The sequence below is a fragment of the Cnephaeus nilssonii genome (assembly GCF_951640355.1).
Source record: "Cnephaeus nilssonii genome assembly, chromosome: 5".
Taxonomy (NCBI): Eukaryota; Metazoa; Chordata; class Mammalia; order Chiroptera; family Vespertilionidae; genus Cnephaeus; species Cnephaeus nilssonii.
Genome location: NC_137076.1, coordinates 106,570,290 through 106,636,095, shown reverse-complemented (window position 1 = coordinate 106,636,095; position 65,806 = coordinate 106,570,290). Strand labels below are relative to the sequence as shown.

The 65,806-nt window shown below is 56.8% G+C and overlaps 3 protein-coding genes across 9 annotated transcripts; 1 reads left to right on the top strand and 2 right to left on the bottom strand.

The window, feature by feature from the left end:
• Positions 1-203: 203 nt before the first annotated feature.
• Positions 204-9,858, bottom strand: INTS15 (integrator complex subunit 15). 2 transcript variants are annotated; one of them, XM_079771195.1, is made up of 6 exons: positions 9,351-9,858; positions 8,717-8,938; positions 5,916-6,081; positions 4,054-4,578; positions 2,997-3,036; positions 204-892 (listed from the first exon to the last, which is right to left on the bottom strand). In XM_079771195.1, the coding sequence occupies exons 1-6, from the start codon at positions 9,540-9,542 to the stop codon at positions 691-693; spliced, it is 1,347 nt and encodes a 448-aa protein (XP_079627321.1). In that variant the 5' UTR covers positions 9,543-9,858; the 3' UTR covers positions 204-690. The 2 variants fall into 2 exon arrangements, with proteins under 2 accessions (XP_079627321.1, XP_079627322.1); XM_079771196.1 differs by having other exon boundaries at positions 9,381-9,858.
• A 1,395-nt stretch (positions 9,859-11,253) lies between these two features.
• Positions 11,254-22,904, bottom strand: ZDHHC4 (zDHHC palmitoyltransferase 4). 2 transcript variants are annotated; one of them, XM_079770557.1, is made up of 8 exons: positions 22,832-22,904; positions 22,173-22,431; positions 21,489-21,611; positions 20,464-20,537; positions 19,768-19,946; positions 17,632-17,757; positions 15,261-15,505; positions 11,255-11,599 (listed from the first exon to the last, which is right to left on the bottom strand). In XM_079770557.1, exons 3-8 carry the CDS (start codon positions 21,603-21,605, stop codon positions 11,309-11,311), a joined length of 1,032 nt encoding a protein of 343 aa, XP_079626683.1. In that variant the 5' UTR covers positions 21,606-21,611; positions 22,173-22,431; positions 22,832-22,904; the 3' UTR covers positions 11,255-11,308. The 2 variants fall into 2 exon arrangements, with proteins under 2 accessions (XP_079626684.1, XP_079626683.1); XM_079770558.1 differs by lacking the exons at positions 22,173-22,431; positions 22,832-22,904 and having other exon boundaries at positions 11,254-11,599.
• A 14,096-nt stretch (positions 22,905-37,000) lies between these two features.
• GRID2IP (Grid2 interacting protein) lies at positions 37,001-65,558 on the top strand (the record flags this gene model as incomplete). 5 transcript variants are annotated; one of them, XM_079773118.1, is made up of 22 exons in its annotated part: positions 37,001-37,414; positions 40,562-40,716; positions 49,609-49,857; positions 50,048-50,133; positions 51,474-51,543; positions 52,024-52,118; positions 52,372-52,555; positions 56,113-56,267; positions 57,170-57,316; positions 57,518-57,615; positions 58,239-58,356; positions 59,129-59,484; positions 59,987-60,406; positions 60,807-60,894; positions 61,578-61,655; positions 62,086-62,282; positions 62,765-62,920; positions 63,041-63,127; positions 63,829-63,958; positions 64,047-64,165; positions 65,063-65,227; positions 65,458-65,558. In XM_079773118.1, 22 exons carry the CDS (start codon positions 37,001-37,003, stop codon positions 65,527-65,529), a joined length of 3,639 nt encoding a protein of 1,212 aa, XP_079629244.1. In that variant the 3' UTR covers positions 65,530-65,558. The 5 variants fall into 5 exon arrangements, with proteins under 5 accessions (XP_079629244.1, XP_079629243.1, XP_079629247.1 ...); XM_079773117.1 differs by having other exon boundaries at positions 57,167-57,316; XM_079773121.1 differs by lacking the exons at positions 37,001-37,414; positions 40,562-40,716 and adding an exon at positions 42,087-42,100.
• Between the last annotated feature and the right edge of the window lie 248 nt (positions 65,559-65,806).

Genomic DNA, 65,806 nt, shown 5'->3' with positions numbered 1-65,806 from the left:
TGCAGTCCTGCTCCGGCCCCACAGGTTTCTCCACAAACGAGAAACGGGCCATGGGATCGGACACAGAGGAACAGGGCCTTTCTGGTTTCCGTCGAAAGGAGCGGCTAAAGTGTGTCCCCCTCCTCACCGGATGGTGGGCTGGGGAGGAAGCCGCTGCAGCTCACACAGGAAGTTCTTAAAATACAGTCCGTAGTCCACGCAACTGTTTAGAAAAGGTTTATTGAACACAGGAAAGAAAACTTCAGACCCAGTGGGACAGAGCTGCCCCTTTCACTGTGCCGGGCGCCAGCCGAGACCACAGGTTCGGCCGGGAGCTCGGAGCTACGGGGTGGCCCGTGTCTGTGGCAGGAGCACACCCCAGTGACAGGAGAGAAGCCGGACAAGTGGACGTGCAAACGCTGCTTCGCACACGCGTGTCCCCGGACACACGAGACAACAGGCGCTCAGGATGGCGTCTCTGAAAGACACCGCGTGGCTCCGTGGAGGGAGGGCTGGACACGCTCGTTTCCTTTTGTCTGTCCGTCTGGACTCGCGGCGCCTGGGGGCGCTGTCACCGATCTCCGCAGGACGGCGTGCTGGTGAGGAAGGGCCGCCGCCTCCCCGGGTCCTTCTCCAGGCGCCCCGCTCTGGGAGGCTCTCCGCCCGCCCGGCGCAGAAGGCACAGTGCCGCTCGGCGTTGGTGGGGCCGGCCTAGCGGATGGGCCTGAAAGGAAACCCCATGCCCGAGAGGAAGGTGTGCCCGGGGTGCGTGGGCAGGGCGGGGTGGGCGGCGGGGTGGGCAGGCACGGCCCCGTAGCCCAGCGGCGGCGTGTGGATGTGAGGATAGAACCCCGGGGGGAGGGCCGCGTGGGGCGACTGTGGCACGGGCCCCGAGATCACCAGCTGCAGCAGGCTGCGGACACAAGGAGAAGGGTTAGCACCGGGTCCCAGAGCGGCCTGGACACACAGCCCTCACACACGCACCGAGAGGCACCGGATGCGGGGACAGAACACGCAGGTTCCCAGATGGGGAGACAGAACAGGGAGACGGAGGGTGGTTTGTGGCTGGGGAGGAGCAGGAGGGGGTGACAGGATGAGGCTGGGATGGGGCAGAGAAGAGAGGAAGGCCAGCAGGGGGAAAGCCAGACCCTGCATGTGACCAGGGGACAATGCGGGGGAGGGACTGGGAAAGCCTAGGGGCCCAGGAGGTGGGCACAGGACGGGGGCGGGGCTCAGCCCACAGGGGCAGCCTTGGTGCCTGCCTTCGGCCTCAACTGTCTACGCTTAGGGGCACGGTGACTGAGGCCCGCAGCAAGCAGGCAGCCGCCCTTTCCTCAGAGTCCTTCGTAAGGACACAAAAGCAGGCTCCCACTCCCAGAGTCCTGGACAGGCGGGACCCAGCCTGACCCCTTCAGGGGCCACGCCCCTCCCACTCCCGCCCCCCAGCCACCTGCTCCTTCACTCCCAGGCCTCAGGGGCATCCCCTCCCCGCACCCAGGCCCCCTTCCGCCCTCAGTGACCCCTAATGCCGAGCACCGCCTCCAGCTGCGTTCTCCTCGCTCTGTTCCCTCCCGGAAATCCTCTGCCTCCCCCCCTTAATTCAATGCCATCCCCTCCTGACCCTCCTTGAAGGGTTTCCTCTGACCAGTTTCATCCTTTCCGACTTCCCTCTCCTCGCCCAGCAGGCTCAGCAGAGCTCCTGAACCTCCAGCTTTCCAGACGCAGCCCCACCCCGCGGTCAGCCTGAGGACCAACTCCTGGCCACGTCCCCATTGGAGGGCCGAGCCCCCGGGACAGGCCTGCTCCTGGCTCTGCTCCCCCTGCTCCCGGCCTGGCCTCTGCTTTCAACCAGAAACATTTCTGCAGTGAGTGCCACAGTGCTTGCCTTTGGTGGACACAATGTTCCATGTGATGTAACACTGCAAACTCACAGTCCCCAGCCACTGGCCACAATGTTACCTTCAGGGGAAACATGTCCTATTCTGATGTCACCCTAGGAGGTACTGAGTGTCCCCGCTGTGGGACAGTTAGGGAGCTCCCAGGTATCTGCTGACAATCCTGCATTTGCATGAAACATTTCTGTGCGCATAACTTTTGCTTCTTAGTCAGTGACTTAATTAGATTAAGTAGAATACCTAAATCATGGAAATCACAGTCAAGTGACAGCCGCTACTCAACAACAAAACCAGCTTTGTCCTAAGTGCTCCGCGGAGGAGGAGGCAGGAGGACTGCGCTGGTACAGCGACTTCTTGCCTTCCAGAGAAGAACCGGAGGCAGCGGGAGGTAAGGAAGCTGCCTGAGGTCACACTGAGGAAGCAGAGGCAGGAATTCTTTCCAGAAGCTGGGCAACCAGTTCCTGCTTTCCACCCCCAGGACCCTGCTGCCCCAAAGCACAACCACCCCCACTCATGGGGAGTCCCACGTGGCGCAGATCACGCTGAGAAATCCAGTGTCACCCCGCTTAGTCCTCACTGCAACCCCAGGAGGTCGGTGAGTCAGTGCCCCCATTTTACAAGGGGGTCAACCGAGGCTCAGAGACAGGCGGAGACGACCCAAGCACCACAGCAAACCAGACAGAACCACGCTCAGCTCGCGGTCAGCGCCGCACGATGCCAAGGCGCTGGCCTGACCGACAGGCCGTGCCCCAGGGCTGTGGCTCTGCTCTATTTCCCGAAGGGCTGCCAGCTCACGGCGTCACCAGCAGTGCGCACCGGCGCCACCGCAAAGCCGGTGGGTGCACGAGCGCTCAGTGAGCGTGACCCTCCACGCCGATTCCGGTTCTTTCCTCGACTCCAGCAAGATGACCACCGTTTCACCTTTGTGACCTTTGATGTACCCCGACGTGGCCTTCCTCCCCTGTGGGTCACGCCATCATCCTATCTGTCCCCTGCTTACCATCAGTCCTTAAGGGCCTCCTTACATACAGAGGCTTGGACCCTGCAGGCCCGGACGGGGGCCCACCCTGCCTTGCACCCCCTGCAGCCCCCACCCGGCTGGAATCTGGAGAGGGCACTTACTTATTGTGGGGCAGCCTGGAGCACAAGGTCCTCAGATCATCTGAAACCAAGGAGACACGGAGTTAGGAAGGGACGGAGACGACACGATGGAACGTTCTCGGACGGCTTCTGAAGGGTGCTGGTGAGCAGCCATCCGGCCTGAGACCCCGCTTCCCAGGCGTCGTTCAGAAGCTGCGTTCTCTTGCCCCGCGTTCGCTTTCACACACGGGGCCCCAGACAGAACCATCGCCTGGCGGTTTGCCAGAAGCCGGGAGGCAGGGCTCTCCCCGGCAGATCAGCGCCCGCGGCAGGAAGGGCCGGTAAGATGGAAACCCATCACCAGACCACAGCCGGGGGGCGCGGGCAGCTTCTGGGAGCCAGCGGTTCAGAGGGGAACACAGCCCTAGCCAGTGTGGCTCCGCTGGTTGGAGTGTCGCCCTGAACACCAAAGGTTGGTGGTTCGATTCCTGGTCAGGGCACATATCCAAGTTGCAGGTTTGATCCGCGGTTGGGGCGCGTAAGGGAGGCAACTGAGCCATGTTTCCCTCTCACATCAATGTTTCCCTCTCCCGCTTTGCCTTCCTCTCTCTCTGGAATCAATGACACTCCCCTCCCCCCCCCCACCCCCAAAAAAGGGGCAAACACAGGTGTGTCATCAGCCCAGGCTCCTTCACCCGGGAGCCATCGAGCACTAAAATGCAGGAGAATTAGGGAACCTTAAAACAGGGGAGGGGAATGTTCTATACATTTCAACCCATGCATTTTACCGCGTGTAAATTATGCCTCAATGAAAAAGGAGTGAAAGGGAATCTTCGCAGAAAAAGCAGACGCCTCAGAGGAAAGATGCGAAGCTCTCACCCCTCTCGAGGTGTCCCAGTCCTGGCAGCGACGGCCAGGCGCCACGCGACGTCACGGTCACAGTGCTCTGCCCGGTGTGTCCTGAGCCGCCCCCTCCTCCCACGCTCACTAACGGGAAGAAGTCCCAGGAGAGGCGGCCCACGGCACTGGTCCGGCCCGTGTTCTGTGGGTGGGCTGTGGCGTCGCACCCCCAGGAAGGCCGGGGCAGGGAGCCACCCACCTCTCGTGCACAGCAGCGCTCCGGAGGCCATGGCCACCTGCAAGGCCTGCGCGAGGCGGTCCAGGGAGAGCTCGATCTCCTGGGAGGCGTTGAGGGGGTTCAGCTCGTCCGCCAGCCGGTTGATCTCCTCGACCAGCGGGACCATGTGGTCGAACAGGACGAGCCCCAGGCGCCCGTAGAGGCTCTTCTCGGTGAGGTGCACCTGCAGCACCATGAGCACCTGCAGCACGCTGAGGTGCAGCTTGGAGTACAGCAGGTGGGGGTCTCGGTCCAGCCCTGCCGAGTCCGCGGCGGCTTTGGTGGCGACGTGGCCGTTGGCCAAGGAGGGCCTCTTCTTCCTTCTGTAAGCCAGAGGGGCCTTCACGCACCAGCGGATCAGCCCCGTGAGCGGCGTGAGCTCTAAAAACCCGATCGGGAGGTTGGGCGCAATCGGAGTATTTAAAAAGGTGATGAGGATCAACCTCGAGTCCTCAGAGATCCAGGACACAATCATTTCCAGCAGGTCCAGCGGCGGGATGAGGTCGTCTGCAAAGACAAGCCGCGTCAGGAGGGTCTCCGGGCCCAGAGACAGCAGGGGGCGGAGCCCTAGGCTCACAGGACGCATCACCCCACACCCGCGCTGTCTACTTCTCTGCCCGTCCGCTTTCTGTCTCCTTCCCGGGCCATCCCCTCCACGAGGGCGGGGACTCCTGTCTCAGTGACAGGACCGCCTGGCCAAGGGCTTCTCCCCGCTGAAGTCAGGTGCCATCTAATGGCCACCTGAGGGCCTCTCCCGGCATCTTGCTAAGGAAGTCTCCAAATCCTCACCACGCCCGGCTGGTGTGGCTCAGTGGTTGAGCGTCAACCTACGAACCAGGAGGTCACAGTTCGATTCCCGTTGGGGGCACATGCCTGGGTTGTGGGCTCGATCCCCAGTGGGGGGCGTGCAAGAGGCAGCCGATCAGTGATTCTTTCCCATCATTGATGTTTCTATCTCTCTCTCCCTCTCCCTTGCTCTCTCTGAAATCAGTAAAAATATATTAAAAAACACACACACAAAAAAACAACCTCACCGAGAGCAGGCCCGAGGGCACGCCTCCCAGTTGGAGGCGCTGAGGACACGTCCCCACTGAGGCAGGACGGCTGCCAAAGGTGTTTCCTTGGAATCTTCTCACGAGGAAACAAACCGAGAAGCCAAACGGAGCGACATTCCGCACAACAGGCCCGAGCCCTCTCAGCAGCCAGTGTCCGCGGACGTGTCTGCCAGAGCCGGGGACTGTTCTAGACTCAAAGACCAAAGTGACACGACGGCTCCTGCGGTGAAGCTCCTGCCCTGGAGCCTGAGTTCTCCTGACCCCCCGGGGGAGAGGAGGCTACAGAGACATAACTGAGGCCGTCAGGGGAGGCTGACACAGGCTCTGAGAGACAGCAAACAGTGTCCTCTCACACTTCCTCTCTTCGGTGCGGCCACGGTGTCGTGGTTACATAAGTGAACGGCCTGTTCTGAGGGAACACATGCTTCAGCGCTTGACACTGGCAACAAACTCAAAGGTTCAGGGAGCCCTAGCCGGTGTGGCTCAGTGGATAGAGCGTCGGCCTGTGAACTGAAAGGTCCCAGGTTCGATTCCGGTCGGGGCACATGCCGGGTTGTGGGTTCGATCCCCAATGGGGGACTTGCAGGAGGCAGCCGATCCATGATTCTCTTCATCATGGATGTTTCTATCTCTTTCTCCCTCTTCCTTTCTCTCTGAAATCAATAAAAATGTATATATATATAAAAAAAAAAAAGTTCAGGGAGAAGTACCCGTGAGTGAGTGTGGGCAGGCAGGCAGGAGGGCGAGCAGGGGCACCACTGTCCACGGGGAACCAGGCGAGCCGCCTACCTGAGGACAGGTCGTACAGCGCGGTGACCGAGGTGATGAACTGGCAGCAGAAGCGAGGGCTGGCGCTGAAGATCTGCCGCAGCGTCTGCACGGAGCCGGGCACCAGGCAGCAGTAGTCGTCCACGAGGGCCCGGGCCAGCCGCACGCAGTACACCACAGGCGTCCGCTGCAAGGAAGCCACAGCCGCGTGACCACGGGGGTGGCGGGCCGGCGCCCAGCGGCCGTGCACAGTGGGTGCAGCCCGGCCCAGCCCTGGCGGAACCGTCCAGCGGGCCAGGACCCGAAGGGCTTGCTGTGCCGCGGGGCTGGCACTCCGGCCCGCAGACCCGCTCCGCGCCCACGGCTGCTGTGACGCGGGCACGGACACAGCCCTGCGCACACGCCTGCCCGTCGAAGGCTGCTGTGACAGACGAAGCAGATGCACAGAGCCTGAAGTTTGCCACCCTGCCCTCTCCATAAAAGGCTGCCGACCCTTGCTTCGAAGTCTCCTTAGGAAAAGGTCATTTCTGACTCCTGCAGACCTGCAGCTGAGACTCCACCGGGGAAAGCGAACGGCTGCCACCGTGTTAGAGCTCCTGGGTCTGGGAGCCGCCACAGGAGCGAGCGGCACGCTGCGTTCTGACAGCCCTGTCCTCGCACAGGTTCCCTGGTGCTTTCAAGTCCCACACCCCCACCTCCCGGCCCTTTTCCTTCGCACTCAGATGCCGATCGTAACTACTGCCACGTTCAACGCCACCGTTCCAGGGGCCCAGCGTGGCCTCCAGGGGAAACTGCAAGGAGACCACAGGCCAGACGGGCCATTCAGGCTAAACTCTGCCCACGACCCCGCTCCATCCACCGCTGCCTTGCCTCGGGAGGAGGCTCAGCCCCTCCCAGTGTGGCAAACCCCGACCCAGACCACGGAGACCCCGTCCTGCTGTTCCGATCTGCTCCCCTTCTGCCAGAATGCCAGCCCGACTGCGTCATGAGAGAGAGAGAGAAAACCCTGTGATGGGTCACAAGGTGCTAAGCTGGGCTTCACTAGGCTGTCAAGGGGCAGAGGTTAAAGGGGGCACACATGGCCAATTCAGATGCCCCAGAAATCAGACTGATGAGAATGAAGGCACTCCGCTGAGATTTGCCTGTGTACTACAAAGATAAACGTATCTTTCTGCTGGCCAAATATTTTAAAAATTAATTTCAGAGAGAAGTATCGGTTTGTTGTTCCACTTGGTTGATTCTTGTATGTGTCCTGACCGGGGATCGAACCCACAACCCTGGTGTATGGGGATGATACTCTAACCAACTGAGCTACCCAGCTGGGGCTTGCTAGCCAAATTTTAATGATAAGAAAGATTACAAGATGCCCTGGCCCGGTGGCTCAGTCGGTTGGAGCGTCACCCCATACACCAAAAGGTTGCTGAGTTTGATTTGGATCAGGGCACATTCCTAGGTTGCAGGTTCAATCCCCAGTTGGGGTGGGTATAGGAGGCAGCCAATTGATGTTTCTCTCTCACATAGATTTTGCTCTCTCTCTCTCCAAAAAAATCAATAAAAACATATCCTTGGGCGAAGAGTTAAAAAAAAAAGGTTACAAGAAAAATATTTAAATATAATTTTTAAAAATCATTTCAAGAACTTGGGAATGAACAGGTTTGTGAAACTTAATGCAATAAATTCTGTTAGCATAGTTGAGAATATTAATAAAAAATCTCACTTAAGCCCTAGCTGGTTTGGCTCAATGGACAGAGCATTGGCCTGCGGACTGAAGGGTTCCAGGTTCAATTCCAGTCAAGGGCACATGCCTGGGTTGCAGGCTTGATCCCCAGTGGGGCGTGTGCAGGGGGCAGCCAATCAATGATTCTCTCTCATCATTGATGGTTTCATCTCTCTCTCCCTCTCTCTTCCTCTCTGAAATCAATAAAAATACATTTTAAAAAAAAATCTCAGTTAATAATTACTCTAAGTAGATTATCAATTTTTCAAAGACTCTGAGTAACAAAAAAGGAAAACAAAATGTATCTTCCGAAATAACATCTAACAAAACATCAAATGTAAAGAGACACTTTTCCTTTGATATTTAAAACACTCTAGAGCCCTAGCCAGTTTGGCTCAGTGGATAGAGGTAATCTTTTTTATTTTTTTAAAAATATATTCTATTGATTTTTAAAAGAGAGGAAGGGAGAGGGATAGAGAGTTAGAAACATCGGTGAGAGAGAAACATCGATCAGCTGCCTCCTGCACACCCCCTACTGGGTATGTGCCCGCAACCAAGGTACATGCCCTTGACCGGAATCGAACCTGGGACCCTTGAGTCTGCAGGCCGATGCTCTATCCACTGAGCCAAACCGGCTAGGGCGATAGAGTTAATCTTTTTTTTTTTTTAATATATTTTATTGACTTTTTACAGAGAGGAAGGGAGAGGGAGAGAGAGTTACCCCCTACTGGGTATGTGCCCGCAACCAAGGTACTTGTCCTTGACCGGAATCGAACCTGGCACCCTTGAGTCCCCAGGCCAACGCTCTATCCACTGAGCCAAACCGGTTAGGGATATAGAGGTAATCTTGACAGCCTTCAACCAAGAAAAGTGATTTTTCACTTGTCCTGAAGACAGAGCCTTTCTTTTTAAAGTTAATGTACCATCACAAACTACTGTTTTCTCAAGAGTGGTTATCACTTGTACATAAAGATAGGTCTGGGGCATCAGCATCCGGGGTAGCGACATCAAGCAGACAGCAAGCGCGGCAAAGGCCTCTCAAGAAATCCCGTTACTTGAACACCCGTCCTCGGAGGCTGGGGCGAAGGCTGTTTTAGAGAAGTACCTGGAGCCAGGAGGCTGCACACTCCAGCACTGGGATTCGACACACAGCCACGGCCATGGAGACCAGTTTTCCCAGCAAGCTCATCCGGCTGTCATCCGCTTTGTTCCCTTGGGGGCTGAAAAGGGATGAGAAAATAATCTGCCGGACAGAGTCCTTGGATTGGTCCTGGAAATAATTGCACATGATTTCAAGCAGTTGGAGCTCCTGGAGTGAATTCAATCTCTATAAAACAAACCCAGGAGAAGCGATGAGACACGGAGCGTGAACAGGCACACGAATTCATTCCCACCCACAGTAAGAAAACGGGGCCGCTCTCTTCCCCAGGGAACTGCCCCCCCTCCGAAGCCCGGGTGCCCGGGAGGAGATCTCCACTGCGACCCCCGGGAACTGTCATTACACCTCACTAGGCACCAGCCCGGGGCCCGGAGAGCGTCTCCTGAACGCCAGGGAAGCACGGCTGTCACACGCCCGCCCAGCAGGCACCCAGCAGAGCCACGCTCAGGACTCCGGAGGAGCGAGACCAGGGCGAGAGCGGAGCCCGGCTGGGCAGGGCGCGGTGGCCCGGCCGACCCTGCTCGCCGAGCCGGGAGAGGGCGGGAGAGCCGCCCCGGCCCCGGCCGCCCTGCCGCCGCACCTTGGGCTGCGCGCCGCGCTCCTTGGGCACCTGGTACACGAACTCCTCGAGCAGCTCCACGGGGCCCTTGTCGCCGAGGGGCAGCGGCGCGCTCTGCAGCTGGCTGCTGAAGTACGCGTCCAGGTGGTACAGCACCTCCTTGGCGGCGCTCAGCGCGTCCCGGCGCAGCAGCGAGTGGCGGATGTCGCTCATGGCGCGGCCGCCGCGGTCCGGGGCGCCGCGAGCGCGGCGGGACTTCCGCCCCGAGCCCCGCGGACGCGCCCGCCGCCCTGGAGACAAAGAGGCCGCGACCCGCACCCCGCCCGCCGAGCCGGGCCTGGGCCGCGGCGCCCGCCCGCCCGCCGCTCCCGGCTCGGGCCCGCTCAGGGGGCCATCTCGTCCGCCAGCCAGCGGGAAACCCCGGGGTGCGACCGCGGCGCCGCCGAGAGCTCGGGAGCCGACGCCGCGGAGGCGAACGGCGGGGGACTGCCGAGCGCGGCGACGGCGGCCCGCAGGGGTCAACACGGTCCCGGCGAGCGCCCGCTCTCGGGAGGGCGCCACCTGGCGGCGATGACTGCGGGCGCGGAAGGGCGCCGCCGCGGCCGGAGGTGCGCGCCCCGCAGGCCCCGCCCCCGCGCCGCGAGACCGCCTGGGGCCCTCGGGCGCGCAGGTTGACGCCCGCAGCGGCCAAGGCCGAGTCACCGCCGCCACCGGGTGCTCATTGGGTCCTGCGCTCCCCTCCACCCCGCCCCCCGCAAGACGGGCAGCCGGCCCCTCCCTTTGTCCCCGAGCCCGGTTCAAAGCCTACACGTTCGCTGTCCTCTCCCACCACCAAGCATCGGGTGGGAGCGCAGGGCTCGCAGGGCTCGGGCTCAGCCTCAGCAATTCACTTTAAAGAATGTATCTCGTCTGAACTCAAGGGGCTCCGATGTCAAATGACGCCTCCCTACCAGTTCCTGTCCGAGTTCTATCCCTCAATCCCTTCCGAGTGGCCTGGGAGGGAGCCTCGGGTACTCTGCTCCTGAAGGCTCTCCCATCCTAAAAACCCTCAGCACTTCCTATGAGTCTTTTTTCCAGCACGCATCTCTCTGCACTGAATTACTTGTGCTTAGTTAGGAATTAAAATATAAGGCAGGCACTGGTCAGTTAGAACACCGTCCCAATAATCCAGGGTTTCAGGTGTGATCTCGGGTCAGGGCACATACAAGAAGCAACCAATGAATGCTTAAATAAGCGGAACAACAAATTGATGTTTCTGTCTGTCCTCTCTCCCGCTTCCTAAAACCAATCAAAAAAATTTTTAAAAAGGACAGAAAATACTTAATATGGCCACAAGAGGTCAGTGGAGGGCTGACAGGAGGCCACAAGCTCAACAGGCCAGAGTGAGGGTGCTGGTATAGTTAAGGAAAGGAGAAAAAAAGTCAAGCCTTGCCCTGGGGAAGTGGTTGGCAAACTGCGGCTCTTTGGCCCCTTGAGTGTGGCTCTTCCACAAAATACCACGGCCTGGGCGAGTCTATTTTGAAGAAGTGGCGTTAGAAGAAGTTTAAGTTTAAAAAATTTGGCTCTGTTGGCTAATGAGTTTGCCGACCACTGCACCTGGGAGAGATGAGGACATGAAGAAGGCAGAGCCAGGCACAACTCCAAGTTACTGAGACCCTCCTGCACACCGGGGACACAGCCACGGGGCCCCTCCTGTCCAGGAGCCAAGTCTAGTGGGAGACCAAGGTCCCTGGGAACCTGAGAGGTCACCAGGACTCCAGAAGCTCCGTTCCGGCAGGCTGAGTGAGCAGAGGATGATCGAGGAGGATTTAGGCACTCAGTAAACCCTACCTTTCTCTCCCCTTCCTTAACCACTGAAAGGCGATTTATAAACACAGAACAGAAAGAAAAAAACATGCTTAGAAAGTATCCATATGCATAAATAAATGAACTATATTTAAAATGAACTATATTTAAAAGGCAGTAACACTCGTCCATTCTCATTTCTTCTTTCTCTCATAATGTGCAGCAGCAGGTAGGAAGATCTCTCCGAGGTTGCTCCAGAGCCCGTGGGAGTGAATGTTCCGGTAGACACGGGGCTCTGCGGATGGGGCCCCGGCCGCCTGGGGGCAATGCTGGCACCAGGCCCGGTCACCTCGGCACCACTCGTTCGTGGTCTGGTTGGTGGCGGCCAGGAACAGAGCAAAGCACAGGAAGCCGCCCAGGAGGAAGCTCAGCACCAAGACGAAGCCCAGCAGGAAGACGATCCTTGGAAAGGTCAGGAACAGGTGCTGCGGGCAAAGAAGCAGCACGTTAGGCCACGGGCTGACACGGTAGGGTCAGCACCCGCCAGCCCTGGTCTCATCCACGAGACTGTCAGAGCTGCCTCCCAGCTCACCCCCCTCCGTGCACATCTACCCACTCAACACAAGTCAGAACCATACACAGCACTGACCAACAGCCCAGGGAGACACCCTGTATATAAGAGCTTAGCACGGGATGAACGAAGTGTGTACGCCGGAGGAAAAGGGAAAAGACACTCGGGAGATGGTGCTATGCCACTTACCTTCTTATAAAAACACAAAGAAATGCATGTGCCTCTGAGTCCATGCATCACAATAAAACCCAGATGGACAGACGACCCCCCCCCTCAAAACGAAACGGCCAGAGATACAGTACAAGGGTGCTCACTGTACAGTGGCACTGAATTTATGAAATGTGCATCCACGAGGAAGAGTAAAACTCTGGGACAGTCAAGCCATGGCATAATCAGGAGCCAACCAAATGAGGCCCATGTCCATGCACTGATTTGGAAGAGATGTTGGTAACATACTGCCCAGTGGGAAAGACAAGATGCAAGGATCACCATGGGTCCCTATCTGTGCGAACACAATGACTCTATGGACATGTATGGCAACATAAACAAACGTAGGAAAAAAGCCTGAAGTATACCCACCAAACTATAAAAGAAGTTGCCTCTGGAGTGAAAGTGTTGGGAGGAGAGGGGTATGTTTTCATTTTTTTTTTTCAAGATATTTTAAATTTTCTTTCCTTCCCCACCCAGCTTTAACATATAATTGATGTATAACACTGTGAAAGTTTAAGGTGCACAACAGCAGTGCAAAATGTAATGATTTTATACGTATATATATTGAAATGATTACCACAATAAGGTTAGCTAACATATCCAGCACCTCATAGTTACACTTTTTCTTTGTGGTGGGAACTTTTAAGAGCTAGCCTCTTAGCACCTTTCAATAATACACAATACATTGTTACCTAGGCGCCATGCTGCACATACACCCCCAGGACTTGTTCATCCGTGGACTGAAGTTTGTGCCCTATGACCACCTTGACTTATTCCCACCCCCGCCCCTTTATTTTAAACACCTCTGACTACTTGAATTTTTATAAGTTATTTTTTATAATAAAGAAATTTGATAGTTCAATATTTTTGAAAGTTAGGGAAAAAGAGAAGCAAACAATTATAAAAACTCTCGATAGGAGAGAATTTCTAACTGAAGTTACAAAGAAAAAGACACATTTGAAGATGAAGAATATTTAAACTTTTTATATAAAAAACACACACAAGCCCTAACCGGTTTGGCTCAGTGGATAGAGCGTCAGCCTGCGGACTGAAGGGTCCCAGGTTCGATTCCGGTCAAGAGCATGTACCTTGGTTGCGGGGGAGGCAGCTGATTGGTGTTTCTAACTCTCTATCCCTCTCCCTTTCTCTTTGTAAAAAATCAATAAAAGATATATTTTTTAAAACACAAAAAAAAACACACACACACAAATAGAAAATAAATACAAGAAGAAACTATTGTTATTATGTAAAGACCTTAAATCAAAAGTTGGTCCTAATATCAAACAGGACAAACAGTTAAAGAACATCATTCACAAAAGAAGATATACAAATGAATGACAAACAAAGGAAGTAATCAAAAGTAATGAAAGAAATACAGTTTTTTAAAAGGCACACCATATTTTCCTATCAAACTAGAGGCGCCTCCCAGCCAGCAGCGCAATGCCTGCTCTGAGCTGTGAAACCATGTACTCGGTGCTCTACCATCAAGGTTTTAAACGCAATCTGACAACAGATGTTAATATTAGAAAACTTACAAGTGCCGATCATCTTTGGCCCAGCATTCATATTTTTTGGCATCTAGCCTAAAGGAAGTCCTCAATACAAAACTGAAACCACACACACAGACTGCCATTGCCGCGGGGAAAATGCACCTCGCCAGCGGGGACAGCTGGTGGCCACCCCTGACCGGCCAACCCAGGCTTCCCTGACCCGAGGCTCCGCCTGATGGGATCGAGAGGAAACTCACGACTCCACTTAGGAAGCACCTTTGCAAAGAAAAATGTAACCTTCATCTAATCAAGGCTCTAGAACTAGCTTCCAGTTTATACTACTACTAGGAAACAGAGAAAGATTAGATGACACAATTCCGAAACAGACAAATCTAGAACGTGGAACATTCTAATAGGCAACTAGACTACTAAATGCCCATTTCACACACAAAATGCAGGGCGCTGCTTTAAACTAAAAAGACACACTCAAATGTGATGCATAATTATAAAGTGGATTCTGGCCCGGCCAGCGGGGCTCAGTGGTTGAGCATCAACCTATGAACCAGGAGGTCACGATTCCATTCCTGGTCAGGGCACATGCCCAGGTTGTGGGCTCGATCCCCAGTGTGGGGAGTGCAGGAGGCAGCCGATCAGTGACTTTCACTCATCATTGATGTTTCTCTCTCTCTCTTCCTCTCTGAAATCAATAAAAATATAATTTAAAAAAAAGAGAGAGAGTCCTAGCTGGTTTGGCTCAGTGGATAGAGGCCTGAGGACTGAAGAGTCCTATGTTCAATTCCAGCAAAGGCACGTACCTCGGTTGCAGGCTCCTCCCTGACCCCAGCCCTGGTTGGGGCTCTTGCAGGAGGCAACCAATCAATGTGTATTTCTCTCAGATCAATATTTCTCTCTGTCTTTCTCTCCCTTCCACTCTCCCTAAAAATCAATGGAAAAATATCCTCAGTGAGGATTAAAAAAAAAAGATGGAGAGAGGCTGGAAAGTAGCAGCTTTCCTCCATATATCTCTTTAAAAAAAAAAGTGGATTCTGGTCCAAGGAGGTAAAAGAGCTGGGATGACTATAATAAAAAATTCCAAGTGTTGGCGAGGATGCGGAGAAACGGGAACCGCTGCCTGCTGGTGGTGGGAACGTAAAACCAGCTGCTTTGGGAACCAGTCTGGCAGTTCCTCAAATGATCAGTTTCCATATGACCCAGCAGCTATCTAGCTCAAGAGAAATAAAAACCTATGTCCACCCAAAAACTTGTACACAAATGTTCATAGCAGCATTATTCAAAAATAACCAAAAAGTGACAACGCCCAAATGTCCAACAACTGATGAATGGAACAAAATGTGGCAATTCCACACAATGGAATCTTTTTCAGCCATAACAAGAAATGAAGTACTGATTCATGCTATAACATGGATGAACCTTCAAAAAGTTATGCTCTGTGAAAGAAGCCAATCTGAAAGGCCACATATTGTGTGATTCCATTGATATGAAATGGCCAGAAAAGTACATCTATAGGGACAGGAAGTCGATTAGCGGGGGCCATGGCTGGGGGGAGAATGGAATGGGGAGTGACTGCTAATAGACACAGGGTGAGGAAATACTTTCTGGCGTGATGCAATATTCTGAAATCAGTAGTGATGGTTACACAACCCTGCACATACGAACATCACTGAATTGTATATTTTGAAAGGGTAAATTTTACGGTATGTGAATTATTTACCAATTTTAAAAGATTATATATCAATTTTTTTAAAAGGAATGGCTTCATGTTTTTACTGGGAAAACAAAATGTCCTTTTTCCAATTTGAAACTGGAAGTCAGAAATATACAGCCCACAACAAAATTACCCGAGTAACTAATTACCTGAATAAGAAAGACGGTGTCAATATCCTGGGAGTGTCCAAGGTCATCAACGTAAGTCTCCTGGTGCAAGTCCGACAATACCACCAGCCGGACCAGAAACACAGTGGTCACGATGGCCATTGTGGCAGCTGACGCCGTCAATGTCAGGAGGTAGATAAGGAAGTACCTGGCGTTCCAGGCCCCGATGCAGTTGTTCACCCACACACAGTGATGGTCAAAACGGTGCACACACCGGTTACACACACCTGCACAGAAACCGGTGGTTCTTGATGAGACAATGACACCATGCACACCCACTGACGTTGCTACAAACCGGCGGTCTGAGCTGGGAGAATGGCAGGCAGCTGCTGTCACCAAGCTGTTAGGACTGCAGTGTCCAATACAGCAGCCACTAGCCCAGCCACAGGTGGGTACTGAGAACTAGATATGTGGCTACGAGAAACACTTGAAAAAATACTTTGTTGACATCAATAAACGTACAGATGTTTTCCAATTTGTGAACTAATCCTTTTGAGTTCAATGTAAATAATACTGAGATGATGCAAGAGTTAGTGAATTTACTTAACTTAGTTTCAAAACTAATGCCTTTGCTTTAAAGTCAAATCAATTCTTCTGACAAAAATGAACCATTATATTAATGTAGATGTGGATATTAAAGGAAATGACTTTTTGGTACTGATTCAGTTACTGAAAAACTTACAAAAATGTTGGGAATAGCTTGGGTAAGTGAATCTGCTATTCCAACTGTAAATTGTATGAAATCTAAATACAGATCCAGTATTTTCAATGAAAATTTAGGGTCTGGATGAGAGGTGCTGTAAACATAAAATATATATCAGATTCAAAGACTCAGTATGAAAAAGAATATAAACTATCCCATGAATGATTTTTTAAAAATATATATTTCTGAATTGACTTCAGAGGAAGGGAGAGGGAGAGAGAAACAGAAACATCAATGATGAGAGAGAATCATTGATTGGCTGTCTCCTGCAGGCCCCCCACTGGGGATCAAGCCCACAACCCAGGCTTATGCCCTGATAGGGAATTGAACCGTGACCTCCTGTAAAGAGCGCCTGGGAAGGCACATGAGCATTTCTTTAATTATTGTCAGCTGAATCCAGTGGCGTTGGCAGAGCCACATCCTGGAAACACAGCTTGCCAGAGGCAGGTGTGTTGTCAGCCTGACCTTCAGCTCAAGTGCCAGAGGGTGGGTTTCATTATCTAAATCCAGCCAAGCACCAGGAACAAACACGATTATCCGGGCCCACCCAGAAGTGACGATTACAAAGAAGCCATAAGAATGCACATAATCTCCTTTGTCTAGACCTTTAGTAAAACTTCCTGGTTTTCACTGTATAAAATAAACTCGCTGTATTGGCTCTGGGTCCCTGTCTCTCCATCAGAGGACAGTGGTCCCACCCGGCCCCAGCTTTTTCCTTCCATCTCTGTGTCTGTCTCTTTCATTTTCTCACTCCCCCTTCGCCCCTACTCAGGAACTGGACCACTCTCTAGCCGCACTGGATGCGGAGAAGAGAGAAATATTAATAACCTCCTGCTTTGTAGGCTGACACTCAACCACTGAGCCACACCAGCTGGGCATGAATGATTTTTTTGTATTGACTATATGCTAAAATAGTATTGTAGATATGTTAGGTTGAGTAAATTATATGATTAAAATTAATTCCACCTTTTTGGTTATCCTCACCTGAGGATATTTTTTCCATTGCTTTTCAGGGAGTGTGGGAGGGTGGGAGGTGAGAGGCGGAAAGGGAGAAAGGGGGAGAAGGGGAGAGAGGGAGAGGGAGGAAGGGAGAGAAAGAGAGAGAGAGAGAGAGAGAGAGAGAGAGAGAAACAATGTGCAACCCAGGTATGTGCCCTTGACTGGGAATTGAACCCATGACCTTACGGTGTACAGGCCAACACTCTAACCACTGAGAACACTGGCCAGGCCAAATTTCACCTATATTTTACTTTTGTAAAGTGGCTGCTAGAAAATTTAAAATCATGTATGTGGCTCACATTGTATTTTTTGGGACAACTCTAGTCTAGAATGTTGGTAACTCCCCTGAAACACAGGCCCTGCCAGGACTGAAATCTGCAAGCGCAGTACCCTGCAGACCTCTCTTGGGCAGCATGCTCGTCCACGGGGCAAAGGAAGGCCGTCATGCCCAGGACTGGTTGCCCATGCATTATAGAAGAATACAAGACCTCACCCCAGGCATCTGAAAGAAACCACTATGGGGCCCCTACCAGCAGGGGCTGCCCCATGTCCGGGAGCCAAATGGCCCTGCTTCCCACGTCTGTAACGTTCCCTTACAGACGCAGCCGTGCTGTTGTGGAGGGCGGAGCTGGAGCATCCAGAGCCACTTACTGCAGTGCTTGGATCGGGCTGGCTTCCTTAGATCACAAGTAGGGCACCGCCCGTTCTTCGGGAACATCACTTCATCGAATTCATAAACTTGAAGAAACAATGCTTCGTTTGCTTTTGTGATGGTACCTGAAAAAGGTAAGGACAGATGTCAGTTTCAAGCAATACAGGACTGGATAGTCACAAAACCTGACCTGACACCGCACAATGAAAACTGCCGTATTTAATAAACAACTCATTTTATAATTTTAACAGCTTTACTGAGAAATTAAAAACCCCAAATCACCCATTTAAAAATGTACAATTCAATAGTTTTTGGTACAGAGTTGTGCAACCACAATTTTAGAACATTTACATCACCTCCAAAAAGAAATCCTTTAGCCCCACTTCTCTCTAATCCCCTAACTTCAGGCAACCACTAACCCATACATCTGTCTCCATGGATTTGCCTTTTCTGGATACTTGTATATAGAATCACGCAATATGTGGTCTTTTGTATATGGCTTCTTTCACTAACATAATATTTTCAAGGTTCCCCCATGCTATAGCAGGTGCAAGTACTTCCTTCCTTCTTATTGCTGAAGAGGAGTCTATTAAATAGGCATACCACATTTTATCTATTCATCAGCTGATGGACATTTAATGCTTCAAGGACAGGAAAGGTATAAAGTAAAAAAATGGGAAGCGAGTAAATATCAATCAAAAGACAGATAGTATAGTAACATTAATATCAAACGAAAGAGTCTTGAAAACAATTACCAGTGACAGAAGTTCACTATACTTTGAAAAGAGATTCAAGGAAGTGGTAATACTAATTCTAAATGTGAATGCATTAATAAGAATACACGTATAGCTAATAGACATACACACATGCACACACACCATTTTCCAAACATATTAAGCAAAAACTTACAAGAAGAAATCTGTCAAATCTACTATCAGAATGAGATAACATACCTCTCAGTAAGTGATCAAACAAAAAACATAGTATGAATATAAAAGATTTGAACATAATTAACAAACTTGATATAATGTACTTATATAGTTCTCTGTATCCAAGAACAAATTCTTTTTTAAGCACACACAGACCATTTACAAAAACCACATGCCCAGGCATAATGCAAACATCAATAACATTTTCAAAAGAAATAGTATCCTACAGACCATAAGCTCTCTATATAATACAATTAAGTGGAAGTATCAAAAATTTAAACTAAAGAATTCATATGGAAAATTATTTTTAAACTATAATTAATCTTTTTATTTTTTAAAAAATATATTTTGATTTTTTACAGAGAGGAAGGGAGAGAGTTAGAAACATCGATGAGAGAGAAACACCAATCAGCTGCCTCCTGCACACCCTGTACTGGGGATGTGCCCGCAACCAAGGTACATGCCCTTGACCAGAATCGAACCCGGGACCCTTGAGTCCGCAGGCCGATGCTCCATCCACCGAGCCAAACCGGTCAGGGCAATCTTTTTTTTTTTTAAATATATTGTATTGATTTTTTACAGAGAGGAAGGGAAAGGGATAGAGAGTAACATCGATGAGAGAGAAACATCAATCAGCTGCCTCCTGCACACCTCCTACTGGGGATGTGCCCGCAAATAAGGTACATGCCCTTGACCAGAATAGAACCTGGGACCTTTCAGTCCACAGGCCGATGCTCTATCCACTGAGCCAAACCTGTTTCGGCACATATGGAAAATTTTTAACTGTTCTAAATAACCCATGGTCAAAGAAGAAAAAAATAAAATTAGAAAACTCTCAAAACTGAAAGATCATGCCCTGGCCGGTTTGGCTCAGTGGCTAGAGCGTCGGCCTGCGGACTGAAGAGTCCTGGGTTCAATTCCAGTCAAGGGCACATGCCCGGGTTGTGTGCTCGATCCCCAGTGGGGGGGGCGTGCAGGAGGCAGCCGATCGATGATTCTCTCTCATCACTGATGTTTCTGTCTCTCTCTCTCCCTCTCCCTTCCTCTCTGAAATCAATAAAAATATATTAAAAAAAAAACACACGGAAAGATCACGAAGACACTAACTATCAAATCTTTTCAAGGTCTTCCAGGGATCACTAGCTGTTTGCAGCACTATTAGTAAGACTGACAGTTGAGCTGTCTATACCAAGAGCCTCAACTTACCAGGGTCGGTTACACAACTCAGGGTGAAAAAAACCAGGTTTACAGCCAGCAGCAGATAGGGCAGAAGAAGGTAACACAAGGAGAAGTCCAGCTCTTGACAGTAGCCCAGTATTTCCCAGGTGTATTCAGTATAAACCATTCCTTGCAAGACGAGGTGCAGGATGATGAAGGTGTGGTTTCTGAAAGGAAGTAGGCACAGGGCTTGTTCCGGGGGCTTCTCCATGAGGAAATCATACCGTACTAATGGAATCATACCGTACTAACGGAAATCATACCGTACTAACGGAAATCATACCGTACTAACGGAAGGTAACCACGGGCAACTACTTCCTTTGGGCTTGAGGTGTAGTAAGAATTACGTAAGAAACTATGTGACACATCTGGCACAGTGCCTAGTACAGGGTCAGCACTCCAATGTTATCTGTTATTATGATCATCTATCTTAGGAATTGAGATCTCAGTATCGGAATATATTTCTTTTTACAGAAATGCGTATCAATATGTTCCCACCCTTTAAATACTTCCATTTAAAAGTACACATGGCCAACCCCGGAGAGGACAGGCAGATTATCTGTGAGGAGAGGCTCTGAAGCCAGGACTCTCCATCCTTTCCAGCAGCTTTTCTGTAGCTGGAAGCCACACGGAGCTTCCTGAAGCCACACGACCGCAACAAGTAAGCAAAACAGGAAAGAATACCGTGTATGAAAGAGGTAATGAAGCAATCTCAGCATGGCCCTCTGAAGCCATTCTGGAATTATATAGGCAAATATCTAAAACAAAGAAGAGAGAAACATTCAATTTCATTTTTCATTCCCCCCGACCCCCAATTAGATGCTGCCCGTTCAGCTGCCAATACTGGTGATGTTGTGCTGCTGCACATGGGCAGAGAAGAGCTTTAAGAGAGAATAAAGAGGCGCTAGCTGATTTGGCTCAGTGGATAGAGCATCGGCCTGTGGACTTGAAGGGTCCGGGGTTCGATTCTGGCCAAGGGCACAAGCCTGGGTTGCGGGCTCCGTCCCCAGTGGGGGGTGTGCAGGAGGCAGCCGATCAATGATTCTCATCATCGATGTTTCTCTCTCTCCCTCTCCCTTCCTGTCTGAAATCAATAAAAATATATTTTTAAAAAAAAAAGAGAGAGAGAGAGAATAAAGAGGATGGCTCCCCCAGCTGGCCTTCCTTGAAGCCAGCTCCTCCATTCCACCCTCACCTCAAAGAAGGCACCATGTCAGGGTCTTCGAGCTAAGGGTGGCTGGGGCAGGTAACGCTAATGGGAACGCCATCCTTCCCCTGCCTTGGTTCAACCCTACCTTCCAAATCCCACCTCCCAAGCCAACCCCTTCCCGAGGGCTGCTCACCCTGATTTTGCTCACTTTGATCCCTGAGGGAGTGTGGGCAGCCTGATGCTCAGCTTTCTGCTCCTACATCCCCCGATTCACCCTCAGGCCGCTCCAGGCAGACACTGCTCAAACCCATGCCCAATTACAGGCACCAGATCCAGAGAAACACAGGCAACCTTAAGAATGCTACCTTCTCTCAAGGCATCAATACAGGATTACTTTTAACAATAAAGAGAGAGAAAAACCAGAAAGGGCGACTTTGCCATAAATGAAAGAACAAGGGGACACATGAATAAAAATGGCATCTCTCCTTCGTCCTGTCAGGAAACGGTGAGCTTTTAGACTAATGTGTTCACAATCCAGGTCTCCCAGCGTCATTGTTACCTGTGCGCCTCCTCTGACCAGGCCTTTCAGGTAACGGGTTTTCAAGCAGATGCAGAGCGTAACACCACCAATCAGCAGCAAAGCCAAGTAGAATGAGAAGAGAACCAGGAAGTCCATCCTGGGCTACAAAGGAACAGAAAGAGTGTGACGATACTGAGGGATTCATCCCATGGCTCCTACTCTCAGACATCGGCTCCCTACATGGCTCCCAAAACAAAGCTCACCAGCCCTTAAAGCACACACTGCCTCTGCAGTCGGACAACCCAGAAGGCTGGGTGCTCTCTCTCCTTCAAAGTTCCTTAATCAAACCACTGCGGCCTGCTTTGGGGCTTCTCCTATCTGCAAATTCCAAAATAAAGTGGGGAAGAATATGCAAAAATGCATTCACCTTTCCTCCAACAAACCATTCTGTTACTTCCTTAAATATAAACAGTCACACAGATATGAACACAGAGCGTAGCCAACAGAATCTGGTGATGCCACTGGACCAAGCATCCCCGGAGGCCGGCAGGGGCCCAGGATCCGGGCAGCCTGCCTATGAAGGGATGCATGAAGGACAGGCCTATGTAAGTAACTGGGGTGGTTACTTAGTAAATATGATCTGGGCCAGACTTCCAATGGAGATAACCAACTAGAAGCTATGCGTGAGCTGGGACAGAGGGAACAAAGAGCAGCAATTCTCACCGGGCGGCTCGGGGCCCTCAGCCTACATATTTCTTGTCTGGAGGACGATTTCCGGCAGGCAGCGCTGGCATTCCTCCTCCCAGCATTCACAGAGAATTCCAACGGCACCTCCTCTGGCGCAGCGGCCTGCGCCCCGAACAACAGGTGACCCCCAGAGCTGCGCGACACATGGTTCCGCCAGGAGGCTCAATCTGGCGGCGGACGGTGGTTCCACACTCGCCTGAGACCGCTCACGTCGCAGGAGGCACGGAGGCACGCGCTGTGGAAAAGAATGTGGGCGTCGGGGGGAGTCGGGACTCCGCAGGGTGAACGGGGGGTGATAAGACTTCTGGAGGAAAAGCTAATTGGGAAGAATTACGCTGCGAGCCTCGGATACCTATCCCTGAGGGGCCCAGGTTGGGGACCCGCCAAAAGGGCCTCCCCGAAGCTACCCCTATCCTAGGGTCGCGGCCGGTGGGCCTCGCAGGAGCTTGCCCCTGATCCTGGGGGCGAGGGGGGGGTGCAGAAGGGAACAATGTGGGTGCCGGGCCCCGGGCGGGGTGGACCTGTGCTGCGTCCTCCCACACACCGATGGGAAGGATGGGAAGGGCGGCCACACAGACGGACGGACGTCCCTGGGCCAGCGGGGGCATCTCAGGGCCCAGCGGAGGACGCCTTACCTCCCAGGGCGACCAACTGACCGCCCGCTGCACCGCACCCGCGCCCCCGGAATTCCGTCGCACCCGTGACGTCAGCGCGCGACGCTGGCGGACAGACCGACTTCCGGCGGAAGTGCGGGCGGTCGCTGCGGGGGGCAGTCTGCGGTTTGTGTTCCGCCTCCTCGAGGTTGTCCGTTGTTGCCCTCTGGGCGCCTCGGGACCGTGGTGGAGGCTAAAGGCTGGAAGGTCGAGCTTCCGAGCGCATTTGCTACAGATCTTACAAGAAGGCCGCCCTGGGGCTGGCGGCGGGGCCGGGGTTGCGGAGCGGCCCGAGCCCCCCGCGCCTGCGCAGAGCCGAGCAGGGCCCCGGCCTCCCCGCGCAGGCGCACTCCAGCGCTGTGCCTTCGGGCCGGACAGCTGCCTCGCGCTCTGCCAGCCCCACCGTGGGGATCCTCGCTCCCGCTGTCTCGGAACAGCTCAGAACGTTCTGCCCTGGGAGCGGTGACAGGCGCCTGACGACAAGCCTGGAGCACAGAGGAGACGCTGTTTAATGATAGCTGATCCTGGGGTGAGCGGTGAAAAGAGCTGCTTCCAAACATAGCCGAGAAGCCGTCCCCCGCAGGGTGCCCTCTGGCTCTGAACCCGCCAGGACCAGCCTATTCCTGGCACCTCTGGCAAGCGGTCTAACGGAGCCGGGCCAGCCTCCCTTTGAGGGGAAGTGTCTGATCTCCAAACACTGGCCTAAACTCGTTTCCTGTCTGGCTTTGCTGCCTACCCCAAAAGGAAAAGCTTTCTTTTCTTTTTTAAAAAACGTACCAAGCTGGGCACCTTCTGATACACTGTGTGCAAGGCCTTCACGAGCTAATAGACACGGAACTGGGGGTTGGGGGTGGGAAGCCGAATACGTCGCCAGGGAGGACTGGTGTGGATGGAGCCTCATCACATCCGGAGTGGTCTGGATCAGTCCAGCTCGCTCGTCACCCTGCTGGTTAATTCTGAGTTGGAGGTTAAGTATTTTGAGTTAGCTTTTTTTGTTCATAACTGCAGAACTCTTTTTATCCCCATTCATTTGTTTCTGGATGGTTTCCATTGAGACTAATTAAATCTTGTTTTGATCACTATGTTATATTGTGCTGGGTTGCCTTTTAATTTTTTTTTTAGGTTATGGAAGTAATGAAACATTATGTGTTTGTAAAAGAGTCAAACTATACAAAACAAAAAACTGCAATCACCTCTCCCAAATTCCAGTCCCTCAACAGAATTAATCACTGGTATTTAGTGTGTACCTGCCAACGTTCTTACACAATTATACATATGTATTTATTCAACAAGAATGTACTGAGTTCCCAGTATATGCCAGGCACTATTCTAGGCACTAGGAACATAGTAAAGCAGAAACACCCCTGATACACTAATTATTATTTGCTGTTTACAGAAATTGCATAATCTTATAAGTAAGAGTTCTCCATCTGGCGTGTTTTCTTTTCCACTCAACAATATGTCTTGGTGATCTTTCCACACCACTACATATATACTGAGTGGCCAGATTATGACGACCACCTGACATTAGTAGGCAAATTAGCCATACACTGCATCGTATGGGATATGGAAGCCGAAGGCCTGTTCGAACACTTTGCTGTCTGCAGTTACCAAGATAAAACGTCTCCAATTCGCACAGGAACACAAGGATTGGACAGTCGAGCATTGGGAAAAAGTCATGTGGTCCGATGAATCACGTTTCCAGTGCATCATGCAGATGGCAGAGTGAGAATTTGGTGGAAACAGCATGAAAGCATGCACCCCACATGCATGATACAACCCTTCAAGCTGGTGGGGGCAGTGTTATGGTTTGGGGCATGTTTTCCTGGCATGATTGGGGCCCTTTAATTCGTGTGGAACAACATGTGAATAGCACAACATACCTAAGTATCATTGCTGATCAAGTTCATCCTATCATGTTGATGGCGTATCCCAATGGAGATGGCTTCTTCCAACAAGACAATGCGCCATGCCACGGTCCTCGTATTGTGCAGGAGTGGTTTCAAGAACATGAGGGAGACTTGACCTTGCTTAGGTGGCCCCCACAATCACCAGATCTCAATCCAATTGAGCATTTGTGGGACGAAGTTAAAAGAGCTATCAGGCGGCTGGCTCCACAACCATCAAACCTCACAGAACTGGACAGTGCTATCCATCAGGCATGGTGTCAGATTCCTCGCATCACCTTTCAGCATCTCGTGGAGTCAATGCCAAGAAGAATCGCCGCAGTATTGAAGGCAAAAGGTGGCCCAACGAAGTACTGAGGGGGTGGCCATAATAATCTGGCCACTCAGTGTATATTTACTGCATTGTATTTACATCACTAGATGCATTTCATTACTTACCTGAGCCAGAACTCACCTGCCAGAATCCCAAACTCCGATGCCTGCGGGTAGAGTGATGAAGTGGAGCAGGTGTGCTTTGTTCTAAGCAGAAATAGTTATTTACACTGACCAAAGGATTGTTAACTTGAAATCCAGCACTGTAAGCGTTTTTTAAAATACCACTTTTTAAATCAATCTCCTAACTTTTTAATGTTGACAACTAATTCAAAAAATGTTTAATATATATTTTTAATATATTGTTATTGATTTCAGAGAGGAAGGGAGGAGAGATAGGAACATCAATGATGAGAGAGAATGATGGATCGGCTGCCTCCTGCATGCCCCCTACTGGGGATCAACCCCACAAACCTGGGCATGTGCCCTGACCGGGAATAGAACCTGTGACGTCCTGGTTCATAGATCGATGCTCAACCACTGAGCCACACCAGCCGGGCAAACTAATTCAAATTTGGAAAACACTGGAGGCTAGGCAAAACACGCCTGCAAAACAAATTTGGCCCAATGGCTGTCAGTTTGCAACCTCTGATACAACCATCTATTGCTACACATTTAGGTTAACTTCAATTCTTTCCTCTTCCAAACCATGCTGCAGTGGAATTGAGCTTCATTACACACAAGTAGGTGTGTTTTTCTAGGTAGAATTTCTGTGCCAAAAGAACATGTAGGCATTTTTAACTTTAATAAAAAATTACTAAATTGGTTTTCAGCTACAAATGCCCGTGAGAGCCTGTTTCTCCAAATCCTTGCCAACATTTAATTGATCAGTTCCTTTAATATTTACCATTCTGATGGGTGAAATGGCTTTTTAAATTTTATTTACTCAACCAACACTTATAACACTTTCTGTGTTTGTTACTATTCTAAGCACTTTAAAATTTTTAAATGTTTACTATTAAATCTTTATAATAATTCTGAGATAAATATTGCTATGCCACTTCTATAAATGAGAACATGGAGATGTGAGAAGTTAAATAATTTTCCTAGAGTCATAGCGATAGAAAGCCTTCGAGCCACAATTCAAACTCAGACTCAGACTCTTGGGCTCAAGAATCAATCAGTGTTCTTAATTACTGTGCTGGGCTGTCTTAATTACAACTGGCCGATTCCGAGTGATGCTGAACATTTTATTTGTTTATTGGCCAGATGTCTTTCCTCTATTGTGAATTCTATCGATTATCTTTAGCCGTTTTTACTTGAGTTGATTATCCTTTTCTTGTTACTTTGAAGTACTTATTTACATATTTTTATCTATTTGTTAGGCTTCATCAGTGTTTCTATCCTAACAATGTAGTATCCTTTGCACACTGCATCGCTTATCAAACTTCAAAGTCAGATTGGAAACCACCATTCTCATTTCCTGCTCCACAAACTCGTGTGTTTCTGGCATTTAATTTTTTCCCTCTTGTTCTTCAAACCACCAAGCCTGAACCTTGACACTAGGCAAAAACACACTGCTAAGTTTAAAATGAAAAAGTTCATTGGAACTCGCTGGACAGGATTGTGTCTCCTGTGAAGCATGTAGCGAAGGATCCCCATTTGGAGCATTCCTAAACGCTCCCGCCAGCCCCTGAAACTGGACCTGTGGTATCAGCTTTTTACCTGCTTTAAGATCGGTTGACAGGATCAACCATCTCTAGTCCCTACGAGCATGACTGAAGCAATACTTCGGGAATGGGATACAAGACTTCATACCTCCCCTTGCAACAGTCAGATAGCGTGCGATGCTGGTTTTAAATCTTATTTGTTGGTTGAGAGCAATTTTACAACGGAGAAAACAAAAACAAACAAAAAATTTAAAAGAACATAAATGTATTTTTGTTGGAGGGCAAGGATTGTGTCTGTGTTTGTTTACTATTGTATCAATAGCAACTATTTTACTGATTAGTTCATAGTAGATGCTCAATAAAACCGTGTTGAATGAATGAAAGAAAAATGGTGAATTATACCCAAAGGAAATCTATATCCGGAATATCACTAAAACAAAAAATTCCTCTGACCAGAAGGTGGGGCCACAGTGTGAGCATAATGTAGGTGTGGCCAACTCAGACTTCCAAATTTCCACTTGGCCTCTGCTACCTGATTGCTGCCCCTTAAAGCTACTGTGTTCATCAGCCGGGTCCAAGGGGGATTTTCAGGGCAGAATCTCCATTTTCTGATCACTTTTCAACTGGTCTTAACTCAGTGCACTGTTCTCTCCTCACCCTCACATGCTCTGTCACTTTGGCCACCAATTCCGCAGTTCACCATCAGCTGTGGTATCTCTCAAATGAGAATTTTTTAAAATATATTTTATTGATTTTTTTACAGAGTGGAAGGGAGAGGGATAGAGAGTTAGAAACATTGATGACAGAGAAACATCGATCAGCTGCCTCTTGCACACCCCCTACTGGGGATGCGCCCGCAACCAAGGTACATGCCCTTGACCAGAATCAAACCTGGGACCCTTCAGTCCCCAGGCCAACGCTCTATCCACTGAGCCAAACCGGCTAGGGCTCAAATGAGCATTTAAGTGGACTATACTTAAAAAATGATCTGGCCCGGCCTTAGTGGCTCAGTGGTTGAGTGTCGACCTATGAACTAGGAGGTCACGGCTTGATTCCCAGTCAGGGCACATGCCCGAGTTGCAGGCTAGATCCCCAGTGTGGGACGTGTAGGAGGCAATCGATGATTCTCCCTCGTCACTGATGTTTCTATTATTCTTTCCCTCTCCCTTCCTCTCTGAAATCAATAAAAAGTATATATATATATATATATATATATATATATATATATATATATATATATTTAATTATCTGTTCCTTTCCGAAATTCAAATTTAACTGGGCATCCTTTATTTTTATTTGCTAAATCTGGAGGTCCTATTGCCAGCCGCCATCTTAATGCCTCTCATCATAGATGCTAGTTTTCTACCCTCATTGGGACCAGGAATCAGTCTGGCAGTTGGAATTTGGTCATCCGGTGCTGAGCAAAAGGAGCAGCCAGCCCTGGACACTGACTTAGCGCTGAGCTGTCTCAGGATGGCCTCTGAGGCCTTTCAGAAAAGAGAGGCCGCCCTGGCCGGTTTGGCTCAGTGGATAGAGCGTCGGCCTGTGGACTCAAGGGTCCTGGGTTCGATTCCAGCCAAGGGCACATGCCTGGGTTGTGGGCTCGATCCCCAGTAGGGGGCGTGCAGGAGGCAGCTGATCAATGATTCTCTCTCATCATTGGTGTTTCTATCCCTCTCTCCCTCTCCCTTCCTCTCTGAAATCAATAAAAATATATTTAAAAAAAAAGAAAGAAAGAAAAGAGAAGCCACCTGACAGCTGGAGAAAAGGCAGACAAGCAAGAGCTTCGGGGCCGCCTGCTGGAGGGTGGTCGGTCCCTTCGTGGGAAGGGTGCTGTGTGCTGCGCTGGTCTCATGTGCGTCACGCAGAAAGGGGCCCGAGAAAGACAGGCCGGTGTTGTGACGCCGCCTGAGCTGTGGGGACAATGAACGGCGCTGCCCGGTGAGTGGCCCCGAGTCCTGACTTCTTCTCAGCAGTCTCCACACCGGGCGGTCAGGACCGACGCGGGGCTCTGTGAAGAGCAGACAGGAGTAGAATGCCAGGGAGACCTCCGGAATGGAAATGCTGCCGGGAGGTCAGGCAGCGGTTAGGAGGGTGAGCTCAGGAATCAGGCTTCCCGGGCTCCCGTCCGGGATCTGTCTCAGCGGGCCTCGTGGTTTTCGGCCCGTGACTTGAGCTCTCTGAGTTTCGGTTTCCTCGTCTGTAAAGTAAGGACGAGAGACTCAACCTCAAGGGGCGTCATGCGGATTAAGTGAGAAAAAGCGTGTAAAGCACCTTCAGTCAATGTTGGCCATGAATAGCCTAGTCCAGTGGTCGGCAAACTCACTAGTCCACAGAGCCAAAGAGCAACAGGACAACGATTGAAATTTCCTTGGAGAGCCACATTTTTTAAACTTAAACTTCTTCTAACGTCACTTCTTCAACATAGACTCGCCCAGGCCGTGGTATCTTGTGGAAGAGCCACACTCAAGGGGCCAAGGAGCCGCATGTGGCTCGTGAGCCGCGGTTTGCCGACCACTGGCCTAGACGCCATCCTCAAAGTTCACAAAGGTGACCAATCCAGGAGAACCAAGTCGGAAGTATTTCCGGCCCACGAGGTTGGGGTACCAGCGCTCTGTAAGCTGCAGGTGAGAGTCAGCCCGACTCAGCCTGGGTTAAACAGCAAAGGAGACTCCCGGCTTCTGCCACCGGATGCCCGAAATGGGCAGGCTGCAGGAGCGATGGGGCCATGGCATCGCTACGCCGGGCTCTTTTCTGCCCCGCACCCTGCCCCCGCAGCGTCAGCTTTATCCCCAGACCCCTCTCCTCCTGGTGCTGAGTGGCTGCCGGCCACACTTGGGGCTTCCCTTTTCCCCGTTCACGTAGATGAGGGGGTACAGGGAAGGTTTACCCTGGCATTCCCAGGCGGCGTGGTGCTGAGACCCACCCTGGCCGGCGAGAGCCGTAGCTTCACCCCTGAACCAGTGATGGGTCAGGAAAAGGGAGTGTGCCATTCGGCGAGTTCAAGGAGCCCCTACTGAAGCTGCGGGGGGGACCACTTTCTCCCAATCACATAAGCCACTCAGGGGAGAGGCAGACTCCCAATGGAGACCTGGCCATTCTAGAAAGCGGTGTGGGTGGTGGGCAGGCACTCACTAAGTTGTAACATTTGGAATGAGGGAGGGATGTGTCAGAAATACCCCTCCAAATGCAGGTTAGGCTCAGGATGAATGAAGGTGCCACACTGACAATGTGGGATGCTTGTGGTGGATGTCCTTCATCGCCCAGACTGAAAGGCAAACCTATTAATAAGTCCCTTCCTGGCCGCTGTCCCCGGGTGCAGCTCAAGGAAATGTGTATTCAGAGGAAGGAGGAGGAAACGTTAGCCCCGCGGCTGCAGTAGCGCAGCCTGCAAGGTCACCGGAGCGGAGCGGAGCGGGTGCAGACCCTTGGGAAGAGCAAGGAGGTGTAAAGGGAGAAGAGCGGAGGCTGAGGGACATCGGGGCCAGCGGAAACAGCGGAGCTGGCAAAGAGCGCCAAGGTCCGGTGAGAGCCTCAGGAAAGAAACCGCCATGGGAGCCCAACAGCTCCTCTCTCCAGGGAGCCTCCAGCAGGGGAGCCAGGGGGAGCGGCCTGGAGTGCGTGTCCCACAGAACCCACGCATTGCCCCTGGGGAAGTGAGGAGCCCCCATCCTGGCTCAGGAGTGACAACGGACTAGCCCACCCGGTTCCCATGGCTTCTCTGAGCCAGCGAGTCACCAGGGCGACTCCTCTTCAGATCCCACTGCAGAGGACATGCAGTTCCCAGCCCACACCGGACTGGGATGTAGTGATTGATGAAACTTGGAGGCCGCTCGTTACAGCAGCTAGCGTTAACCACCCTGACTAATACACCATCTGGGTTGGGTGGAAGCCGTCGCGTGGCTCCATTCCGATCATCAAGCCTGCCCTGAAGGATGCCCTGATGTCATTGGTCACCTTCAGCTGGTCATGACATAGGGATGGACAGTCATCTGGACCTGCCCCTCCAGCCCCCCAGCAGGCGGTCACCTACTCCCCTGCCTTTGTTTTTTATTTTATTTTATTTTATTTTATTTTAATTTCTTTATTGATTAAGGTATCACATATTTGTCCCCGTCCCACACCCCTCCCCACACATGCCCCCACCCCCCTGTTGTCCTTAACCGCTGGTTAGGCTCATATGCCTGCACACAAGTCCTTTGGTTGATCTCCCCCTTTACCCCCACCCTTCCCTACCCTCCCCCCGAGGCCCGACAGTCTGATCCATGCCTCCTTGTTTCTGGGTCTGTTCTTGTTCATCCGTCTATGTTGTTCATTATTTCCCCTAGATGAGTGAGATCATGTGCTATTAGAAATACACTTATAAGAACCGAAAATGAGACAAGCAATAATGGTTATGGTGACAGGCAAATGAATCAGTGTGTAGTGAGTTTCTTTCTGGGCCAACAGTTCTTTTGAGACCCAATTTCAATGTCCAACAGTTCCTTATGTGTACATGTCAGCACTGACATTACAGTTCTGGATGGTGGACAAATGGTGGTAATGCAGGTCCGACTCTGTCTGGTTTGGTCCTGGGCAACCTGCAGTGATGGACAGCTGCTGACTGCTAGTATGGGAAGGCCATGTCAGCATCTTCCATCTCTGGACTGCTTCTCTTCTGTCTTCATGGCTGGAGTAGTCCTGTCGATTCCTCTCTTGCCGGAATCCACATGGTCTCGGAGTTGTTTTCTGAAAATATACAAACATATTCTCGACCAAAAGTTAATAAAGGAATATTTTCTATAAATTTGACTGGGGTACTCCCCTGCCTTTGGGCTTAAGAACACAATACAGACCGACGCAGAGGCTTTGGGCAGGCGCACCCGATGAGCCTGCAAGGTAGTAGTGCCCGGTGGGATGCTCCTCGGTCCAGAGTGGCGGGATGTGTCAGGGGGGACTTGGCATGGAGAGGAGGGTGCCAGCCAGTGTGAAGCTGATGTCTGGGTTTTCCCAGTCAATCCTGGTCTGCCCGCATTTGCTCCCCTTGGCCAAGGCCACGTGCCCCGCTCTAACACGTCCTGAATGACACCTGTTAGCCATGTTCAGGTGAAATTTCTCTGTGGCTGCACATGCGTTTCCTGGGCTGTCACACCAAAATGCCACAGACGGGTATTAACATAAGGTGTCCTCTTGCAGTGCTGGAGGCTGGAGGTCTGAGGCCAAGGTGTCAGCAGGGTTGGTGTCTCCTGAGGCCTCTCCCACTCCCTCTCTCTACTCTCTCTCTCTCCCTCTTTCTCTCTCTCTCTTTCTCCCTCTCTCTCTCCCTTTTTTTCTCTCTCCCTCTCCCCCTCACTCCCTCTCTCCCTTTCTCCCCCTCTCCCTCTCTCTCTCTCTCTCTCGCTCTCCCTCTCTCTCTCTTCCTCTCCCCCCCCCCCCCGCCCGTGTCTGGCTCACAGATGGCCACCTTCTCTGTGTCTTCACATGCCTTTCCTCTGTGTGCGCACATCCTGGGTGTCCCTTTGTGTCCAAGTTTTCTCATCTTGTAAGAATACCAGGCACGTGGATGAGGGCACCCTAACAACCTCCCTTTAACTTACCCACCTCTGTGAAGGTCTCATCTCAGAAAGAGTCACATGGGGAGGAACTGGGAGTTAGAAATCCAACATATGGACCCGCGGGAGGCCGCTGGCCCTGTCACCAGCAGGGTCCGCTGTAAGCGCTCAGTCACACTTCTGGGCAGAAAAGCTCTTCGTGGAGGACTCAGACCAACCACACTCCTGACCGGGCGCCAAGGTTGGGCTGGATGTTTTCCAGAGTTTTCTAGAAATAAATGAATTAGGGGAAACTCTACCCAACCTTGGGTTTGGTGATGAGTTTCTAGATACAACACCCAAAGCATAATCCCCCCAAATGTAATAAACTGGACTTTGTTAAAATCAAAAGCTTTGCTTTGTGGATAACACTGCTGAGACGAAAATACAGGTCACCCACTGGGAGGAAGTATTTGTAAAGCGTAGATAAAGAACTTGTATCCAAAGTATTAAAAAAAAGTTAAAACTCAACAACTAAAGTGGGGGGATGGGGGACATCTGTAATACTCTCAACAATAAACCGCGCTCGCGAGCCACATGCGGCTCTTTGGCCCCTTGAGTGTTCTAACGCCACTTCTTCAAAATAGACTCGCCCAGGCCGTGGTATTTTGTGGAAGAGCCACACTCAAGGGGCCAAAGAGCCGCATGTGGCTCGCGAGCCGCGGTTTGCCGACCACTGTCCTAGGCATTTACCCACCTGATTGAAAGTTACGGCCACACAAAAACGTGGACGTGAATATTTGCAATAGATTTATTCCTAATCCCCCCAAACTGGAAGCACCCAAGATGTGCTTTAATAGATGAGTGGATAAAGACATTGTGATACATACAGTGGGGTGATATACAAAAATAGAATAAATGAGCGAAAAAGACATAAAAACATGGGTGAATCTCAAAGGCATAATTGCTCAGTGATTCCATGTATGTGACAATTTAGAAAAGGCAACTACAGAGACAGGAAAGGGACTAGTGTTTGCCAGAGGACTGGGGAAGCAGAGAGGTTGAATAGATGAAGCAGGGAGGTGTTTGGGGCCGGGGCGGGGGTGTGTGGTGAAACTCTCACATAAGATAAAGTAATGGTGGACATGTGACATGTCGAATTTGTCAAAATCCACAGCCCTAGCCAGTTTGGCTCAGTGGATAGAGCGTCGGCCTGCGGACTGAAGGCTCTCAGGTTCAATTCCGGCCAAGGGCACATGCCTGGGTTGCAGGCTCAATCCCCAGTGGGGGGCGTGCAGGAGGCAGCCGATCAAGGATTCTCTCTCATCACTGATGTTTCTATCTCTCTCTCCCTCTCCCTTTCTCTCTGAAGTCAATAAAAATATATTGTATTCAAATTTTAAAAATCGTATTGAGAGTAGACAGTCATCCCAGTGCTGCATGAATGGCTGTGACTTGTGATGGGTACTGTGGAGGAAAAGTAGGGGGCGCTCGGGATGTGAAAAGGAGTCTGATTTCATTCATTCATTCATTCATTCATTCATTCAAGTGCTTAGTGAGTAACTGTGTGCTGAGCACTGTTGTAGGCACTTAGTTATTGGCACAGCCAAGAAAGTAATGTTTAAGCTGAAACCTATTGGTGTAGTATTTATGTTTTTTTTTGTTGTTGTTTGTTTGTTTTGTTAATCCTCACCTGAGGATATTTTTCCATGGATTTTTAGAGAGAGTGGAAGGGAGGGGAGATAGAGAGAAACATGGATGTGAGAGAGACACGTCGATTGCTTGCCTCCTGCACATGCCCTGACCAGGGCCCTGGCCGGGGAGGAGCCTGCAACTGAGGTATATGTGCTCTTGACCAGAATGGAACCTGGGACCCTTAAGTCCACAGGCTGACGCTCTGTCCACTGAGCCAAACCTGCTAGGACTCTTTTCTTTTTAATATGAGGATATACTGTAAGCTCTCCAGCAGAATCTATAATGTACGTGAGATGAGAGGACACTTATGGACACATCACACTCACACACACACACACACACACACACACTGGCACGCATGCACACTCACGTGCTCACCCCTCTGGGTAAATCGAACTCTGGAAAGCAGCCAGCTCAATCATGCTGACCTACTAAGAATATCTTCTGGTCTATCTCATCCCCATCCCCCACATCCTAAGAAGAGGGTTTAAAAATAGACTTTTATTTTAGAGTAGTTTAAATCTGCAGAAAAGTCACGAAGGGAGGGCAGAGTTCCCTTCCACCCTGCACCCCATGTCTTACTGGGGCACATTTGTCATCCAAGGAACTAATGTTGATCCATTATTATTAGCTGACTCAGGTTTCCTTGTATTTTTACCCAATGGATGTTCTTTCTCCGTCCCAGGATCCTACCAGGATCCCCCATCGCATTTGGTCATTAGCTCCTCTCTCTCTGTTAACCCTCACCCGAGGATATTTTCCCATTAATTTTTAGAGAGAGTGGAAGAAACTGGGAGAGACATAGAGAGAAACATCGATATGTCAATTAGTTGGCTCCCGCCCGTGTCCCGACCAGGGCCTGGGATCGAGCCTGCAACCAAAGCATGTGCCCTTGACTGGAATCGAACCCGGGACCCTTCAGTCCGAGGGGCTGACGCTCTATCTGAGCCAAACCGGCGAGGGCTCCTGAGGCTCCCTTCACCTCTGCCCGTCTCTCAGACTTCCCTCGTTTTGGATGACCTGGAGTTTTAAGAGCCGGGTATTTTCAGGGTGCCCCTCCCTGTGGGCTTACTTGATGGGGTCCTCATCGTTAGACTGGTGATGGGTTATTGGGGGGAAAACCACAGAAGCACAGTGGCGTTCTATTGCATCAAACAAAGGGTACGTGCCGCCACCCTGATTCATCCTGCTGACGTTGACCTTGACCACCGGCTGGGGTCATGCTTACCGGGTTTGTCCACTGTCACGGTACTCCCCCCCTACCCCTTCACACTGACCCCCTGGGCAGGAAGTCACATGTGCAGCCCACACTGGTGGGAGGGGCCGTGCTCCAGCTCCTGTCGCTCTGTGAATCATTTGGAATTCCTCGGCATGGAGATCGGTCTCCCTTCCTCACTTATTTAACCAGTGGCCGGTGCCAGGATGGACGGGTGGATGTGTACTTCCTACTTTGGGTTCTAATCCGACACTGTGGTATTTTGTTGCTCTACTTGTTGCAGCGTCGGCCTTCGGGAGCATTTTCGGTTGGCTCCCGTGCCCCTTGGACAGTGTGTGTGTGTGTGTGTGTGTGTGTGTGTGTGTGTGTGTGTGACTTCCCTACTCTCTGGCCTTAGAAGATGCTCCAGCCCTGACCGGTTTGGCTCAGTGGATAGAGCGTCGGCCTGCGGACTGAAAGGTCCCAGGTTCGATTCCGGTCAAGGGCATGTACCTTGGTTGCGGGCACATCCCCAGTAGGGAGTGTGCAGGAGGCAGCTGATGGATGTTTCTAACTCTCTATCCCTCTCCTTCCTCTCTGTGAAAAATCAATAAAACATATTTTTTTAAAAAAGAAGATGCTCCAGGCTCATCTTGCATGTTTCCTGCTCAAGCCCTAGAGTCCATCATTTCTCCAACTCTCCTTGGGAAGTGACGGGGAAACCAAGACGTGGCCCGGGATGGGCTCGCTGCCGCGGGGTGTCCTTGCGTCAAGGCCCCGGCTGCGGACGGAGCAGGCGAACAGGTGTGTGTGCGTTCAGACACTGGCCTGTGGACGCACACACACCTGTGACTAGTTCTCTGTGCGCCCATCGGCATGTCAGGAAGCCAGTCCAGGACCACAGGGATCATTCCCGCGTCCCCGCTCTGCTTGGCAGTAACCTCCCACTCCAAGAGACAAACAGGCTCCGCGATCCACTTCCCTCGCTGCCCAAGGCCAGAGTGCGCCGGGGTGTGATTCCGGAACTGCTAACCTGTATCCCACCGGAAGCAACCTGACCCACTGGAGTGCACTCCGAGTCTGTGCAGCTCCTTTGGCCTTCCGTTTTTCAGGCTCCATTTCCAAAATCACTTAAATCAGCATCTTTTCCTCCATCTGGACTTTTTTTTTTCTGGCCTGGCTCTCCCTTTCCCCGCCAAGACAACCTGGCCCGTGGGGCTCCGGTGGTGTTTTCTGGGGGACAGAATCCCTATGCCCTATGGAACCTCATCAGCGCCCTTGGCCTGGGGACAACCCTCACCCCAAAACAACCCAGCTGAATTCTCTCGATCCACCTGCCAAGCTCTGTGAATCATGGGCGAACCCGGCCCAGGGCCCAGCTCCAGTCAGTCTTCATTCCTGCCCCTGGGGAGGGGAGGGGGCTCTGCTCACCCCCAGGACCAGGCAGCAGGGCTGGCCACTCTGGGCCCTGGCCAAGCTGTCCAGCATCCTGCTGGGCCCCCTGGTAACTGGGGCCTTCTCGGGTTACTCAGAGGATCACTTTGCCTTAGAAACTCCAGCTGTCACCCTGGGCGCAGCGGTAACTGATGCCAAGGCCCCGAGCGGCAGAGGGCCAGCAGCAAGCGAGTGTCGCTGGCTGTTCCGCAAACACTGTGTTCTGGCCCTGCAGCCCTGCAGTCACCGGTAAGGAAGGTGAGCAAACCTGGGGGGGGGGGGGGGTACTCAATATTCGGGGATGGGGAGCCCTGGGATGCCTCCCTCCCGAGCCCCCAGAGAGCCCAGCCAGCCCTGCCCGAAGCCTGGGCGCCGACAGTAATCCCCTGTGCCGTCTCCCCCTCTCCAGGCGCACTGCCACCGCCGCCATGCCGGCCACCAACCAGGGCTGGCCCGAGGACTTCGGCTTCCGGCTGGGCGGCTCCGGCCCCTGCTTCGTCCTGGAGGTGGCCGAGGGCAGCAGCGCGCACGCCGGGGGACTGCGGCCCGGGGACCAGATCCTGGAGGTGGAGGGGCTGGCGGTGGGCGGCCTGAGCCGCGAGCGCCTCGTGCGCCTGGCCCGGCGCTGCCCGCGCGTGCCGCCCAGCCTCGGCGTGCTCCCCGGCCCCGACGGCGGCCCCGGCGCGGGGGGCGGCTCCGCGCCCGCGTCCACGGCCCTGCGGCCTCCGCGCCCCGGCCGCGGCCTCTCCCTGGGCCGCGAGCTGCTGCGCCTGGCGGGTCGCAAGCGCCCCGACGCCGTGCACCGAGAACGCAGGCGCAAGGCCCAGGAGTTCAGCCGCAAGGTAGGGTGGGCGGGGTTTTGATTGTGTGGGCGGGGTTTGGCTCGTGTGGGCGGGATTTGGTTCGTATGGGCGGGGTTTGGAGCGGTGGGCGGGGTTTTGATTGTGTGGGCGGGATTTGGCCCGTGTGGACAGGGTTTGTATTGTGTGGGCGGGGTTTGGCTCATGTGGGCGGGGTTTGTATTGTGTGGGCGGGGTTTGGTCCATGTGGGCGGGGTTTGTATTGTGTGGGCGGGGTTTGGCTCGTGTGGGCAGGGCACGTCGGGGCCTAGAGTGGGCCTGGAGGGCGTGGCTCCCAAACCTGGAGCTGAGGACTGTGGTAGGGACAGAGCTATGAGAAACATGATAAAGGTCTATGTGTGCACCTAATGGACTTGCGCTCGTTTGATTTGTGAAGGTTGCGTTTCTTTCCCCCTGAGGTATACGGGGGATGCAGGTATACAGTAAAGTGTATTAAGTGAACAGCTCAATGCATTGTACCTGTGAACACGCCTTTGTGACCACTTCACCCTGACCGAAATACAGACGAATCGAGTACAGACAATAGAATGTAGAACACAGACGATTCCCGCACCCGGGAGGTTCCTATGCGCCCCCTTCCTCGTCTCTCCGCCCTGGCGAGAAGCAGCTGCTATTCTGACTTCATCGTCACGGATGATTTTGCATCTGTGACCGTCAAAGAAATGGAATTACGCAATACGCACTCTGTGGTGCCGGGCTGCCTGTGTTCGACATTATATCTGTGACTCTCACCCACGTGTGCATAGACGTTAATCATTCTTTCTCTTGCCTGTCTGACTAACGTAGTGTTGTAAACCACTCGGGCTGCTGTAGCAAAATACCAAGACCAGGCGGCTTACACACACCGGGAATTTATTTCTCGCAGTCTGAGGACGGCAGTCTGAGGTCAGGGTGCCAGCATGGTGCGGTGAGGTCCCTCTTCTGAGCTGTGGTCTTCACATGTGTCCTCGCATGATGGAGGGCGCTCGGGCGCTCTCTGGGGTCTCTTTTATAAGGGCACATTGCCCTGGCTGGTTTGGCTCAGTGGATAGAGCGTCGGCCTGCAGACTGAAGGATCCCGGGTTCGATTCCGGTCAAGGGCATGTACCTTGGTTGCGGGCTCGATTCCCAGTAGGGGGCGTGCAGGAGGCAACCAGTCAACGATTCTCTCTCATCATGGATGTTTCTATCTCTCTCTCCCTCTCCCTTCCTCTCTGAAATCAATAAAAATATATTTTAAAAAATAAGGGCACTAATGCCATTTGTGAAGGCCCCACCCTCAGGACCTAATCACCTCCCAAAGGCCCCACCTCCTAATACTGCCACATTGGACATTAGGTTTTCAACATGTGAATTTTTATTTTTTTGGGGGGACACAAACCTTCAGACTGTAGCAACTAGCAATGTCTGCTGTAATCCAGGTGACCTGCTATAGAACCAAAGGCCTGTCCCAGACTCCATCCAACCCCTGGAAAGTCGGAAAGGGGCATGATCAGAGCCCCCAGAAGGACATGGTGGCCACGCAGACGCGGCCGAGGAAGCAGGGCACAGGAAGTGGTGGGTTCTTGTGAGGGCTCACCAAGCACCTCCAAAAGCTGAGACAAATCCCAGGAAAGACTGCCTCGGGCAGATCCAGGGCATCTGCGGAGCCCCCCGCTGGCCTTCAGCAATCGGCTCCCGGGTCCTCGCCACACCCTCCTGCCCCAGTTTTTCCTCCTTGAAGAACCTGATGTTAAACAGAAAGCCCATTAGTGTCCCGTGATGGCGTCTGGTGCTCAGATGTAGGTTGAGAGAGGCTGGGTAATAGCTGACACCAAAACCGCTGCAGCCCAGGCCCCGGGAGGGAGCGCCTATTTTTTCCTCTTTCTTACATAAAGCGTCTGCCCAGCCAGCCATGCTCGCCTTTGAGTCGGGGCTGCCGCTGACTTTGATTTCACAGCCAGCCCCATTGCTCAGCATGGGGGGTACAGGAGGACAGGGACACTGAGGCCGGCAGGGGGGCTGCAGGACATGCAGCGTGAGAAAGGGCTCCACAAACAGCCGCTGAGCCTGCTCTGTGCCAGGCCCTGTGCTGGGGGCCGGGCAGGAGTAAGGCCTCGGGCTGGGGGTGTGCCTGTGCTAGGCCTCGGGCACGCCCAGAACCTGTCCTCCTGGTGCCTTCCAATGCCCCGCGCCCCTGTGTCAGCCCCGCTGGAGAGCCCCCTGGACGCCCTTGTGCCACCAGGGAGGAAGCAGTTGGCTATACGGTCCTGAGGCTCAGGAGCCCGCTCTGGGCTGAAATCACCGCGTGGGGTCCTAGTCCCAGCGCTGTCAGGAGCTGCAGGAGGCGAGCTGGGGAGGGGCAGTTGAGTGGAGAGAGCGGGTGTAGGCAGTGCTGGGCCAGGAAAATAAAGGGCATCCTGAGGGCCCGCACCGCCCTGAGCAAGCCCTGCTGTCCCCACATCTCCCATCCTTCCCTGAAGAGCCAAAGCCCTGGGCCAGCTCCCTACCGGCCGAGGCTACAACATAATCGGCAGGGCACTGCCCTCACCTCATTGGGGGTCTTCCTTTTGTTCAGCCAAGAAACTACAACTCTCTCCCCCCTGAACGTCCACGGCCGCACAGAGTCCTCTGAGTAGATTAGCTTCAGCTGGTTTGTACACAAAGACAAAGCAAACAGACGTCCAGGGAGAGCGCTGAAGGCGTCAAAATTCAGAGCTAAGTGCGCTCCAGGGATTCTGTGGAGCCAGAATGTTCTCTGCGGCCTCAGCGAGCGGGGTGGAAGGCAGATGTGGTGGAATGACAGTAACTAGCCGTGACTGAGGCCGGGCGCACATGTAAGCTCTGTGCTGGTTCCTTCCGTCCGGACACTCTTCAGCAGGAGGGCTGTCCCTGGGCTTGAGTCCTGACCCCATGACCTTGGGCAAGTCCCCTTGGCCTCTGCCAGCCTCAGTTTCCTTAGATGTAAGGAGAGGGCCGTAGCCATGCCCAGGCCGCAGGGCTGTGGAGGTCTCGCAGGGAGTGATTTGGGTAGAGAGCTGCTGCTGGGCTCAGCCAGCGCTGCTCCCGGCAGCCATCCAGCAGGTAAACTGAGGGAGGGAGGGAGGGGCGATCCATTCCCCGCCCGTCTGCCCGGGCCCCCTGAGATCACTCACAGGCCCCTCCTTGCAGGTGGACGAGATCCTGGGAGACCAGCCCACTGCCAAGGAGCAGGTGTTCGCTGCACTGAAGCAGTTCGCGGCCGAGCAGCGGGTGGATGACCTGGTGGGGGCGCTCTCCCTGGCCCTGCCCCGCGAGGCCCGAGGGCCCCTCCTGGACAACCTCAGGTACCTCGGTCTGAGGCAGGATGGGCAGGCGGGGTGTGTCCCGCTCAGGGGTGCCCGCGGTCCCACGGCCACCCAGGCGCTGCTGCTGCTGTGTGGCCTGCTCCTGAACCGGACCCCAACGCCCCTCCAGCCCCAGAGCAAAGGTGAGCAGTGACCCTGAGAAGGGCGCCCGTTGGCTCTGCCCAATGCCAGGGCGTCCCTGCGATTGAGAAGGAAAGGGCTGGCAGCTGCTGGGCTGAGACCCGCCCGGAGGGGACCCGCTCTCTGATCCCAAGTCAGAGCCTGCCCTGCTCTATCCCCGAACCCAGGCCACAGAAACCAGCAGGGTACCCAGACAGTCCCAGCTCTGTGGGAGACAGCAGTGGTGCAGTGTGGAGTCCCGGGCTGGGCACTCCTGGCACCTGTCCCCCAGGGGGCGCTCTCTGCCCTCTGATGATGCCAGCCGTGCACCAAGGTCCCAGGAACACTTATTCCCATTTCAGAGGCAGACTGAGGCTCAGAGAGGTTAAGAGACTGGCCCAAAGTCACACAGCAACTGAGGGGCAGGTACGGGAATGTGAACCAGGTCACACTTCCTGCTCTTCTGCTCAGCGTTGGACCCTCTAAGTTTATTCCTCAGGAAATCCTATATAATAAAAGGCTAATATGCAAATTGACCAAACGGAGGAACAACCAGTTGCTATGATGCACACTGACCACCAGGGGGCAGACGCTCAATGCAGGAGCTGCCCCCTGGTGGTCAGTGCGTTCCCACAGGGGGAGCGCCACTCAGCCAGAAGCCCTGAGCTGGGCTCACAGCTGGCGAGCGCAGCAATGGTGGCGGGAGCCTCTCGCCTCCACAGCAGGGCTAAGGGTGTTCTGACTGCCAGTGTGGGGGAGCGGGCCTAACCCGGCAGTCGGACATCCCCCGAGGGCTCCCGGACTGCGCTGGGCTGAGGGACCCCTGGGAGTGCACGAATTTCATGCACTGGGCCTCTGGTATATATAATTAAATTAGTGGGCCCGCACCTGGAGCACCCCGGGAATCTCCTGAGCCCCCTCCACGCCCCCTGCCTTTCCCGCCAGGGGCGCCCCTGCCCTGCTTGCCCAGCTTGCACCTGCCCCCCTGGGCCCGAGTGGCGCCTTCCCCACCCGGGTCCTGTGGGACTCTCCCCACCCCACTCCCCAGCCAGCGACTGCTCCCCTACTCCCCACCCCCCACCCTTCCTGGGCTCAGCCCGCCCTCTCCCCTCGCTGCCAGTCACCCCGAAGCCTGCCCCTCCCTCTGGGCCTGGCCAATGTCAGCGACGGCGTTGGCCACCCCCGCCCCCACCCCGGCGGGCGCAGCCTCCGGGTCCGCAGCGGCGCGCAGGCCGGCGAGCGAGGCCACCATGAGCTGCCTGGGGTGAGTTGGGGGCCCGCCCCTCGCTGGGAGGACCCGGAGCGGAAAGAAAAAGTTATTTCTGGAGCCGAATTGGCCGCGGAGACGTTGTGCCGGCGCCGGGGCTCCCCGGGGCGGGGATGGAGGCAGCCCCCCGCCGCGCCCCTCTCCGCGGGGCTGGGCCGAGGGCGAGGGCGCGCGGGCTGGCCCCTGGGAAGCTGGCACGCGCCTCCCGCCTGCGAGCTGCCAGCCTCCCCCGAGGCCTCTCGGACCCCTCGCTCCCTCCGGTGCTGCCCTGGCGTCGGTCCCCGCCGCCTCTGCCGGGCCAGCCTGTCTGCCTCCGAGACCGGCCCCACGCCCGCTGCCTCCCCCTCCGCAGCTGCCTCCGAGCGGCCGGCCGGCGGCGGGTCCGGGAGAGCCGGGGCGGGAGGCGCCCCTGGAGAGCACGCGGCTGAGAGCCGGGAAGCGGGAAGCGGGGCGCCCGGGGAAGCCCGTGCCCGCAGGCAGCACCCCCGGGGCGCCGCTGGGGAGGATGAAACAGCAGCCTCTGTTGTCAGCGCGAGTGAAGTGCGGCAGGAAAATTGGGGAGGCTGTGGAGGAGGGGGCGGGGCCCAGCTGGGCTGCCCTGACAGCGCGGCTTCAGGCTTCCCCACCCCCACCCCCACCTCCCTACCCCACCCCCAGGCCCTGGTGGCCTGGGATACAGCGATCCGTGCCGGGCGTTCCCCAGGGAGCAGGGGGGTGTGAAGGAGTCTCAGACACGTTTATCTGTGATTCCGAGGGCTGAGTGCCCGCGGAGACAGCCCAGGGCTGAACCTGCAGGGGCAATCAGGGCAGGCCCCCAGGAGGAGGCAGCAGGTGCTAGGCTGTCCTGTGGAGGTGGGAAGACAGTCCCCGAGGGGTGTTCCTCAGGGCCAGGCATCTAGCCCCAGGGGTGGAGTCCTGAGCGCCCAGGAAGGGCAGCGTCCCCCAGGCCTACGGGGACCAACACTGGGTACCCAACAGTGCCCGGCCGTGACCCATCCCACATGGGGTAAAAGGCCATTAGGAGCTACAGTGTGGCCCTGGGGACCTCCCCTCCCCCATCAGTGAGAGACCAGGTTTAAATGAGTGGTTGGGCAGCCAAGGGTAACAGTGAGGGTGTGTGTGTGTGTGTGTGTGTGTGTGTGTGTGTGTGTTTGTGACACGTCAGAGCTCAACAGAGGCTGGAACCCACTCAGACCAAGAGGTGGTCCCAGTGGCGACAACAGAGACTTAGGGGCAAAGGAGAAGGATCAGGGAGACCGGGAGGCTGGGCCGTGCAGCTCAGCGGCCACTGGCCACGTGTTGCTCCTTAGAAAGTGAAATTGCCTGCGTGCCAGATAAAGGTTTAAATTCAGCGTCCCGGTCTCACTAGGGCGTGCTAGCCACAGTCCAAGTGCTCGGTGGCCACACGTGGCTGGTGGCGACCACATAGATGGTGCACATGCGCACCATCCCTGCGTCCTCGGGCCAGCATGGCCGTCTGGGGCAGTGGTTGGCAAACTGCGGCTCGCGAGCCACATGCGGCTCTTTGGCCCCTTGAGTGTGGCTCTTCCACAAAATACCACGGCCTGGGCGAGTCTATGTTGAAGAAGTGGTGTTAGAAGAAGTTTAAGTTTTAAAAACTTGGCTCTCCAAAGAAATTTCAATCGTTGTCCTGTTGATATTTGGCTCTGTTGGCTAATGAGTTTGCCGACCACTGGTCCGGGGGATTCAGGACCGCGCCAGCAGCGCCAGCCAGGGGCTCATCTTCCTTTGGCGCAGCAGCTAATTCCGAGGCTGCAGCCTGATTTGGGTCTGTCCCCAAAGGGATCCCCGCGTGATGAGGCCATGAAATGGCTTTCTAATTAGGACAGACCAGGCAGTTTGGAAAGTGTGACGTGGTTAGGAGGGAACAGGAATGCCAAGTCCTATGGTGGTGGTGGTGGGGGGGTGTCTGCTAGTGTTTCAGGAAATATGGAAGGAGAGGGAGGGGCAGGCATGGGGGTGGAGGCGGGGGAGCAATGGAGGTGGTAGAGGGAACTGGAATGTAGGATCCCAACAGACCTAGCTCGAACTCAAATCCACTGGCTGGCTGCTCGACCTTGAACAGGTTCACTGACCTCTGCCGTTTACCTGTGAAAGGGGGTTGGGAATACCCACGTGTGTCCCCCAGCAGGGTTCTTGGTGGGAAACAGCATAAATGAACTCTGCCACCTACAAGCAGAAAAGAGGTTATTTCGGTGATTGGGGTGATATTGGTTAAGAAAACTATATAGGTTTCAGGTGCACAATTATATGATCCGTCGTCTGTATATGGCAGCGATTTTCAACCCGTGTGCCGCAAGAATTTTTAAAACATGCAACACCTGACTGTTCAGTCAGGGGCACTGACCTCTTTTCCCTTAAATTGTTAAATAAAAAAAAAAAATGACAACAGCCAACACAGTGGCCATCTGGTGTGAATGAATCAAATCTGTCAGATCGGCACATTAGTCCTCAGTCTGTGTGCCATGAGATGGAAAAGGTTGACAGTCGCTGGTATATGGCCTTGTGTGTTGACCACCCAAACAGAAAGAGGGGAGCTGAGAACCTGGGGGTGGGGTGTGAGGGACTCTCACCTCCTTCGCCCTCTCCTGCTGGAACAAGGGTCAGGGGCCCCGCCATGCGGTTATTGGGAGATTTCTGACGCTGCGTGGCTGGCATTCATAGGTGCCAATTCGTGTGGTTTCCCCTGGGGACCCTCTTTCTCCCCAGAGTGGTTTCTCGGCCATGGCCGTACTGACATCTGGGGCCCAATAACCCTCCATTGTGGGTGGCTGTGCTGTACGTTGTAGGACGTTTAGCGGCACCCCTGGCCCCCACCCACAAATGCCAGGAGCATAGTCCCCTCCTAGTTGTCATTTTGTGACAACCAAAACTGTCCCCAGACAGTCCCAAATGCCCCCTGGGGGATGCCCCCTGGGGGACAGAATGGCCCCGGTGAGAACGGCTGGCCTACAGTGATGTCTCTGTGGGCACACTCCCCCGGGGCAGGCCCTCGGGGAGGCCAGCTGTGGCGGGACGCCTGGCCACCCCCTGCTGCTCAGAGTCATCTGACCAGATGTGCCAGCTGCTGGCTCCTTCGCTGGCCCCGGGGGTGCACGGCCGGCTGTGTCTGGATCCGAGCAGGAGCATTTGCTTTGTGCTGGCATCTCCTCCGCTCACAGCATGGCAGACAGCACCCGGCCTCCGGGCAGGCCTGGTTGGGGATCAGCCAGAACTGGCTCCGTCGTGATGGGGCAACTGTGGCCCTGTGGGCGCCAGGGAGCTGGGAGGGTTCTCAGACCTTTCCCTCCGGGCAGGACGGGGGACAAGGCTTGGGAGGACACAGCTCTGGCTTCTGAGAAGTGCTGCCCTGAGGGGTCCCGCGGGGGGCAGCCTGGCTGGGGACGGGAATGGGAATGGGGGGCTGAGGGGGGCTGGGCAGCAGGGCCTGCACAGAGCACCCGAGACTGGCTGTGGGGTCTGCAGGCAGGACCATTGAGGGTCCCCCCCACCCCCCGTGACTGAGACAGAGGCCGCGTCCTCGGGTTCCTGCCTCTGCGGGTCCCTGGGTGGTGAGCGCCTCCTGGTCCAGAGAGCCTTGTGCTCATGGCGCCTAAGGGTGCCCCGGCTGCTCCCTGGCATCACCCATCAGCCCTTGCTGGCGGCAGTCAGGACCCAGATCAGTGAGAAAGGACAATGCAGGGGGTCCCCGGGATCTGCCCCTGCTCGGACTCCCAGGGAGGGGCAGGCCCAGACCCCCTTTCCTGTCCCCTTTCCCCTCCCCTCTCCTCTCCCAGTGGGACGTACCCAGCCTGGCAGCCCCTCCTCCCTTCCAGACCTAACACCCCTCCTGCCTGTTTTCAGAATCTAGACACTTGTTCCATCTCTCCCCTTCTCCCCTCCCAGCACCCCCTCCCCGGAGTGCCCAAACTTCCGGGGTCCCTCCACCTCCCCTTAAATCCTTGGACCCTCCCGTGGCCTCCGGGTCTCAGAGTGCAGTCTCAGCCGCTGCCAGTGGCGTCCAAGGCCCCCTCTCCAGCCCCTCCCGATGAGCTGGCCCCTGGACAGGTCGTGAGGGCTCCCTCTTTCTGGCCTCAATCCTGCTGAGCCCTGGAGGCCCAGCGCAGTGGCCACCCCCTCCGGGAAGCCTTCCCGGGCTCTCCAGGAGACAGTCGGGACTTCCTGGGACTGTGGGGTTCATTCTCACTGCAGCGGGTGCTGGGGACTCGCCACTGTGCGGGGCAGCCGGGCTCTGCGGAGAGGAGGCGCTCGGGAGAGACTGATGGAGGAAGCCTGGAGGAGACAGCGGCTCAGCCTCCAGTCGCCCCAGATCCCGGGGAGCTAGCGGAAGGGTCCCCCCCGGGGCGGGGCGCGGAGGGGCGGGGCTACCTGGGAGGGGCGGGCGCCAGGCCGCGGGCCGGCTGCCTCGGGAGGGGCCGCGCGCGGGGCCCTGTGCGCGGGGCCGGCAGAGGAGCGAGGAGTCGCGGCGCCCTCGCTCTGCCCGGGGCTCGGCTACCCACTGCGTCCGCTCCTGCTGTGCCGCCATCGCCCGCTCCAGATGGGGAAGGACCAGGGCTTCTCCCGGCACTTTCGGTAGTTTCCCCGCCGCGCCCCCGCCCCCGGGAGCCGTGCGCCCCTGGAGCCGTGCGCCCAGGGCGCCGCGGACCCCCTCGGGCCAGCCTGGGAGCGGGTGGAGCTGGGCGCTGAGGGGTTACCTGCCCTTGTGGGCGCCCGCGGTGCCTGTCTGGGGCGCGGGGCTGGACTTAAACCGGAGGGGTACCGGGGGGCGAGTTCCGGTGGGCGCCTGGCACCCGCCCTCGGCCCTAGGGGTCGGGAGCTAAGAGCTGGGGTCCAGGAGCCCTCTCCCTCCTCGCCTAGGCCGGTCCAGGGACCCGGACACAGAGCCGGGTCAGGGAATGTGGGGAGAGAGGACCCTGGGGGCCCCTGGGAGGAACCTGGAAGTGGGTTTGGACCTGACTCCGCGGCAGAGGGAACACACTGACCCCGAGGGCGGCTCATCCTGTGGCCCCGGGGGAGCCCTGGAGCCTCCGAGAAGCCTGGCATGGCAGGGACTGAGTGCTGGGCAGCCAGGGCCCGGCTGCCAGGGCCAGGGGCACAGGGAGGGGCCGCAGTGACCCAGGAGACCCACCGCGCATGGCTCTTGGGGGAGAGCTGATGTAACGCAGACCCAGGGCTGGGGTGCCCAGGGCTGGGGTGCCCGGCCTCCCTGAGCCGCACAGCGGGCCCACTCGCCAGGAAGGGCATCTGCCTCACCAGGCCCAGCCCCAAGGACACGGTCAGGGAAAGGGCCCCCCTGCCCCCCCGCCCCCCCCCCCCCTGCACTGGTGGTTCACCCTGGTGCCCACCTGGGGGCAGGCGGGTCCTCTCTGGCTGCTGCTGGAGGAATAGCTGGGATGGTGGTCTGGCCCCTGCCCAGGTGGGACCCAAGGCCGCTGCCTTCTGGCGCCTGGGCCCGGAGCCCGAAGTGTGAGGTGGGCAGCGCCAGGCTCCTCATCTCTCCTTTGTCTGAGCAGGAGGCCTGTGGTGGGTGCAGGAGGGGCCAGGCAGGTGGGGGTGTCGGGCTCCTGAGACCTTGAGTGACCATCTGGGGATTGAGGCCGAGGCTCTCGACTGGGGGATTGCTGTGGTTGGCAAGGCTGAGCAGGTCAGGCAGGGGTGCTGCTGGCAGAGTGGAGTAGAGCGTTCATTCTGGCCTCCTGGGGCATCAGGAGCAGAGCTCATGGTGAGGAGGGTGAGGAGGGGGAGGGGGATGAGGGGGGGAATAGGGGGAGGAGTGAGGAGGGTGAGGAGGGGGAGGGGGGGAGGGGGGGAGGAGGGTGAGGAGGGCGAGGGGGTGAGGAGGGCGAGGGGGGTGAGGAGGGTGAGGGGGATGAGGGGGGGAGGAGGGGGAGGGGTGAGGAGGGTGAGGAGGGCGAGGGGGGTGAGGAGGGTGAGGAGGGGGAGGGGGGTGGGGGGGAATAGGGGGAGGGGGGAGGGGGGGAGGGGGGAGGAGGGCAAGGGGGTGAGGAGGGTGAGGGGGAGGAGGGGGGAGGAGGGGGGGGGGAAGGGGAGGAGGGGAGGAGGGGGAGGGGGGAGGAGGGTGAGGGAGGTGAGGAGGGTGAGGGGTGAGGAGGGTGAGGAGGGTGAGGAGGGTGAGGGGTGAGGGGGTGAGGGGGTGAAGGGGTGAGGAGGGGGAGGGGGAGAGGGAGGGGGTGGGGGGGCCAGGTCCTGATGAACCTCCTCCCTCCCTGAGGGCTCACACCCCTTCCCTCCCAGCAGGCAGCTACTCTGCCCCCCCCCCCCATTAATCCTACCCACAGAGGTTTAGGGAACTGAGTGGGGGCCCTGGGTGACCCCAGAGGGGTTGTATTTCAGCTGGCTGCAAGGCCACGGACCCCCTCTCCTTTCTCCCCGCCCCCACCATGGCCCTGGTGCTGGCCCCTGGTGCCGAGAACAGGGGAGGGACCTTCAGGGGCCCCGCCCCAGTGCTGAGGCCAGAGGCCGGCGCCGTCCCAGCTGTTAACCTGGGAGGTCACGGACCCTCCGAACCCTCTGCTGTGGACCAGGACGCCGCCTGGAGGGCACTGCCGCCGCACTCGGGGTTTGGTTGGGCCGCCGGTGGCACCGCGCCCTGTGTCCGGGGTCACTGCGCCCTCCCATGTGCCGGGGCGGCTGGTCCCCGGCTCAAAGCTGCGCTGCGGACCCAGCCCTCAGAGAGCGTCCAGGTCACAGGGAGACTCATGGTCAACAAGGAACCATGCGGGGGCGGGCCCCCCACAAGGGACCCTGAGAGCCCCCCTGCCTCTCAGCGCGTCCAGAGTGGCCAGGGAAGGGACCTGCTCAGGCAGGGAGTGGAAGGAAGCAGTGCTGGTGCGGAGGGCGAGCCTGGCTCCGCTGAGGGACAGCGTGCCCGGCAGGGGCCGCGGGGCGGGGGAAGCGAGAGGAGGCCTGGAGGCGGGGGTCCCGCACGTCGAGGGGGCAGCGCAGGGCCCTGGAGCCGCCGGCCAGAGGAGCGGGCTGGGGGCTGGGAGTGCGGTGGTGGCGATGGGGGGCGGGGGGCGGGGGGCGGGGTGTCTGACCAGGCCGGGTGGCATCTTCCGTCTTCTCCAGCGGAGGGGCCTGGAGTTGGGCTGGGAGAAGGGGTTCGGGGACCCCTGGCTGGGCTGGGCCCGCAGGTGCCAGGGCAGGATGGAGGGAGGAGGGGCGAGGCCCGAGCGGAGAGAATAGGGGCAGGAAGAGGATGGGACCAGGCTTTGCGGAGCTGAGGTCCTCGGAGGCCAGAGTAATGACGGGGACGGTCCCAGCCGGAGCGAGCGGACGCGCGGCCTCGAGTGGCCGGGAGCGCCAGTTCGGACTCCAGGGGGTGCCGGCTGCTGAGCCCTCCGCCCCCCGGGGTGGGGGCGCCAGAGCCGGGGTGGCGCCTACCGGACGGCGCCGGTCGGCTGGGGTTTGAAGCGATCGAGGCGCAGCCTGGGGCGCGCCCCGACCCGCTGGCCTCCCGGCAGGATCTTCATCCCCAAGAAGCACCGGGCGCGCTTCGACGAGGTGGTGTCGCAGGGTCTGCTGGGCAAGCTGTGCCGCGCGCGGCGGGCGCAGAGCGCGCAGAGGCTGCGCCGGAGCCGCAGCGAGGAGCGGCCCGAGCGCCTCCTGGTGTCCACGCGCGCCAGCGCCGCCCCGCGCCGCCCGGACGAGCCGCCCCCGCGCAAGGCCGCCTCGCTGCTGGCCGGCCGCGCCGGCTCGGGGCGCGCGCGCAGGTATCCGGGCGGGGCACGGGAGGCGGACACCGCCTGGTGGGTGGTCCGGCTCCGGATGGAGACCTGGGCGGGGGGGGGGTGGTGGAGGGGGGAGGCGAGGCGGGGGTGGGGGACCGTGTAGGGGAGGTTAAGGTGAACCGACGTGGGCACGCTGCCCACCCCCACCCCACCCCCGCCTCTTTCTCCCCAGGACGGTCCGAGTCTACAAGGGCAACAAGAGCTTCGGCTTCACGCTGCGCGGCCACGGGCCTGTCTGGATCGAGTCCGTCCTGCCTGGTGAGGGGTGGGCGGGTTGTCCAGGATGGGGCGAAGGGCCCCACTGGGCCGCCGCTCAGCTCCCCCGACTCCCGCCCGCCCCGTACCCACCTCATGTAGCCTGTGTCCTCCAAGCGAGCGCCCCAGGGCAGCAGCCAAATCATCCATCTGCCGAGCAAGTTCAGGGTCACCCCTGAGCCAAGTGAAACAAGCTCTCCACCCAGACCTTCCTGTGCCCACCGGGAGGGCTGGGCACTCCCTGGGCCAGGCAGCCAGACGGACCTGGTGTCTGCCCCGGCTGGGCCCCAAGCCATACTTACTCCCTGTGCAGGGGCCACCTTCACCGAGAACGGGCATTGCCGGGCAGCCAGACCCACAGCCTCTGCCCGTCACCCCCTCCTCCCGCCCAGCCTGCCTTCTTGCTCCTGGCATGGCAGCATCTTGAAGAAGGCAGAGCAGGAATTCCTCCTCTCATCCTCCAGTGGGGGGAAGGGCGGGGGGAGAAACCATGTCTGGCTGAGGCAGCCCATCCAGTGTGGGTTTGAACTCTCCCTCCCTGTACCACCCCCAGGGCTGGGTCACCTGCTCTGTCTTGCACCCGTCCCCTCCCAGCACCCAGTGTGGTGCTCTTGGCAATGCGTCCCCATTGGTGCCGGCTGAGGCTGGGTCCTTTCCACCCTCCTGCCTCTCACGTGTGCGGGCGCACTGACCTGGGCGATGGGCATCTCTGGCTCCTGGGAGAGCGTCTCAGGGCCTTCGCCCCACAGAGCCAGCCACTGGATGCTCAGATCGAATCCTGGCGGCTGACGTGGCCCGGCCTCCTCGGATTTGGGTACCACTGTCGTTGACATACTGTTGTTGGGACGAGGTCCGAAGCTGCTCTCTAGGGAGCGTCCTCCGGAAACGAGTCGTCTCTCCTCTTTGGATGTGTCTCTTCCGACTATGCCACCACCCACCTCCCTGCTCTCCCCAGTGGGCAGAGACGCCTGGCCTCGGGCCAGTTAAAACCCAGGTGTGCTGCTCTGCCCAGCCCGGCCGCCAGGGGGCACACTTCCTCCGGTGACAGCGGCCGGGAGGAACCTCACTGTGGACCTTCAGAGGACGGAGAGCTGTCTGGAGAGGGGTCCTCTGGGGGCGCAGACGCTGCAGAAATGCTGCTCGCAGATCTTTGTTTCAGCTCATCGCCAACAGCTCAGGGCTGAGCGGCCGCCCCAGCGCCCCCGCCTGCCTAGACTCACTCCCGGCAGCCGCGCGGGGCCTGAGCTGGTCTAAGGCGGGCACCGCTGGTCAGTTCTCACCTGGGAGGCAGGCACGGCCCGCCCCACCCCGCTGACCAGCGGGTCCTCTCTTCTTGCCTCCAGGGAGCCCGGCTGACAATGCTGCCCTCAGGTCGGGTGACCGGATCCTCTTCCTCAACGGACTGGACATGAGGTCAGAGGCTGCTGGGGATACCAGAGCTTTGGCGGAGAACTGTCCCCCAAAACTGCTGCCTCTCGGGACACCCAGCCCTGGTCCTGATCTCCTCTGCCCAGTGGGTCCCCAGGGTCTGTCCCTCACCCTAGGGGAACTCCTGAATCTATTCTCCCGCCCTCTCCAGGACATCAGTTCATCCTTCCAACCAGCAAACACCCAGCCCCACGCAGGGCACAGCGTTGAAAGTCTTGCCCTGTAGGGGGAGCCCTGCCGGGGGGCGGGGGGGGGGGCACGGGTGCCAGCCCTTCTGTGCCCTGGAGCTGGTCCTGCAGAGATGAGCTGGCAGGAGAGGCTGTGCCCTGGCTCTGGCTCTGGCCCTGCTGGGGACTTGCTGTGTGGCCTCTGCAGGCAGGACCGGGGGCGGGGGTGGTTGTCCGGGGGGCGGCCGTGGACAGGGCTCACCTGGCCAGGCCCTCCCGGGCCATCTCTGCTTGGCAGGAACTGCTCCCATGACAAGGTGGTGTCCATGCTGCAGGGCAGTGGCGCGATGCCCACGCTGGTGGTAGAGGAGGGGCTCGTCCCGTTCCCCAGCGGTGAGACCCCCCACTCCACAGAGACGCTGAGGGGGCCCCCTCTGCTTATCCCCCAAACCCGCAGCATCCCCCGCTTGGTGCTGTGGAACCCAGTGGGACCGTCTCAGGGACCCTGCCCGGCTCTCCCGCCATCCCCAGCTGCGGCTGCAGATGTGCCTCCCGATGCATGGTGCCCACAGCCACACCCAGTCAGGAGGTCCCTGGGCCTGGGGACACCGGGTCACCTGGGCCTCTCCTGCCTGTGACCCTGCAGACTCCGATTCTTTGGATCCCCCCAGCCCATCGGCGGCGCTCAGCTCCCTGCAGTGGGTGGCGGACATCCTGCCGACCAGCATCCGCGTGCAGGGGAGGACCTTCAGCCAGCAGCTGGAGCGCCTGCTCACGCCTCCGGAGCGATACGGGGTCTGCCGGGCCCTCGAGAGCTTCTTCCAACACAGGTGGCCAGGCCAGAGCAGGGGTGGAGACCTGCCCTGGGTGGGCCCCAAATCCTGCCCAGACTCACTATCAGGGTCCATCTGCTGAGCCTCCTTGCCCCCTTCTCCTGCGAGGCTCAAAGAAAGCAGCAGCTGGAACCAGGTGTCCCAAGGTGGGGACAGTTGGGCTGCCCCAGAGCAAACTCTGACTCTGAAACCTCCTAGCCCCGTGAGCTAGGCAAGTGACAGCCTGGTCTGTAAAGTGAAGGAGACCGTGGTCCCCTGCAGCGTTGATGGTGGGACCCTCACAGGGCTGGTGCTTCCAGGGTCCGCAAGGCCCCAAGATGCCCAATGCCTGGGGCCTGCGTTTGGGGGGTGGTTGGGTATCTTTCTTTTTCTTTTTGCACTTCAGGGGCAGCAGGCTGCGTTATCACACTCCTCGGTTATGGCCCGTGCAAAGCTCCTCACTTGTTCATCCTTTTTCTCTTTGTGAATGATGTGACAGCCACATCCTGCATGGCTTGGGTTCAGGACCTGGAAAAGGGATGCACGCAAATGACGAGACTAGACAAGAAATATGAATTTGGAAACGGGGCCAGGTGGAGAGCCCAACTCTAGTGGGAGGGCTTCACTGGTGCCCAGGCCCTGCCAGCCTTTTATTCAATTTTAGATACACATATTGCCCTTAGTCAGGCAGGCAATTCTGGTAGCAGACAGACTATCTTAAAGGTCAGTAAATATTAGTAAAGATTTACTTTGAGACTATTAGGTCAGGAAATTGCTTGAGCTACCATTGTCAAGCTTGAGCCACAACCGGTGCATAGCTTTGGCCCTTGCCAGAGAGCTCAAGGTCCATCAGCCTTCTGGGTTCCTTATTTACACTTTCCTGATAGTGTAGACAATAGATAGTCTCCCGCAATCTTTTTGTTTAAAGAGTTGTACTGAGACATATTTCACATGCCATGCAATTCCTCCATCTGAGTCTGACTTCAACGCACCGGTTTTTTAGTATATTCACATTAAACACACTCCATTTTAGAACATTTTCATCACCTCGAAAAGAACCCTGCACACTTTCACCGACGCCCGCCTTCTCTGCTCCTGCCCATCGTGCACAATCATAAATCCACTTTCTGTCTCTATAATTTCTTTTTTAAATATATTTTTATTGATTTCAGAAAGGAAGGGAGAGGGAGAGAGAGATAGAAACATCAATGATGAGAGAAAACCATTGATAGGTGGCCTCTTGCATGCCCACACTGGCGATCAAGCCGGCAACCTGGGCATGTGACCTGACCCGGAATCAAACTGTGACCTGGTTCATAGATCAACACTCAACCACTGAGCCACACCAGCTGGGCAGTCTCTGTAATTTCCCTGTTCATTTCACATGAACAGAATAGTACAATATGTGGACTTTTGTGTCTACTTCTTTCCCTTAGAGTGTTGTCAACGTCCATCCAAGTTATAACATCTACTTCGTTTCTTTCTTAAGGCTGATAATATCCCATTGCGTGGATAGGACACATTTTGTTGACCCTCCCATCCATTGATGGACATTTGGGTGCTTCCACCTTTCATTTCCTTTTGGCTCCACCTCCCCCCGCCCCTCCCGGCCAAGTCTGATGAGTTTAATGGGCACCGCTTCGTCTGAAGATGTTCTTGAACAGTGGGCATTGCTGTCCTGTGTGGTGTGTGTGTTTTTTTTTTTAAAATATATTTTATTGATTTTTTACAGAGAGGAAGGGAGAGGGATAGAAAGCTAGAAACATTGACCAGCTGCCTCCTGCACGCCCCCTACCGGGGATGTGCCCGCAACCAAGGTACATGCCCTTGACCGGAATCGAACCTGGGACCTTTCAGTCCACAGACCGATGCTCTATCCACAGAGCCAAACCGGTTTTGGCTGTGTGGTGTGTTTTTATTTCACATCATCATTGTGCTCTGTACTGCATTCTGTGTCTGGCTTTTTTCCCACCAAGTGCCCTGTCTCTGGATCTGTCCACGTTGCTCTGCGTACATTGAACACACCGTTTCCAGCTGCAGCAAATTTCGCTGGGATCACAGCCACCGTCTCATCTTTTTACCTTGCCTGCCATGGACACTGGTCGCCTCCCGCGGTCCCATCGCAGTCACACTGTGATGAACGCCGCTAGGCTCACGTCCCCGGGGAGCTGTGCACAATTCATTTGACATTTATTATCTGGAGGAAATGGCTGGATGTTAAGGCATTTGTTTACTTAGTTTGACAAGGCCGTGCCAAACTGCTTCCCGGGCTCTGCTTTCACTCGCCCAGCGGTGCAGAAGGGCCCCCACCCCCGTCCCCGGGTCCTCGCCAACAGGCGGCACTATCCAGCTTTCTAGTTTAGCTAGTCCTTTTGGCCATAAGGTCACATCTTATTCGGTTTTTATTTAAAAATACTTTTTTTATAATTGATTTTGGAGAGGGAGAGAGAGAGAGAAACATCAACGATGAGTGAGAATCATTGATCTGCTGACTCCTGCATGCCCCACATGGGGGATCCAGCCCGCAACCTGAGCATGTGCCCTGCCTGGGAATCCAACTATGACCTCCTGGTTCCTAGGTCAACACTCAACCACTGAGCCACACCAGCCTGGCAAGGGTTTTTAATTACTAATTATTTTGAACATCCTTTAATATCCTCGTTAACTTTTTTCATTTTCTTTCCTACAAGTTACCTGTTCAGACCCTTTGTCCATTTTTGTTTTATTGGGCTTTTTGTTCTTGTGGATTTGCAGGAGTTCCTTGTATATGTTAGGTACTGGTTCCTTGTTGGCTTTTGAATATTGTAACTATCACCTCCCATTGGTCACTTCTGTTAGTGTTGACATTTTACAAAGTCCTTCCTTGCCTCTAGCTCAAAAGATGTTTTCCTGCATTCTCTTCTACTACATTTATAATTTTATATCTACACGCTTTGATTTTTTATCCACCCAGAGTTCATCTTTATGCAAGGTGCTGTGTGAGAATACAGTTTTATTTTTTCCACGTAATGCAGAGGTCAGCACACTCTTTCTGTGAGGGGCTGGATAGTAAATATTTTAGGCTTTTTGGGCCATACAGTCTCCATTGAAACTATTCAGCTCCACCGCTGTAGCTTGAAAACAGCCATAGACAATCCATAAGCAAACAGGCAGGCCTTGTTCCAATAAAACTTTCTCCACAAAAACAGATTTTGGCCCACAGGCCGTCATTTGCTGATCCCTGGCGCAGTGGCTCAGCTTTCCCAACACACTCCACACATTCCAATCTTCACGGCAGCTCTGTGCAATAGAAGTTATTTTTATCCCCATTTCACAGATGAGGAAACTGAGGCACAGAGAGTTAAGTAACTTGAGAAAGGTCACTTGGCTGGTACGTGGTGGAGGCAGGATCTGAATCTGGGCATTCTGTCCCCAGAACCCGCCTTCCCGCCCAGCTCTCTCTGTCTTGGCAGTGGGAAGGGGGGCAGGGCATGAGCCCGAACTCTGTGGCCTGGAAGTGCCCCCTTACCCGTCCCCACCCCATTCCCTAAGGTGAGGCCCTGAGTAGTGAACCCCTTGCTCCTGCCCCTCCCCAGGAACATCGACACCCTCATCGTCGACGTCTACCCCGTGCTGGACACGCCCGCCAAGCAGGTGCTCTGGCAGTTCGTCTACCAGCTGCTGACTTATGAGGAGCAGGAGCTCTGCCAGGAGAAAATCGCCTGTTTCCTGGGCTACACCGCCATGACGGGTGAGCAGCCCTCCCCCCTAGCCCCGCCCCCTGCCCCCCCAGGTGAGCAGCCCCTCCCCCACCCAGACGCCTGTTCTCACCTGCTAGGCATTACAGAGGACCTGGGCCCCTCACACACGGATGTGCCCACATGCCATGCCGATACTCAACACACCCAGCTGGCTCCACGCTTGGCCCCATGGATGTGCCTTCTCCGCTTTAAGGAGCAAATGCAGCCTTAGACCCCCCAGCTCGCCAGCTGGGTCTGGGCGGCTGTGTGGCCCCCCAGGGAGTGTGTCACAGCGTGAGACGCTCATGTGGCCGCTGTTTGCAGACCCGGAGTGTGGGCGTGAGCTGGGTCGCACCTGGCTGGGCACAGACGCCAGTGCCCGTGAGCCCACGAAGCCATGCCCGTCAGCGTTTCGGCCACGGGATCCAAACCCTGGGCCTGAGTTCTAGCCGCTCTGGCCTGCTGGGCCGAGCCTGCTGGCCCTCGTGCTGGCCCTCGTGTGGCCACCAGCCCTAGTCCCAGGGACCCACAGTGAGCAGGGGAAGGGGCCGGGTTTTAGCAAGAAAGGGGGTGCAGGTGTCTCACACATCTGCCTAGACCCGGAACCTTCCTTTCCACCCCATCGGTCCCCAGGGCGGCAGTGCTAGGAGGTGAGACCTGGATGATGGGGCCCTAGGCTCGTGTCACGAGAAAAGGCCCCGTGGCCACCTCCCCGCCTCCGTTCTCAGGCTGGCGCCACCCCTGCTCCCGTCCTGGCGCCGCTCTCTCACCCGGGCTTCCCCTCGGCAGCTGGCCTAGAGCCAGGCGGGGCCGGGCACCGACCGGCACGGCTGCTGCCTTCCCCTCCCGGTGTTTGGCTGCTCCTTGTCTGGCTGAGGGGCCAGGGCCCACCCCCCTCTGTGTCCCACAGCAGAGACGGAGCCGGAGCTGGACCTGGAGCCGGAGCCGGAGCCAGAGCCCGAGCCAGAGCCAGAGCCCCAGCCGCGGAGCTCCCTGCGGGCCTCCTCCATGTGCCGCCGCAGCCTGCGGTCCCAGGGCCTGGAGGCCGGCCTCGCCTGCGGTAGGCCCGGGCCAGACCGAACAGCGGGAGAGGGTTCGAGGGCCCGACCAGGGCGGTGTCCCCACCTGCAGAGGGAGAAATCCCGGGAACCAGGCTGAGCGCGGCCCTCCTGGGCTGCAGGGCTAGCGGGTTCTTTCTCCTGGGCCCCCTGGGTCTGGCTGGTGCCTGACTCTGCGCCCCCCGCCCCCCGCCTCCCAGCAGGTCCCAGTGACTGCACTGAGGTGCCTCTTTCTCTGATCCCGGGCGAGCGCCAGGCAGGCGATGGCACATCCCTCCCCGAGACCCCCAACCCCAAGATGGTGAGACCTCTGTGCCCTCCTGGTGGTGTCGGTGGGGGGCTGGGGCAGATCCCTGCTTCTTCTTTTTCCACTTTTTATTATTTATTTATTTGTTTTAAAATATGTTTTTATTGATTTCAGAGAGGAAGGGCGAGGGAGAGAGAGAGAAACATCAATGATGAGAGAGAATCATTGATTGGCTGCCTCCTGCACGCCCCCTACTGGGGATCGAGCCCCCAACCTGGACATGTGCCCTTGGCCAGAATCGAACCTGGGACCCTTCAGTCCGCAGGCTGACGCTCTATCCACTGAGCCAAGCCAGCCAGGGCTCTTTCTTTTTTTAAAATAGATTTTTGTTGATTTCAGAGAGGAAGGGAGAGGGAGAAAGAGTTAGAAATGTCAATGATGAGAGAGAATCATTGATTGGCTGCCTCCTGCACAAGGATTGAGCCCTCAACCCCGGCGTGTGCCCTGACCGGGAATTGAACCGTGACCTCCTGGTTCCTAGGTCGACGCTCAACCACTGAGCCACGCCGGCCGGGCAGATCCCGGCTTCTCAGACCACCCACGCCTGGCCTGTGAGGCCCCATTAGGGTCACGTGGAGGAGGGAGGGCGCTGGACTCCCCGCCTCCTTTGTCCGCAGATGTCGGCTGTGTACGCGGAGCTGGAGTCCAGACTGAGCAGCAGCTTCACAGGCAGGAGGGGGTCCACGTCCAGGTCCCGGGCCTCGCCCCCAGCGCCCAGCCCGGCAGGCACAGCCGGTAGGCGCTCAGCCGCCCGCTCCTGAGGGCAGCACCGGCTCTATCCACCGCTGGCTGCGTGCTGGCCCGCCTCCAGGCCCAACCCTGGAGCCCCCTCTGTGCTCCATGGCCATGGGCTTGAGTTCTGGGGGCCGCAGCAGCCTCCATGGCGAGGGGCCACCAAGGTCAGGGTTGTCTCTGTCCCTCTGAGCCTCACCCCGCTGTGGATCTAGAAAAGCAGAGGGCTGCCCTCCAGGACCCCCCGGCCAGCATTGGCTGCTGGGTAAACGTCTAAGTGCAGGCCTGGCTTGTGAACGGCACAGCTGGAAAGGTGGCTGCTCTCAGGACACACACACACACACACACACACACACACACACACACACGATGACTCCGCTGCAGTTCAGAAGACAGGACCCCTGTCGATGCTCCCGGGAGCCGAGGGCCTGCGGGTGTGGGAGGTGCTCATGACCTTGGGTCCGGGGCCTGGAGAAGGCTCCTTGGCCCTCGGAGCTGTGTGCAGCGGGGCCCGGGTGGTACCCTGGTGTCGCTCCCAGGATGCGCTGGGTCTGGCCTGTCCTAGGCAGTGCCCCACCTCGAACCTGTGGTCACCCTCAGGGAAGGGCATGGGGAGCGGGGTCCCACGGTTTTCCTGTGCCGTGTCCAGAGAGGGAAAGGAAGGTGCCCGGGGACGCACAGCCAACCTGCCCCGGGCCCTCCCCTCCAGCCTGCACCTGGAACCCAGGCCCTGACTGCAGGAAGCGGGGTCCTCACGTGCCCTCCCCCACCCCAGGGCCCAGGACCCTGTCCGGCGTCTCCTGGCCCAGCGAGCGACTGCGGCCCTCCCCCTGCTACTACCCGCTGTGCTCAGAGGGCCCGGCCTCCCCCAGCAGCTCCGAGTCCCACCCCTACGCCAGCCTGGACAGCAGCAGGGCGCCCTCCCCGCAGCCCGGCCCCGGGCCCACCCACCCCGACAGCCCCCCCAGCCCGGACCTGGGCCGCCAGCCCGGCCCCAGGCGGCGCTTCACCTTCTCCCGGCCGGCGCGGAGCCGGGACACCGACCGCTTCCTGGACGCCCTGAGCGAGCAGCTGGGCCCGCGGGTCACCATGGTGGACGACTTCCTGAGCCCCGAGAATGACTATGAGGAGGTGAGCGTGGAGGCGGGGGGGAGGCCCGGGGGCGGGTGTGAACGGGGTGTCTCCAAGGGGGCAGTGTCCCTGAGGCCTGCAAGAGGCTGCTGCCCTGGGTCCTGGCCCAAGCCACCCCACTCCCTGGTTGAGCTAGCCCCCCTTTAAAAAATACATTTTAATTGATTTCTGAGAGGAAGAGATAGAAACATCAATGATGAGAGAATCAGTGACCCGCTGCCTCCTGCACGCCCCCTACTGGGGATCGAGCCCGCACCCTGGGCATGTGCCCTGACTGGAATCGAACCCGGGACCACTGAGCCAAACCGGCTAGGGCCGTCCCACCCTTTGACTCAAGTAGGACACTCAGTACCTACCCGAGGCCACACAGACGCCTGGTCTCAGGTCACCTCCTCCTGTGCTGGGCTCCCCCACACACGGCCAGGCCACCCCCCCCCACCCCCCCCACCCCCCGCTGCCCCTGGCCCAGCCCGGCCTCCCTCCCCTGCTCCGTCCCCATCAGATGAGCTTCCATGAGGACGACCAGGGCAGCTTTGTCACCAACGAGCGGAGCAGCGCCAGCGAGTGCGTCAGCAGCAGCGAGGAGGGCAGCTCCCTCACCTACTCCTCCATGTCCGACCACATCCCCCCGCCCCCCGTCAGCCCCCCGCCGCCGCCGCCCCTGCCCTTCCACGACCCCAAGCCCAGCTCCCGCACCCCGGACGGTCCCCGGGGTCCCGCTCAGGCTCTAGCCAAGCCCCTCACCCAACTCAGCCACCCGGTCCCTCCACCGCCCCCGCCACCCCTGCCCCCACCTGTGCCCTGTGCCCCCCCCATGCTGTCCCGGGGCCTGGGCCACCGCCGCAGCGAGACCAGCCACATGAGCGTCAAGCGCCTTCGGTGGGAGCAGGTGGAGAACTCGGAGGGCACCATCTGGGGTCAGGTAGGCGGCCTGAGGCCCCGTGCCCTGCGGGGGGGGAGGTGGCCTGGGCAGCAGCATTGAGGACAGGCCGGCCCTGTCCCGCGTCTAGCCCCCGGCATTTCCCTGGCTCCGTTTCCCCGGCGTCAGGAACACGGGGCAGCTCACTCCCTGCAAAGGACACCTCAAAGCAGGGCCAGACCCCTCGGCCACCTCGGACCCCTGGGTGGCTCCAGCCCCTTTGCAGCCCCTGCTGCCCCGCCCCACCCAGGGCTGGCCTCTGCAGGGGCGGTGGGGGCGGGTTCCAGGCGTGTGTGTGATTGGCCAGCAGGAGCCGGCTGATTTGGGGAGGGGGGTTCTCCTTGGGGATGGGGCGGGGGGGCGGGCGGCAGCCTCCTCACTGTGAGCCGGCCCTGCCTTGCAGTTGGGGGAGGACTCTGACTATGATAAGCTGAGTGACATGGTGAAATACCTCGACCTGGAGCTCCACTTTGGCACCCAGAAACCGGCTAGTGAGTGGCCTGAGGGCCCTGGGGGACCCCCATCCCGGGGTCGCTGTGACAGCCCAGGGCTCAGAGCCCCCCGAGGGCTGCGCGGACGTCCATTCACTTACTGTGTCCCTGAGTTCAGACCTCAGGGCTCAGTTTCCCCGCCTCAGAACGAGGGACTGACAGCTGTCATTTATTGCAGTTACTACGCGCCAGACACCCTGCACCCTCACTTCCAAACCAGCCCCGGGACATGGTGACTTCCTGATGCGGAAGCACAGAGGGGCTGGTGACCTCAGGCGCAGCCGGAAGGAGGCTGACAGGAGGCATCCACCATGCCCCTCCCAGTCCTCCCCCCCCCCCCCCCGTCTCTGTGTCCCTCCCTGTAGTTGGGGGGGGTGCTGCAGGCAGCCAGGGACACTGTGTGGACAGTGGTCCCCGGATGGAAGAGAATGTCCATCAGGAGGCATCTGCAAGGCCAGAGGGGGTTGGTGCCCCTCCCCCGGGCAGCTCAGTCCCGCCAGCGGGGAGAGAGGACGGAGGACGCGCCATGCATGCTGAGAGCTAGGCCTGTGGACACCCAGAGCTGAGTCAGTCTAGGCCTCAGAAAGGGGGCGTCTGGGCTGTGGGGGTGGCCACCCCCCCCCCCGGGTCTCTCACAGCAGCCTCAGCCTGGCCGCCCTCGCTCAGCCATCATTTCCCTCCAGAGCCAGCGCCCAGGCCCGAGCCCTTCAGGAAGAAGGAGGTGGTGGAGATCCTGTCCCACAAGAAGGCCTACAACACCTGTGAGGGGCAGGGGGGCCCTGGGCGGTGGGGGGCAGGAGGCGGCCGCCCCGATGGAAAACAGAAATTAGGCTGTAACCCCCCTGCCCCCCACGATACACCTGCCATCCAGCGGGCCAGAGGCCCCCTCCCAGGTCCCACATCCTCCTGGGTAGGTACGGCCCTGGGTCCACCCCACAGGCCCCGCCCTCTTGTTGGCCGGGGCTCTGGTCCTGCTTCCAGGCCTTTCCGAGGTTCCTTGGCGCCATCGCCAGGTCCCGCTCAGTTCTAGATCTCTCTCCCGGAGAACCCCGCCTGGCCCTTCAATCCGTCACCAAGGGGACCTCCACCTCTCCCGGCTCCCGCCCCGCCCTGGTCCCCCCCCCCCCCCCAGGCCCCACCTAGCAGCCCGGCGGAGCTCCAGGCCCCTGGCTCACCTGAGCCCGCCCGCAGCCATCCTGCTGGCGCACCTGAAGCTGAGCCCGGCCGAGCTGCGCCAGGTGCTCATGAGCATGGAGCCGGGGCGGCTGGAGCCCGCGCACCTGGCGCAGCTGCTGCTCTTCGCGCCCGACGCCGACGAGGAGCTGCGCTACCAGGCCTTCCGCGAGGCGCCCGGCCGCCTCAGCGAGCCCGACCAGTTCGTCCTGCAGGTGCGCGCTCCGTCCGGGGCCCCGTCGGTCCTGCTCCACGTGAGCCCCCGCGCTCACACCTCTGAGTGCCAATTTACACCTTTCTTTTCTAAAAAAAAAATATATATATATATATATCTCTATTGAGAGGAAGGGAGAGAGAGAGATAGAAACATCAATGTTGAGAGAGAATCATTGATCGGCTGCCTCCTGCACGAAGCGGGGGTCGAGCCCGCAACCCGGGCATGTGCCCCGCCTGACCTGGAATCCAGCCATGACCTCCTGGTTCATAGGTCGCCGCGCAACCAGCAATTCACACCTTTCTGAGCCAGGTCCCACTTGGGATCCAGCTGGATAGGGTGCTGGTGCCCTTAGGGGCCCTGTTAGTTTCCTAAGGGAACCCCTGGCCTGGCAGCAGCCGGGACCCCAGGCCGCGATGGGGGTGGGGGGGGTCTCCTGGCGGTGCTGGCGGATGGATGACTCCGGCCCGGCCTTCGCGGCAGATGCTGTCGGTTCCGGAATACAAAACCCGCCTGCGCAGCCTCCACTTCCAGGCCACCCTGCAGGAGAGGACGGAGGAGGTCCGGGCCAGCCTGGAGTGCCTGCGCCAGGCCTCGCTGGAGCTCAGAAACAGCCGGAAGCTCGCCAAGATCCTGGAGGTCAGCCCGCACCCCCTGCCTGCCCCCCGACCTGCCCCTCTGCCCCTGGGGCGCCCATGATGGACCAGGGGAAGGGGTGGGGTGTACCTGCCCGCCCACCGCCCACCTGCCTCCCCACAGTTCGTGTTGGCCATGGGCAACTATCTCAACGACGGACAGCCCCGGACCAACAAGACCACGGGCTTCAAAATCAACTTCCTCACCGAGGTGAGGGCCTCGTCCCGCTCTAACATCACCCCCGGGGGCCCTGACCCAGGAGGAGGAGCTGGCTGCCCAGGGGCCAGGATGTGACTGCAGCAAAGGTTGGGGGGGTGCTCCTCCACGCCCAGCCTCCGGGTCTGGAACTATGGAGTGGGGGGGGGGCAGGGAGGGAAGACTCCAAGTGGAAGGGGAGCGCCCACCGGGCAGGTTCTGTACCCCCAACAGCACCCCCACCCCAAGATCTAGGATCAGAAACAGGACGGCTACGTACCCAGCCTTCCCCCCAGGGCTCCTGGGACTTCTCCCCCGGGAGCCTTTTGTCCTTGAACAAGAGGAAGAAAAACTCCACTTGCAGGTGTAAATGGTTTAGGATGTCTGAGGCTGGGGGGCCACAAGAGGGAAGACCTGGGAGTGGTGCTCCCCACCCCGTGGAGTCAGGGAAGCGTGGGCTCTGTCTGCTGACAAGGGCCGACGCTCAAGGACGGAGAAGCCTAGGGCCTGCCTCTCCCTGGGGCTGCGGGCCTGGTTCCCGGGGCCTCAGAGAGCTGGGCAGGGACCTCCAGACTCCCAGGGGGCCTGTGGCGTCCCGGCAGGTAAGACCTGGAGAAGGGACACAGCGGCCGGGTTATGAGTGTTGGAGTCGGCTGAGGGCAGGGACGAGGCGGTCTGACGGGGCTGAGGAGGAGGTGTGTTGGGGTCACTTGCAGCTGAACTCCACCAAGACAGTGGACGGGAAGCTCACCTTCCTGCACATCCTCGCCAAGTCGCTGAGCCAGCACTTCCCTGAGCTCCTGGGCTTCACGCAGGACCTGCCCACGGTGCCCCTGGCGGCCAAAGGTAGGCTGGGGCGGGGGGGGGGGGGGGGGGGGGAGGCAGGCTCTGCCGCTGGGCGTGCGGCCCCACGAGGCCCTGCCCTTCCCTGCAGTGAACCAGCGGGCTCTGACCGGCGACCTGGATGACCTGCACGGCACCATCCGCGAGATCCAGGCTGCCTGCCAGAGCTCGGCCCCCTCCGGCGAGGACAAGTTTGCCGCCGTCATGACGGTATCCTCCCAGCGGCCGGGCCCAGGGGCACGGGGGGCCCAGGGCGGTCGGGGGAGCTGGCTCCGGCTCCGGTGCCCACCGTCTCCCCACAGAGGTTCTGGGCAGAGGCTGCTGTGTGTCCCGGCTGCTGGAAGAGGGTCCGTCCTGGGCTGTTCAGAAGCCAAGCACTTGGGCCAAGGCCGGGCACCCCTGGAAGGCGCTCTTTTGACTGCGCTGAGGCCGCGGCCTCGTCCCAGGGCCGGGTCCCCAGGAGAGCCCGGACCTAGGTTAGGAGATCCAGAAAGAGGCTTGTCAGGCCCTGGCAAGGCAGTCGGGAGAGAGGGACATTCCCACTGGGCACAGAGTGACAAACGCCGTAGAAAAAGAGAGAGAGCCCTGACCGGTGTGGCTCAGTGGATAGAGCGTCGGCCTGCGGACTGAAGGGTCCCAGGTTCGATTCCGGTCAAGGGCATGTACCTTGGTTGCGGGCACATTCCCAGTGGGGGGTGTGCAGGAGGCAGCTGATCGATGTTTCTCTCATCGATGTTTCTAACTCTATTCTTCTCCCTTCCTCTCTGTAAAAAATCAATAAAATATATTAAAAAAAAAGAAAGAGAGAGAGAGAGAGGGTCAGGCCTGGAGAGGGGCAGGGGGCCACTCCCGTGAATGGTGGGGAAGAGGGTGGTGGCATCTGAGCAGAGCGGGGGGGGGGGGGACGTGGCTGCTGCAGAGAGGAGCGAGGGAAAGGCCCGGCAGGACAGGGCGTGGCGGGTCCAGGACTAGTCCAGGGGCACAGCACTGCGCGCCGGACAGGGCGCGGCTCCCAGCTGAGCGCTGGGCCCGGGGCAGCTGGCAGGGGCAGCTGGGCTGGGACTGGGGGCACCGGCAGGCGGGCAGTTTCCTGAGCAGGGGCCCCAGTCCTTCCTGGAGACGGCGCAGCCGGTGCTGCGGGCGCTGGACGGGCTGCAGCGCGAGGCCGTGGAGGAGCTGGGCCGGGCGCTGGCCTTCTTCGGAGAGGACTCCAAAGCCACCACCTCGGAGGCCTTCTTCGGCATCTTCGCCGAGTTCATGAGCAAGTTCGAGGTGAGCCGCGGGAGGCTCCAGGCCCTCGGGAGGGGCCGGGCCAGCGGTCCACAGAGGGGGGGGTCTTCTGTGAAGCGGGGTGTTGGGAAAGCACCCCAGTGAGTGACCCCCCGGGAGGGGTGTGGGTCTCTGCTTTGCTCGGGTGCTGAAATTGGCAAGGCAGGTGTTGGGTGAAGGGCTGGGGGCTCCCGGAACCACTGACAAACCCTCCCCCCTGCTCCTCCCCGCAGCGGGCCCTCGGCGACCTGCAGGCCGGGGAGGGCGGGCGCAGTTCGGGCATGGCTTCGCCCCTGGCCTGGTGACAGGTGTGGAGAGGAACACCAGAGCTGCGCCTCGCCCACCCCCTGAGCCCCTCCTGCCTGGGACCTCGGGCTGCTGTGCCCACGGAGCCCACGTCTCCAGCTACCTCAGCGCTGAACGTCAGCCACTGCGAAGGTCCGGGGTTCTGCTGGACCCCCTCTCCCAGCCGAGCCCCAGCCCTGAGCGCTGGGGTGCAGGGGCCACCGTGTACTCTCGGGGAAGGTGAACCCCAGGAGGGCCTCCATCGCTCCCTGGCCTGGCTGTGCCCCAGGTTCCGCT

Coding starts and splice junctions, on each gene's coding strand:
- INTS15 (XM_079771195.1), bottom strand. CDS start 9,542: ATGAGCGACATCCGCCACTCGCTGCTGCGCCGGGACGCGCTGAGCGCC. Junction 6,082..8,716: donor GTGCAGCCTCCTGGCTCCAG/GTACTTCTCTAA, acceptor GCTTCCTTGCAG/CGGACGCCTGTGGTGTACTG. Junction 893..2,996: donor TCCAGGCTGCCCCACAATAA/GTAAGTGCCCTC, acceptor TTGTGTCCGCAG/CCTGCTGCAGCTGGTGATCT.
- ZDHHC4 (XM_079770557.1), bottom strand. CDS start 21,605: ATGGACTTCCTGGTTCTCTTCTCATTCTACTTGGCTTTGCTGCTGATT. Junction 19,947..20,463: donor CATTACCTCTTTCATACACG/GTATTCTTTCCT, acceptor ACTTCCTTTCAG/AAACCACACCTTCATCATCC. Junction 15,506..17,631: donor AGCCCGATCCAAGCACTGCA/GTAAGTGGCTCT, acceptor GTTTCTGTGCAG/GTGTGTGTAACCGGTGTGTG.